This window comes from Ixodes scapularis, unplaced genomic scaffold, assembly GCF_016920785.2.
Source record: "Ixodes scapularis isolate PalLabHiFi unplaced genomic scaffold, ASM1692078v2 PGA_scaffold4__175_contigs__length_147842914, whole genome shotgun sequence".
Classification (NCBI taxonomy): domain Eukaryota; kingdom Metazoa; phylum Arthropoda; class Arachnida; order Ixodida; family Ixodidae; genus Ixodes; species Ixodes scapularis.
The window spans coordinates 133133225-133205313 of record NW_024609879.1 but is presented as its reverse complement, the minus strand read 5'-3'; the positions used below and the strand labels follow the sequence as shown (position 1 = coordinate 133205313).

Here is a 72089-nt window from a genome sequence, read left to right as displayed (position 1 = left end):
CAAAACAAGAAGATAGAATCGACGAGAGTCCCTTTTCGACGAGTGTTCGTCAACACTACCTCGGAAAACAAGGGGAAGAGATTGACCTCACCTCTTAATCTAAAATTAATGTTAGCGATCAAACTATAATATGGGAAGGGTCCACAAGGGTGGCGCGGGCATATTCCATTCAGCACGCCAGCCGGTCGTAGGCAGACGGTCTTGCGACTAAGCAACGCTGCGCCAAGTCGGAGTGCCTGCTAGGCCTATATTCTGAGCAGCTCGCTTCGTCGGAGTCGTTGGATTCGTGGCCATTGTCGCTCTTCTCGGGTGTTTGTGGATCCAGCGTTCTTGTTCGTCGTGGTCTGTTTTAGGTACTTTTTTTCTTGCTGCTTGATGTCGGCACGCGCGAGAAGAACACGTAGAAAAATAAACGTTGAGTCAGTCAGAGTTTTGAGAGGAAGGAGCTCAAAGGAAATAAACGTTCGTCGCGACCCCACTAGGTGAAGTCGGCCCTGCCCTACTGCGCACGCGCAGTAGTTGCTTCGTTTACCACACGATAGATGGCGCTTGGCTCTCAGCATTATGAAATTTGGCAATTTTCGCCACACATCTCTAATTATGCTACAAAATGTGGATCTGAATATTATTTAACAAACCTTTTAGAAAACATTCGCCGGCTATTTATTGTTTACGACCGCGGTGCTGGTGAGGTAGGCTCTTACCCAATAGGCGACGTGGATTCTGCTGACGTGCTCCGTTTCCGCGGATGCATCGTAGTGAAAAGGCGAAGGAAAGAAGGCGCAAAAGAGTCCAGTTTTCTTTTAAAAGTTCTATAGCAAATAATTTTTTTTGCTCCCTATTTTGTGTTTTTGTGTTTTTCTTTTCTTTTCTCGTTCTTTTCGTTTCTTTTCTCGCCAATTTTTCGTTACAGCCGGCCATTAAGCCGGCTGTTACAGCTGTCTGCCGCAGCCAAACATTACAAAACTGCATGAAAATAGGCTGATAAAACACATTCTGTATGAGGACGAAGGTAGACGAGGAGGTGATACCGGCGTCAGGTTTCGCTATACTTTCTTTGAAAAAATTACACTCGGGACACACTGCTAGTCTCTTTGCAATACTTTCAGGCGCCAGCAGCCACCAGGACATACGGTGGCGTGCTTCTGTGGTGACACCCCCATATGGTTCCCATATCGTTTTGTCATTAGCAAGATTTGCCTCGCCGTGACGTCACGAGTTGTGATCCTGGCTACTTATCATCATTTACGAACGACATCTTCATGGGTGTGTGAAAATTCACCGTAGAAAATTGGAGTCATCCTTTTCTTATACCACAGTTGTCAGCCTTGACAGTGCGACATGACTCCCATTTCTCTCAATGAAAGCAGTGTTGATCCCTCTTAAGACATATGTGTAGTGAGTGTTCAACTGCCAGTCGTGGAAAACTGACCTCAGCGACGCTTTTGCGTTAGAAGACACAGCAAGCATGACCTCGGGAACGCGCACATGAACGCGGACGGTATATAAGTGCGAAAACCCCTTCATGCTCCTTTTGCTACTTTCCAATTGTTGCATAAAACTCGTGTCCTGGATCATAGGACTGGAAAGCTAGGTGTAAATATCAGTTTTTCCTTCCTTTCCCATATCGAGATTAGAGAGTTTTGGAAAATAGTTTACGAAGGCTCCATACCACCATGGGCGAGTGGTTTAGAAAGACGTGCACGCTTTGAAGTGATTAATCAAAGAGTTTTACTGTGTTCCCCAAACAGCTTTAGGGGCCTTTTTTAGAGTTACACTTGACATAATAAAACAGCACTGAAGTAAACAAACTACACGTCACTCCTGGCCACTATACTATTCTTGAACTTTTTAAAATGTATAAAAAAGTCCACGTGAGGGCTAGAAAATTTGTACATTAGCATCAGCCGCGTCAGCGGAGGACTGGACTCTGGATAAGATAGGTAAAAAAAAGGAGTAGACCTATTTAGTCGCCGAGGGCCATGACCTGAGATTCTACTCAATAACATTGGGGAATCAAAAACAGGATTGCACAATTTATATAGGAACACCATGTCGCGAACTAGTCGCCTAGTTGAAAGAGGCGAAAGACCAAGAGTGTCCAAAAGAACCACATAATCATAAAAAAAAACACTCTGTCCAATGTGGCGATCGTAGACAATTCTCACAAGTCGTCTCTGTATGCACGCCAACCTGAGCGCCTGACTGACACCCGCAGAATTCCATACCGTGGAACAAAAGTCTAACCGTGAGAGAACCAAAGCCCGAAAAAGGTTCATTATACAGGTGTAATTCCGGAAGTCACGGGTAATACGTGAAATTATACCCACGATGCGAAAGGAATCATTAATAACCTTTGAACCATGAAAGTTAAAGTTCAGGCGTGAATCGATTAAAATGCCAAGGTCACACGCAACAGAAGATGTTGAAATTTCAGAGCCGTCTAATGTGTAAGGATGAACAATAACATTTGCCTTACGGGAAAACGACACAACCTTAGATTTGGTGGGGTTTAAAACCAGCAAGTTCGCGCAGAACCACACATGAATTGCATCAATATCTTTTTGTAACAATTCACAGTCCACAGTCGTATGGATACTAGGACAAATTTTTACATCATCAGCATATTGAAGCATCGTTGAATTACACACACTAGTAACAAGATCATTTACAAAAAAATATTAAAAAGCAAAGGTTCAAGGTTTGACCCTTGCGGTACCCCAGAGTTCAACAGATAAGGGAAAGATTCGCATCCTAAGTAGAAAAGCATATTTGAGCGGTCACCAAGACAACTAGCAAACCAGTCGCAGAAACCCGAAGAAAGACCCATATGTGGCAGCTTCGACAGCAATAAATTGTGATCTACGAGGGCCAACGCCTTCGAACAGTCAAAATAGATAACATCAACTTTACCTCGAGACCCAACTATAGGTTTCGCGAACTTCAAAAAGGTTAAAAGATTTGTTTCAACAAATCGTCCACGACAAAAACCGTGCTGATTTGGGCTGAGCATCTGCTTAAAATAAAAACTCACGCTTAAAAATGACTTTTTCAAACACCTTCGAAAAAGCACAAAGCAATGCAATTGGCGTGTACTTATCGATACCCGTGGAGCTACCAGAGTTTTGTACTGGCACAACCAAAGCAGTTTTCCAGGCTGAAGAAAATTTACTTGTTATTAAGGACATGCTAAAAATGTGATGCAGTATACAGGAGCCAAGATATCAGAGCACCCTTTAAAGGGGTAGTGAAACGAAATTTTAGCGCCGATCTTGTTGCATAAATATGGGCTAGGGACAGGCACCACCTCGGAAATATAAATATTGCGCTGTGAAACACAGGAGAACTAATTTTAAACATAATTAAACGATTTCAAATTCTCATCTGGTGGATGGGGGGAAGCTCTCGTGACATCACTTGTGCCAAAATAGCAGCGCCGTTCTGCGGCAATACGGCGTGCCGGCAGAATTCGCCTAGGCCTGAACGCGTTCGCAAAGCCTTGGCGGAGAAAGCCAAAGCGTAGTTGGCCACAGTGAGCTCGTTCTCGTTGCGGCTCTTTGCACGACACGGCCCGAGCATGCTTCTGGCACGGCCGGTATTAGTTGCTGCGAGTCGCGAGCTGCAAGCCGACGTTAAAAAGGATATGTTTGTAACTACGAGGGTGTCAGCAAGAGCCACGCAAATGCCAAATACCTGTTCACACTCGGAGCGGACACGCCCGTTTGATCGAAGTGCTGGATTCGCTCTGTTAGACCGCGTTTCGGTAAGCGCTTCTGGACCGATCTTTTACGATTGCAACTCGATACTGACATGACACTCGGCAAAGAAAGGTTAGACCGACATCGCGTACTGACGTAGCGTCGAGTCAGAATAAAAATGGCATACTAATAACAGAGTGTACATACCGAGTTGCCAAGGTAATCCGTATGGCGTTTATTTGAGCTCTATATCACACAAAGCAAGGAGATAGAATCAATGAGAGTCCCTTTTCGAGGACAGCGTTCGTCACCGCTGTCTCGGAAAACAAGGAGATCGAGATGACAAGGGGAAAATATTGACCTCTGAAATTTAGTTCAGGGATCAAACTACTCATCCGGTAAGGGTCCACAAGGGTCGCGCGGGCATATTCCATTCAGCAGGCCAGCCGGTCATGGACAGACGGTCTTGGCCAAGGACCGCCGGAGCAACGGTGCGCCGAGTCGATGTTGCTGCTAGGCCTACACTCTAAGAAAAAATGGAGGAAAAAAGTAGCAACGGCGCGCCTTCCTCCCTTCTACCGACGCGCCCCCAAGCGGACACGAGAAAAGGGGAGGAACGAAATGTTTTTCTCCTTCTCCAGGCAGACGGGAGAAAACTTTCGCCCTCCCGACTCATCGTCTTTCGGTTTCGTTTTTCGAGCAGGTCGCGCGCGCTGCTTAATAAATAGCTGTTGAGTTGATTGAGCTTCAGCGGCAGCGAAGGCCGCCTGTAATTCCATCTTCTAGTTTAAACGTCCAGAACATTTCGGTTGCATTGACGTTTTTATCACTAATTTTATCAAACGAACAAACGAAGCCGCTAGAAACAGCGAAGTTCGGAGCGTTCGGAGCAGTGCCAGCAGCGCCACGTACACTGGGGGATGGCCATCTCCGGATTGCGTGACTCGCGCGGCACGGAACGACGGAACTACAGCCACTGCAGGTTGCAGCACTACAGACTACAGTAGCGAAAGCACGCGGAACTGTGTCGACGTTTTCGACGTTATGGAAACTGCAGGAACTGCGTCCAAGACAGGCAGGCTTTGCTGCCGGCTGCCTGGGTGCCTTCCCCCCTGAGTTCGGTTCTGTTTTCCGATGCCGAGTGCAACCGGCGTTCAACGTGGTTTTGTGTTTGTGCGTGTCAGCAACATAGCTGCAACATCGTGAAGACAGTGTTGGGTTGTGAACAGAAGACTGGAATTATCGCCGATGTGACCATGTGTTCGCGTATCAGTGGTGTAACAAGAAGATGAGATCGTAAACTGTTGGGCATTAATGCCGCTGGTCGGGTTGTGATCGGAGGGGGCGGGGTGTCGCAGGTTGACATTCCGCTTTATATGCATTAAAAAGTTTAATACCACTTGAGGGATTACGTGCAATCGATCAACGTGCGGATAGTCATGTTGGAACGCTGGTCTGAACAGTAGAAGCTCCTACCGTACAGTGGCCAATGTGACTGTCGGAATTGTCTCGTCCCCGACAGCGATTGCGCTCAGGGGCAAGGACTGAACAGTACGAAAGCGTGACGTAAAGTGCGTATATTTACAGTATGGAATTTCGGCATTTAAAAACAATAGTAGGTAAAATCGAAAAAAAAGCTACCCTTTATTTTGCTGTTTAATTATACTACGGTTGCTGGAGAAACTGCCCTCCGTGGCGCGCTGGGATGAGCGCTAGAAGTTTTCGGGCTCGCCACGGCGTAGTTCCGTACACTTAACACCTGCCGCAAGTCGCGGCTTTGACTGCATTCAAGTTGATCGAAAAGCAATTTCTCAGTCCGTGAAGCATCACTTCCACCTGACTGAATATCCACTCTACAGAGATTAATTCAAACGGCAATTGCAGCTTCGCGCGAACAGCGCAAATAGAAAAACAAATAGAAATACAAGCCACGACTTGCCGTGTGGGGAAACAAACTCATGACTTCGAACCGCATTGGAGCGGCTTGATTTATTGGCTTTCAAATAATTACGGCATGATTGAGCGTTTACTTTTTAATAAGAGATTCAACCCCTGAGCCATTCAAAATACTCTCAGAGGTATGACATTGCAGGGAAAAAATCAACATGCTGGGAATATTTTTTATTGCTTAGGGAGTCACCGAAAAGTTCCGCACGTTCAAAACGACCAGTATAAAAGACGGAAACGCAGAGCGCGGGTGTAGTGTTCGGGTTAGTGTGGTGTTCCGTTTAATTGATATTTGTGTGTGCAGTGCATGTGCTTAATGTATGTTCACCTGATGCTTGTAATAAGTGTATGGGTGTCATGTGTGTATATACTTCGTTTCAGCTTCGGTACGAGCGCGGCCGATGTTATGAGCCCAAGGACCAATCAAACAGCGAAAGAGGCACAACGTCATGGCGTGCTCTCTGCAGTTGATAGGACCAGCCGGTATTCGCCGTCTCTCTGTGCGTGCTCCTCCGCGGGATAGTCTTATCAAGCGCAGAGAGCACGTCATGACGCTTCCCTTTTTGCGGTGTTTGATTGGCACTTCGGCTCATAACATCGGCCGCGCTCGGTCCGAAGCTGAAACGAAGTATAGTAGAGGGTCCTGAAGCACAGTAGTGGCCAGAGAGAAGCAAATTATTTTTTGTAGAACATGAATTGGGCGGTACCTAGCGCCACCTAGCCTAGCTACTTGCAATTACTCTGCTTGACCCCGCCATCTGGTGGCTAGCGATTTAACCTTCTATCACGCTACGCGATAAACAGCGGCTTCGAGTTCGTTCTTTCGAGAGCGACTTCTGGTTTCGCGGAGTGAGTTTGCCCTTCTTTGTGATGTGCGGTTGACGAAGGAATTGTGACTCGAGGAACACCAAAGGTAAGACGCAAAGTGCGCGAAGTAACTACGTATCGGTTGTCTCCGTTTAACATCGCAGTGCTGTCGACGAGAAGACTGAGTTACTGCTTTCGAAACGCAGGTGTCTGTACCTGTGGGGGGAGTCTGGCTTCGGAAATAAACACAGTTTGCGGAAAGCTGGTGTTACGCTTTTATTTGCTGCTTCTCTCGTCCCGTACAAGAGACGTAGCGTCCTCGTTAAGCCTTATTGGGCTCGATTTTCTCGATTCGGGGCCGCCATATTGAGATGCAAGCGACGGTGGAACTTTGCTCCCCTGCTTCAGGGACGAAGGTTTCTCCCTTTCTAAAGGAACATAGGTTACAAGACCGTTCCTCCCGTAAGGGAGGACTATCCGTACCCTTTTTTCTAAGAGTGTACTATATTCTGCCGAGCTCGCTCGGTCGGCAGAATCGTGGCTGTTGTAGCTCTTCTCGTGTGTTTGTGGATCCTGCGTTCTTGATCGTCGTGGTCTGTTTTAAGTACTCCTTCCTTTTTTTCTTGCTGGTTGAAGTCGGGACGCACGAGAAGAGCATGAAGAAAAATAAATGTCCGTTGGTGGCCGATACCAAGTAACTGAGCGACGCTGTCGGCCTTGTTGATTTGATCGTAAAAAGTGCGTAAGACAGCTTCGGAGCTGTCGTAGGATTCTGTCGTAACCTGCGCAGAGGTTACGACAATTTCGTTTCAAGAGCACGGGTTTCTCTCAAATTTGTCGTACGCACTTTTTTCGTCGTGAATTCGCTTTGAGAATCCGGCCTCAGAGCTGGTTTTGTCAGTGCTGCCGTGGTTGCCGACTTGCCGTGGTCCCGTGGTGCAGCGTGCGTGCAGCCCTTGCACATCTCAAACGGCCACGTTGTCACAGGTCGTAAATCGTCGACGCGCCACCTAGTGGCAACGCTCGTAACCACAACATTCACGCCGTAGCCTTTCCCGACCGGCACAAGTGACGTCACGAATGCGCCCAATATCCCAAGACGCATCGCGCTCTCCGATGGCCGATTTTTGAGCGCGCCCAATCGGGCCCATCAGGGTGAAAAATATAGCCATCCGTTCAACATACAAACGCGCGATTATGATTTATGAATATCATTGATCATATTGAACCTATTTCTGACCATAATAGGTGTATTTCAAGTTTCGCTTCAGTATCCCTTTAACAATAAAGGCCGGGATCCCATCTCCCCCACATGACTTTATAGAACGAGCTCCATAAATATCAACATCCTTCGGCAAAAACACGATATACTACAACACCACAGTGAAGCTTGGTGATACCCCAGTTGTACTAGGAGGACTGGTCGAGTTTTCCAGCTCATTTGGTCCATCCCGAATCTGAGCAACGCGAAACTGATAGTTGCAATCCATCTGCTCCGTTTCTCTCTATATCAAAACGCCTTCAGAATTTTATTATATAAACATACAATCTGCTTGAAGTCTCCCATGAACCTTGTCGGTACACAACAGGAGATACCAATGGATCAGGTCAAAAGTGTTGCAGCTCATTCGTTCCAAATGTTAACGTAACCAAGTCGACTAGCCGTCCTCCTGTCCCGTATACCTTCCTGTATAGCAGAAGTATTCCGGGTTTCATTCCATGAAAACACGAACTGCCAAAACTCCTCACTGAAGCTTGTTGGTGCATCAAGCAATAGCAAAAAGTCAGACCGAGTGTTGCTGCCCTATCTCGAATGTGAGTGTTGTCAAACCGGGGAGTCGTGCTCCTCTCCCCGTTGTCCCGCACTTTTCTACACCAAAAACCCTACCGAATGCGCCTATTTTCTCCCCAATCACGATTACTGCGCAGTAAGTGGGACAACTCCAGGCGTGTCCCACTTGGAGTGACCCCTGCGGCGGCAGTATACATACACACTTCAAGCTTAGGTAGATAGACACGGCAGCAATCGCTGCATGCCGCTAAGGTGGCCGACCGATTTCTGTATCGCTTGCGATACGAACGGATCATGGAGACGGGCCGACAAGCTGCCTCTTCCCTTTTCCCTCTCGCAGTCCAGCGTTCGCTTCGTCGCTTGCTGTTTGGCGAAGCAAGCCGACGCCTAGAGCGTCTGTTGTCCCGAGTGACTCACAAGCCTCTACGTCACTCGAGCGCGCGCGCGCGCTCACCTGCGGCCGCGTTGGCCTCAACCGCCGCCCCCGCGTATGAAGCGAAAATGTTGGAACACGGTGCGCCAGTGATTTCCCTACAAACCCCCTGGGGGTGTACAGCCCCCCCCCCCCCCCCCCCCTCCCCGCTTGTTTTCCTGAAGGCACCCGCTTAATTTGTAACGACTGCTCTATTTTCAATCTCCCCTTCCCTCCCCCCCCCCCCCCCCCCGCCCCTTAAAGTTTACTCTTTAGACACCCCCTTTAATTTCAATTCCTGGCGAACCCCCTGATGTGCGCGTTATTAGGTTCCTGACCTTCTAGCCCGCGGACAATGATCCGGAAACTACGGTGCTATTTCACTATTTCAAGTCGTATATAGATCAGTAGAACACATAAAAGAGAAAGAACAAAAAACGAAATGGCATGCACGAGCTTGTTCTGACTTGCCCCAAATAGTAAGATAGAGAGAAAGAGAGAGAACTAGACAGACACGCTCATCCAAGACTATGACACATCCGAAGGGGCATTCACCCCCAGGTAGGCCGGCTTTTTTTTTAAATTCTTTTTTTTTTTTTTCCGCGAAGTTCAAAGTTGGTGAGTTACCCCCTCCACCCACCCTCGGAGCCTGGCGCCGAAAACGCCCTTGGATGAGTGGGATGGTGACTCGTACACCGCCAGGTTCAGTACGTCAGCGCTGAAGCTGCGTCGGTGTATCTCGCCTCGCTCCACCCTTAGGATCGCAATTAACAAGATGCAGAGTGGCAAGCTTTATTTCGCCGTCCCAAAGACTATACGCCAAGAGAACGTTTTCTTGGTGACGTGGGATTCGGCGCATGGTAGAAGTATACGACGTCACGCTGCTACGGTGGCGCTACTGTCAAAACGGCGCATGCGCGGTCGATTCTCTTCACGAAAAGCTGGTTTTCGCGCACGCGCATGCAGATACCCACGTCTAATGTGGGCAGAAAACGCTGACTTGTTTGACCGCTTTGACGTATAGTATGTCTAGACGTTTTTAAGCATGGGCGTACCAACCGGGGTTGGGGGGGGGGGGGGGGGGGGGGGGGCAACCGCTTGCCCCCCCCCCCCCCCCCCCAGTTCTCAGAGTGGGGGCAAGGCATATGTCTTGCCCCCCCCCCCCTCCCCCCACCCTCTGAAACAGCCGACACTGGGCACCCCCCCCCCCCCCCCCCCCTCTCTGGTACAGCCGCCACTGGGCAGGACAAACATTGGCCGGCGGCGCCCAAGGATACCAAGGGTACCGCCTCCCGGTCCGGGGGGGGGCTGGTTTGCCCCTTCCCCCTCCCCTCCCCCCCCCCCCCCCCCCCCCCCCACACTCAAGAAGAAGTTGGTACGCCACTGTTTGCAAGTACGGCCTCCGGGCACCGCAATCTTGCTGCTGGTATGGGTAGATCGTCTAATAGTGAAGCATTCCTGAGGCGCGCCCACGGTTTCCAGACTGGCACCGAAACATAGCGTTTTTCATCCATGGCGGCCAGACAAGCTCTCAAGGCGCGGCTGCTTGCAAACGTGTATAGGTCTCTCAACTATCATTTCCCACGTGCGAATATTTCTTTACTAAAAAAAAAAAAAAAAAAAAAAAAAAAAAAAAACGTTCTGGTGTGTTTTTGTTTGCTGACGTTTGCTTGTTCTGGTTTGGAACCAGCTCTATCCGAACGTGTACTAAACTGGTGGAAGTCTGATATTTCTTTACCGTTTCCTCACCCTGCCTGAACAAACGCCACTTCTCGCTTCTGCCCCTTGATCTCGAGAAAATACAGTATACACTGTACACTCCATCACGGTTTACTCTCATCCGGGTGTAATCCACCATGGCTGTCAACATGGCCTGGCGAACTACAGCTACCACCACATGTCGACATTCTATTCTTCGCATTCCTTTCTTCCTGTCAACGTGAAGACAAACATCGTGCTGCCCCGTTTGTCGCACTGCGATCGGTAACGACGAGCGATGCCAGGAGAAAATTGCCGGTTGTCCGTCACGGCTGCCCTTGTCGTACGCTGACAGCCGTTACAACAGCGTAAAATCGTACGGGCGTAAAAATAGCCATGAAAATCACATACCACTCTTATGTAAGAATGCATGTAAAATCATATCAAGTAATACATGAATTTATTTCTATAAAGAACGCGCATGTCGTTTTTATGTTTGGCCAGGATTGTCCACCATACTTTGCCTGTCAGATGGAAACTAAGTGGAACTGCTTTTTTTTTTTTTTTCATTTGTCTTTAGTCGTTCAATTTGCGATACTTTATTAAATAGATACCACATCCATTTTTTATGTTTATATCGTTCATGTGTATTACAGGTTATAAGACGTAGGAGATTGTCCTGATTCACTTAATTTTATTATGGCCACTGATAAAACTGGATACTTTTCAAAACTTTCTTTATTTGATCCTTTCGTATGGAACGTGGGTCTTTTTCACGCACGAAAATAGATGTAAACATCTATTTTCATCTATATAACAGGCGGCACGGAACGTGTTCTGACATATCTAAAATATTTAATCACAACAACGCAAAAATCTTTTTTTTTTAACGGCGATATTTTTGCAGGGTATTTTAACTTTTGCCCAGGCAGCGCTAATAACAATAATACTAGTAAATATTTTGTTTTCAACACACGTTCCCATACGCGTAAATCTAATAACCACTTACAAAAAAAAAAAAAAAAAAACTGCATCTCCGCGTGGTCAGAAAGAGAATGTGTGGTATGGAACGTGGTTATATACGCATTTGAGCATTTGACCGCAGCGTGGCATGGATGAAAACGAACGAAAGGCTCGGCATGCTGCGGCTCAGCGTCTACGCAGACAAGCACCAGCAGAGCTTCGCCCCAATCAACGTTTCTAGAACCCTCAGTTGGGAAACTCGCCGTCCAAACCCGGGTCGCTGAGGTCCACCGAGACCGAGCTAAATACGACAACAGCGCCACTCCTTATCATTTGCCTGTACTGTGGTCACCATGAGCTTTTAGAAAGCATGTTTTTGCGTAAAAACAAACGGAAAAAACGCCTTTTTTTATGAATTTTTTTTGGAGTTTAGTACAAAATGAAGGGCGCGTGATGTTTTTATAATCTTTAGTTTGCAAGGTTTTGCGGAACAATTAATATTGTTTTTATACAACCATGCCTCAGCGGTGCTTTCAGGTAGCACGTCCCGACCTAGGTGCATTTTAACTTCGGTAGTAATTCGCGGCGCGTCCACTGGGGAGAAGGGGGTGGCACCCCTGTAACCTCTTCTGCTGTATCTGTTTCGACGCCAAAATGGCAGATGAAAGCCAAAAGAGAAGTAATGTGCAGTTCCTCGAGTGGCCGCTGCGGGAGAAATGGCGGCGTTGTGTTCGCCATTAGCTCGGTTCTGGTGGACAGTTTGGGGCCACTTTTTCAGAGCAGTCTGTACGGCAGTTTCCCAACTGAGTGGTTCTAGTAACGATGGCCCCAATCAACATCATTCACCACGTGGAGATGCGGTTGTTTTCTTTGCCCTACACGAGCACGGGAGCACGTGCTCACGTGCTCGTGAGCACGAGCACCCGACGCCGGACATCGGACGGACATGGCTAGCCCCTAAGGAGCTGCACCCCTAAAAAGTGCAGCAGTAACTTTCTCCGACGTCGCATAGAACTGCCTTGCCTCGTTGCGAAATAAAAAAAAAATCTGAGTACCGTTCCCGCGGAAAAAAAAATCCCACGCGCTCGACAACGACGGTGGGAACGTGATAAACTCAACTCAACAACGGCAAATAACAGCCTCGCCTTCCTTGGAGCAGCAACAAGTCCAGACACGCACACCGACGCAGCGCTGATAGGATTCCGTACATTCCTCCTCTTCTCAGAATCTCAATCGGTTCCCTCCACCGACCACGCGGTCGAAAGAGAAAAAAGCGCGCCAAACCAAGCCTTTCGCGCCATAACAGCGATGCCGTGCCCCCTCTCCATGACGTCAAACACGCGCGCAAGCGCGCGAAATCAGAACGCCTACCGTCCGAGGCAATACTTTTCCCGCCAAAACTTCCGATTGGCGCGGAAATCCACCCTCGCCTACGACGCGGTTTACGTCACGTTCCTCCTCCTCTCGTGGCCCCGTTGGGTCACGTGTCAGCGCACGGAAACGAAACCAAAGCTCGCCGCGAGACTGCTCCCAGTCGCTGATTCTCGCTTCCGTGAGCTGTGTGTTCCGCGCGGAGAGACCGCACGATGCGGGAATCTACGGCAGAGCAGGGTGACTGCGATGACATTACCCAGGTTGTCACTAGCCTGCGGGACAAATCGGATCACGATAGAGACTCTAGGCGGGACGCGCTCGACCGGTCGCGTCCGGCGGTTTGTCGTGACCTATTTGGTCGGCGCGGTGAGGTCGACAACCGACCCGACTGGTGCGAGACCGAGCTGGCAAAGCTCTCGCGCGATTTTGCGGCGCGTTGGGACCTCGAACTGGAACCTGAATCGAACGACATCATCATTACGGATGCGTGGGAAGTCTGCCATGACGTGCCTGAGGTTTACCTGCGGATGTTGGAACACCCAAAGACAGACTGTGTGAGGACACCGAACCACAGGACTGCCTTTACGCAGCGCAGAATCTCAGGTGATACGTCTTCTCTAATCCTCTTCTTCGTAGTGTCTTAGCCCGCTGATCGCGTGATTCTGCACGTCTCGAAAAGGCATTTTCTCCCGCAAACATTTTGTCGTCGCGGGCTCTTAACCTGCTGCAAAATATTCGCCTTCTTTTCGTTTGGCAACAAACTCAGTGGCGACATCTGTTGGGTGGCCCCGGTCCACTTCCTTTTCACGTATATTACCTAGTGTGTTTACTGATCGTTCTTTCTTTATAAGGGTGAATTGAGTCTGACTATGCTATAAATGGCCATTTCCAGAACATAGCGTCTACATTTGATTCTGCAAATACTGCGAAACCCGCCATCTAGTTCAAAACTGGGAGTAGTTTGTATTTATTGGTCATTTTTTTCGAACTGGCATCACCACGTTTCATTTCACGCGAGAATGAGGACAGCTAGGCTCTAGAGACTAGAAGGCGATAGTATAGAACTACTTTTGTAGTTATCCATCTTCCAAAAGCTTCTCTTTTACATGGCGCATTTCTACTGTGTAACAATACATTTCCGTAATTTCTGCGATTCAAAGGTTAAACGATCGCTTGCGTAAATGATTTCCTAACCAGGGCTCTAAAAAAAGTGCCGATAACGCGTTACCAGTAACAGCGTTACACTGAAATGCAACACGTAACTTTTATCCGTAACGTAATAACGTTCTCGTTACCTTTTTCAAAACAGTAACGTGTAACATACTTACATTACTCATTTGGATTAACCGGTAACGCAGTTACGTTATTTCTTACAACTTCTATTCCCCAGACTTAAAAAAAAAAAAAATTACAATTGACAATTTTTCTTTGTGTGTGTGTGTTTATAGGTTTTAAGTTATATTCATTCTTGTACTCATCCCACGTGCCTTCAATATATTGCGTCTCTTTACCCTGCGCAAACACCTTCCACTTTAAAAAAACCCCAACGCACTTTGTCCCTGTGTTAAAAAACACTGTCGCCGTCAATGGCAGGCAAGGTGAATAGACGGCATCAAAAAGTAACGTGCTTTTTTTTCATAGCACTGACGCGTTCCGATGGGGGTACGTTGAGCAATGGTTAAGCGTGGGTGGTACCAGCTGAACATGATAAAACATATGGGTGGGATCAACTGAACATTATGGTAATACGTAATTGAAAACGAGCGTGCTGGTGTATACTTGAAAAGATAAAACATCGAGGACGGAAACAGAAGTCCAGTTTCCGTTGCTGTCCTCCATGTTTTATCGCTTCAAGTATTCGTATCTGAACAATATGTTCAGCGGGCGGGTCTCACTGAATATCTATAGCGCGTTTATGTTGTTTTGATGTAACTTAGGTTGATAACCAGTTCCTTTTATCTGCAAGTAACGATCGCACCGCATTTCGTTAATTCTTTCCGGTAACGCCTGCAACACTGCTGTAAAGCAATTAACTAAAACTACCCAAATTACTGCAATAAAGTTAGAATAAAGCGTTAGTAACTGTGCATCAGTTATTATTTTATTTTCAGTAGCTTCTAACCGTTCATAAACAGTTACTGCTCAAATGTTTTTAAGTAGACAAATTCGCATCGATTTGGGTGTAGGTTTCTAAGTCAGGCTGCTTGGGAAAGTATACCTCACCCTCTGCCGTGAGTAGAATTCTACATAAATATCAAAATTGTGTTTTTTTTTTAATAGTTGGAATTTAAGTTAATGATGAGCGAGCACAGCACACTTTTACACCAGCGGATATTTTCAAAATAAAAAGAAGGTACCTTAGCTGCTTTGTCTCGATAGCTGTAACTGCATATACACTCGTTAAAATATAACCTTAAATGTAATTACATTTTAGCTCAAATAGCTGTATGTGGACGCCGCTGCCCTTTCTTCTCAAGTAGATGCAACTATACGTTAATAGCGTTTCAGCGCAAGAGACTGTACTTAATAACTTTTTAAGAGTAACTTTATATATCTGTCTGGCCCTAATTCAGTCAATACGGCGTGTAAAAAAACACTGGAAGCAGACATTCTGTAGGAATTGGCGTCACACAAGCTAATATGTCTTACTATGAGCAGTGAAGTCACTTTTGAAGAAGTATACGCGCGTTAGCGATTCAGATACGAAAGAAAACAATGCCTAACTCCTTCAGGGCCGAATGAGGTGAATGCTCGTTCACACAGTCGCGTTCGAGTGCGAACTACAGCCACTTGCGTCTCGTTAAGACTGCTTGCGTCGAGCTGTTGCTATGGCGACCCTAACGACGAGCCGATGAAGAGACGCTGTGATGCACGAGGCATTGCAGTGCAACGCGGTTGACGCAATTGTGTGTGCGCTTCGAAGCGTCCGATGCAACTTTGAGGCTAAGAATTAGGCCGAAACTTCGTGTTGTGCCCTATGCCCTATGGATCTTACAGAGTTTATCTTATGTAGACATGTTCTCCTCACAATAGGCAGTGAAACGTAAGTGTAACGTCGGGTTGTTTCTATCTTCAATGTAACTGTGATGGGGACGTATTTTGAGCCAGTGTAACCAATCAGACAAAAAACGGTTTCAACAAAGTAAAAAAAAAAAGTTACCCCCCCCAAAAAAAAAAAAAAAAAAAAAAAAGAAAATTAGACATTTTGTGTTTAGACAGCCTTTGACCTATGGCAACAGATGCTTCACGTTGTAGTCGAGAAATTCAGCCAGTGTAACACGACTGCTAACCGGGGCTTAGATTTAACGTGCATCACGCAGTGCATCACACGACCGCACACCGGTACGATGCTCATCTAGATCGAAACGGACAGGATCGGGGGATCGAACCCAGGGTCCCTGGGTTTTGCAGCGCGAGCTTTCGCTCCACGTACTCCGAGCTGGTGTGCGCTAGTCCACTCGGCCACCGATGTCCCCGAGAAGTCTGCTTCCGTAACGGTTTTTGTGCAGCGCTGATCGATATCGGTTCGAGTATCGCGTTATCAGCGTCTCTGCTTTCAGCTTCAGAAAGCTATCACCAATCTCTGATTGACAGCTCTTGTATATATGAGGCTTGCAATCATAGGTTTCAAGCAGAAGCTTCCACGCTCCTTGCAGCCAGAGTCCAGACTTCCAGGGCGAGGAACCTGGGTTCAATCCCCAGCTTTGCCCGTTTCGATCTGGATGACCGGCGTGCCGTCTTGTATCACTACTGTGCGGTGCAGGTTAATGACCACAGGCTAACGGTTGTACCGCACTGACTAAATTTCTTATTTACGTAAACAAGTCGGCCATTGAGACAGACCAATTTCCTGCTGTCTCAACATAAGTACAACACAATTACTTGCGAGGATTTCCTGCACATGGTATGCACTGGACGCCGTAATTCAGCTCGTTTAATATGCAGAACGGATGCTCAAAACAAGTTCCCACTGATCGTTTGCCAAAATGAACAAAATGCACTTTGCGGGATCGTTGTGGAAGGCCGCAGTCAGCACGCGCCCAAACGGACTCGGCCAACTCAGCTATTGTCGCCCTCGAATCACACCCCATCAATAGTTCTGCATATGCCATAACGTCAACACAATTAAGCTCGCCTGCACTGCGTAACCCATCGATTTCGGGGCCGCTACCCTCCCCTGCCCGTCTCGATTTGGAGGATAATTATACCAGCGTGTGTTTGTGTAGCGACGTAATGTAGCCATTGAACTGCACTGACTAATTTTTGCCATCTATACAGCGGGAACAACAGGTGCTACATTGGGGCTGACTGACTTTTCTCTGTCTAAACGCACACCTGTACGACACAATTTGACCACAGTGGAATGTTGGTGAGCACGTTTCGGGCTTGCAGCTCCAAGCACGACCGCGGTATGACATTTGTATCGCCGCGTCCAAGTTCAATGACCGTGTACAGAAACTCAAATCTCACCCGACGCCTCCGCGCGTGATGCCAAGAAATCATTTCCATATTCTGTCAAAAATGACAGGATGATGAGACCGTGTGTTACATCGAGTAAACTAGAAGTTTACAATAGCGAGTCTCGTGCCAAGAAATGGTAACCGTCGTCGCGTCGGTGTGTCGGCGTGGCATAGGAGGACCGAACGGTTCACTGCAAGCTCCGTGTTTGCTTTACGCACTGCTCGCAGACGTCATACAAAGTACAAAGTGTTCGCTTCTGACACGTTTACGGAATAATCTGTGGGCACCCCTCAAGTGGGGTCGAAGCATCTGTGCCTCGTACACATGTACAGACTGGTCGAAATGGATTGAACGCATTTTAAATTGACCGCATAAATCTTCTTCTTAACTTACCGCTCTGGGAGTTACTACAGATGTGCCGGAAGTTGGCGGAAGCTTTCGCTAAAATTCTGGAAGGATTGGCTCATTTGAGTGAATCAAGAAAAATAAATAATTATGCTTTCTCTATACTCTGCATCTACAAAAAAAAAGTATGTGTTACTGTGGCGCTTATTTGGGCCAAATGAAGTGAAGAATAGGTAAGCCAATTCTATTTTTCTTGAAAAAACAGTTAGGGCGCAGGCGAGCTGGTGTAAGTTTACCATTTTTTACCACCTGAGACTGGGTGGAAGAAACACGACAACGTCTCACAAATTTTAAATCGTAGTAAACGCCATCATAGCCCACAACGCTTTTCTGATGGTTTTGAGATAAATGGCTTAGCGATAATTTTTCCATAGACAAAAACTGTTTTTATTCTCTTTCTTTTGACTCCTGAGGTTTTGTGTATTCATACCCTCAATTAATGAATGCACCAGCTTCGAGCAACTCTGTAGTAAATCCCAGTGCACAAGTTAAGAAACCGATTTATGTGGTCAGTTTAAAGTGCCTGGCATGCTGGGAGACAAAACAAAGAAGCCCATCATTGTGCCATATATTCATAATTTTTCTGCAGTTTTTCTGCACTGAATAAAATAGCTAACCGAGTAAACTTGGAAGTCATCTTCTCAGCTCCTAACAAACTTCACAGCTTATGCAAGAAGGTAAATATTTTACCAATAACAACAGTTGGCTGCAAAAAGAAGCACAAGAACACCTTTGTCTCTATGTACAGAGAAGGTGGTGTACTCCTTTCCCCTCTCTTGTGGAAAGCTGTACATAGGTCAGACCGGAAGGTGTCTGAACGATCGCCTCCGTGAGTGTAACAACACATTCATCAACAAAAGCTCCGGTCATCTGGGCATTCACTGTCGAGACTGTGGCGGCTCAATGCTGCTGAGTAACTGCGGCGTGCTTGGCAAGCACCACAACCAGCTCACAAGAGAAATGATCGAGGCAGAGAACATAGCGAAGCATAACGGCACATGTGTTAGTACTCCGTCTTTAACCTTGTCACAAAAAGAATTAGACTACCTAGCCTTACATTAATTTCAATTTAGTTCACTATTTAGCATCATATCGAAAAAAAAAAGACCAGTTATTTTCCCTGGCCGTTGCATATAGCACAAATAGAAGAGAAAGTGTAAATATATTGAGAGTTATCAGTCAGCGCTGAGTAAGTGTCTCTTTCTTTTGTGTCTATGTTGACTTGAATGACTGTTCTCCGGGTGCGCTGTTCCCCATATGCATCATGAGCAACCACTCGCTCAAACCTCTGTGTTAACAAGCGTTCAATCCGTTTCGCCCACGCTGTACACGTGTGCAGACAGTTTTTGTATGCCCAATGTAAGAAGGCCGCCCCCAATCAAGGAAGAAACACACCTCCCACATTTTATTCTTTTCTACGATGTATTGGCAGTGCGAACGCAGCTTTAGACTATATACCTGGTCTGGAATCCCTAGCGAGAAACATTATTTATATAAGAAATTTCTTGGTCTAATAATAATAACTTTATTTTTATCTATTATAATGGGGGTCAAAAAAAAAAGCCGCAGTAGGCAGCTTTACTCGATTAAATAAGATCATAAAAGAACATGCAAGACAGTTCGAGATTAAAAATAATATAAGAACAACATAAGATTGTAGTATTAGAAGTTATAAGAGACAAGAAAACAAATTTTGATCGCAAAGCGTTTGACAAATTAATCGCATCATATGGCTGGGACAATTTCTTGCGGTCTTTTAGTCAACAGGAGATTTATTCGAAGTTCATTCAGCTATGGAGAACTTTTACTGACTGCAGCACAAAATCAATTATCGTTAAAAAGCGTCAACCTCAACTCGCGTGGCTGAATGATGACATTATTTCCGCAATCAAGTATAAACAACTTTAGTGGACGCGCAGTTCACAGTCACCGAAGAATGGGTAATTGCGGATTAAATTTCAAAGTGAACGTAGTAGAGTTAGCGCAATGATCAAACTGGCTAAGCGTAGCTATGTTAAAGCAAAGTTAGTTGAATCGCGCATTGTCACCCGGGTAACTTGGTCTCTTGTCAATTGGAACTCCGTGATGGTCCCAGTGCTAGACGTTCAGTTGACGGAACCGTGGAAAAGTATTACCGGTGTAGTCCTCTCTCTGCAGGCAATGCTTTCAACACCTACTTCGGAAAGACCTCAAGCATATCACGCGATAATGAAGTTGATCTCTCGCTCTCAGTCATTCCAAATGTAGCGTCCGGTTTCCTTCCTTAAATAACGGAGCAAGCGCTACAAACTATGTTGTTCAGCTTTAAACCTCGTCTGTCTCCTGGAATTGATGGTGTACGAATGTCCCATCTGTGTAGAAATTACAACTCACTAAAAAATGTACTTCTACGGATGTTGAACGGTTTTGTAGCTTCAGGCTTCCAGACGACCTTAAAATAGCAATTGTAAAGCCTTTATTTAAAAACGGAGATCACGGTAAGGTCGAATGCTATCGCCCTATCTCGATCTTGCCTTCGATAGCGAAGATTTTGGAGAAACATATTTTTATAACAATGACTGATTTTATGGATAAATTTAATCTTTTTTCTCCACAGCAGTTTGGTTTTGTTATTGGAAAAGGCGCACAAACTCTTCTTGAGGACTTCTCCGATCTTCTGAACAGTGCCTTCGAAAATAATCTTGTTGCGTGTGCGCTTTTCTTAGATGTTTCGAAAGCTTTCGACTCTGTGTCACACAAATTTCTTTTGAAAAAACTCCTTAGCTTAGGGTTCAGGGGTCCATTTTCTTCCCTGCTTAAAAACCTTCTGTCAAACCGAACACAGCTAGTTTCGATATCTGGACAATACAGTGCTAAAATATTTTTGAAATCTGGCGTACCTCGGGGGTCTGTGTTCTCGCCTCTTCTTTTTAATATTTATGGCAGCGACCTTTCCCAGGTAGTGAAATACAGTAAGATATTTCAATATGCAGACGATACCGTTCTAGTATCAAGTCATTTACATTATACTAAGGCAGTAGAATTACTGCAGTTTGATTCAGTTAAGATAATGGATTGCTTTTCGAGAAATGTCATTAGCGTCAACACGAAAAAAAACGCAACTAATGTGCTTGTCTAGTCCGCTTAAGAGAGGTAATTTCAAACAGGCCAATACTTCCGCACGCTTCAGACTGTGCTTCTTCTGAATGCGTGCCAGTAGACTACGTGAAAACTACAAAATACTTAGGAATTTATTTTGACTCTGATTTATCGTGGAACTCCCATCTTTTCTACATCATGAAGAAGCTGCCCGTGCAGCATCCTGCACCCTCTACAATATAAGGACATTTATCCCCATGTCAACCCGAAGACTCATTGTGTACACCCTCGTTTATAGTGTGCTTCGATATGAAATAACTTTGTTCGGGCAGTGCACAAACCTATTAGAAACTAAAGTGAATTCTCTCCTAAAGGGCATCTTGCGTAGCGTGGCATATGGCTCTAATATTCAGACATCCGACAACATCTTTGACGATCTCTCTTCACCATCCTTTCGAGCCCTATTTATGCATACCGTTATACTCCGACATTACTGGGATAATACCTTTAAGGTTCCCAACGTGGTTTGTCGTGACCTTCGGAAAGTGGCACCATATGCCACGCCGCGAATCAGCACTCATTTTGGGAGATGCATTCGAAGTTATTATGTTCCACACACCTTTAACAACCTCCCACCTGCGCTGAGTGACATCACTTCTCGTGGAAAGTTAAAAAGGAAACTGAAGACTATGTGCTCGTCCATAGGATAATAGCGTCAACCTTCAAGACTTTTCGTAATGAGTTTGTACTTTGCAATTCGTCTTTAACGATATTTACCTTGTCGCGGCTCTGAATCTCTGTAACTTTTTTGTTCTGCGTTGTTTTTTTTTTTTTGTGTTTTTCATCGTTATCTGTGTTTTTGTAGATATTTTGTTGGGATCAGTCTTACAAGTCTTTAGGACTTTGACGGTCCCGAAATGATACTTTGAGGACGTTTAAGCACCTGCAATAAATTTATTATTATTATTATTATTATTGTTATTATTATTATTATTATTATTATTATTATTATTATTATTATTATTATTATTATTATTATTATTATTATTATTATTATTATTATCGAATCTACAGCAACATGCGGATAGCTGTGCCTGTTGTTTACAGGCCAACGGCGGTCGCGATGACTCACACACAAGGAACCTGCTGCGACAACCCAGACGTGATGCAAAGATTATACAATAGAGAAAAGAAGACAAGCTGCAAACATCTCGAGAGATATTCTTATTTTTCTCTCTCGCGTTTTATTCCTCCTCTCTCAAACACACACACACACCCGTCACGCTCCTTCTTCCCACTGCTCAAGACGTTGTGTTGTCGTGCTTTGTGTGTGCCCGCCGTTTTGCGCTGCGGCGATGACTCATGGGCCGGCCAACATGTAACGTGTGATCTTGCAATGGACCGCAACGGACGCTACGAGCGAAACCGGAGCCAATCCGTAGCTCGGACCGTGTCACGTGACTTCGAGCGTGACACCCTCCGAACTCTGGATTGGCTCCGATTGGCTCCTAGCGTTAGGTGAGACGGAACTTGGGGTATCGAACAATGCCACCTGCGTCCTGTGTATATGATGCTTTTTTTTTGTTTGCACGAGATAGTGGATGTTCGTGTCGTCGTTTTACCGTTTGTTTCTCCCATGCGAGCCAAAAAGTCGGGTGGGCCAAGATGGCGCGCGTCTATAGTCCATCGCGGAAGATCAATCAGTTCTCCGCCAAGACTATATAATCCATCCATCTTAATCTTCTGGCGGGTTCATGAAAACTTTATTTCTTTGATTCATTGGATAAAGTACGGTTCATTCATCTGCATATTTTCGTTTATATCCTCCTCGGAGACCACGTACGATGGTGTGAAGTGCCCGTGCTCTCTCTTTCTCTCTCTCTCTATATATATATGTGAAAGCTACACTAATGCGGTTTGTAAAAGTGGGTCATACGGCCAGGCGGACTTGATGTGGGTGGCTAATCTTTCGTACAAGTCGGCTAATTAATTATTATTTGTTAATTCACTTTTTAATTAGTGGAAATAGACATATGGTTCCAATTAGAAACTTGCTGAGCGTCATCCAAAACCCCTAAATCAGTAATTTTTAGAAAGACTTTGAGCGCGCGAGAAGCGCAGTAGTGCGCTGAAGTTACCACTCGTGGAGCAGGTACAAGGCTGGGGCTAGATAAGAGACAGAAAAATTGCGCGGGCGCCATACCGCAACCGCCGGAGTCCGGCCTTCGTCAGGAAGTTCCTGACGAAGGCCGGACTCCGGCCGAAACGTCGAAGATTAAATCGCCCGTTGTTGCTGTTTTTCACTAAGGGTTTTTTTCTTCTCAGTTATATATATATATATATATATATGAGAAGAAAAAAACCCTTAGTGAAAAACAGCAACAACGGACGATTTAATCTTCGACGTTTCGGCCGGAGTCCGGCCTTCGTCAGGACGTTTCGGCCGGAGCCCGGCCTTCCTGACGAAGGCCGGACTCCGGCCGAAACGTCGAAGATTAAATCGTCCGTTGTTGCTGTTTTTCACTAAGGGTTTTTTTTTTCTCAGTTTTATACCCACGCCTTCGGCCTCCCGCCACCATGCCCGTTATATATATATATATATATATATATTATCATCTCCGTCGGTCGCTTACATAGATAAGTTTTGCTCATTGTTTGTAAAGGTATGGTTGACAAAGGAGCGCAATGGATCACATGAGCCTTCGAAAGCTGAAGGTGGCTGAAGACTAATACGCACCTAAAAGTCTAGACTGAGCTTAAGCCAGGTCTCTTCTATCTCAGAACAGACGTTGAACCAATAAACGATGGTTCTCAATTCTCAGGTTGTTTAATTCCGATTTTTTTACTTACTGCATTTACTTCTAAGAGTAGGCGTTTCTATTGATTATAATAAATACGCTTTTAAAACATCGCGCATATTCTATCCATATCCCGCCTCAACATTATTGCCAAACAGCCATCAAAATAAGTGCAAAGGCAGTGAACGAATGCATCGTTGTACTTCTAAATAAAATACGACAAACTCTACCCAATGCCTGGCTACTCAATATCCAAGCTGACAATTTCCAAAACGCAATAACAAATGTGCTTCATCGTTTGCTATTCGTGACTTCGGTGGTGTAAATGTAATCCCCATTCCTCTGTTTCACATTTTCGCCACTAGGGCGCAGAACTTTTTTGCTCCCCATTTCAACAGGGGCGAGCTTCGCGTTTCTAACAATGACGTATTCGCCGCTGGGTGTTGTAAGCCGTGCGGGAGTTGGGAATGGGAGCCGAGATGTGTCAACCTAAAGTAAAGCATGCGTTACATTGCAAAAAAAAGTAACGTACGTTAAATAAATAAGGATCGTTTTATTGGTCCCCATCCGGGAAAATGAAGTAACTTTGAGGTGTCTATCGCATTCCCGTTAATTGTAAAATGAAACGGAGTATACAGTGGACATGTGGGGCCAGGAACTTGCTGCAACTCGCACCGACCGGTGGTTAGTTTGGCGCTATCTCCCCCATGGGGATACGGAGAGCCTAAAACCGGGGTCACACTGCTCAAACATCGTACGAAAACACAGTCTGCAAACAGCCTTTCGAACGCAATTGCCATCACAAGATCCGTGCTTCGAATGCCGCATGGCCCAAGTTCAAGGAGAGACTTGGCACCCGGCATTCCAACCACGGGTATCGCGGTGACTGATGTCTGGAGATTGTTTTGTATGATGTCTAAGCAGCGTGACCCCGGCTTTATGACACCGCTTGTTTTTTTCCGTCGCTTATCACGTCTTTACCAAGTCACGTTCGCGAGAGGAATGTACGAGGGTACTTTTATTGGGGCTAAGTGCAAGGACGCGTGCCGTCTGAAACGGCGTGGGATGTGTGCGCTCCCGCGCAAACATGTCTCACCTTCTGGACTGCCACAGGCCTCGGTAGCGCTCCCGCCCGAATCAGCTAAACCCAGGGGCAAATGTAAGGAAGGAGGGATCTTTTCATTGAAAGAACGTATAAGAGAAGAAGTGACCTGTATGGGAACTTAGGATTCGCCCATAGATATCTATTGGCGAAAAGATCGAACAATGGAGAAGGTCTCACACCTGAGACTGCGGTGGAAGAAATCGGAAGAACTTTCAGTAGAGGGAACAGACACAGAGAACGTCTCAAACGTTCTCTGTGTCTGTTCCTTCTACTGAAAGTCCTTCCGATTTCTTCCACCGCAGTCTCAGGTGTAATACGACATGATTAGCTACCACCAGCTCGCCTGCACTCTCACCGTCTTTTCATCAATGGAGAAGGCTTTGTCCAGCTCGTTTTCCACAGAGCTCGTTGTTTATACGTAACCAAAAGCCTGGACTGCAATTTTTAATGTTGAATTCCACCGGTCGTTCTGGAGCGCGCGGGATCAGACCAGATCCCAAATGGAGCACGCGATCCGAATGGAGTCGCTCCGCCACCGGATCCCTTTTTTTTTTGTCTTTTTCAGAGCGCGGAATCCTGTATTTTTCATATACATTAGATTGTAGCGATAGTTATTCGTGTTGAGGTCATCCGTGATCTGGGAGTTTTTATGGATACTGCGATTAATTTCAATCATCACGTAACTTCAATTACAAATGCTTCCTTTTGTGTTCTCGAAGTCATTACGCGAATAAACCACTTTCTCTTTTTACGTGTGTTTTGTTCAATGGTGCGTAGTCGCGTCGAATATGCCTAAACTGTATGGAACTGTAGGGGAGTGACTAATTCAAGCGTAATTGAGAGTGTTCAACGTCAATTCATTCCTGTACTGTTTTGATAGTTATTTTCAACCGAATTATTTCTACGGTTACGAAAGGATTTGTGACCTCGTGAAATCGCACACGTTGCACAACAGGAGAACGATCCGTGAATTGACGTTTCCGCATAAGGTCGTAAATGGTTATAATTTGTTCACCAGCGCCACTAAGTCACGTCTACTTGCGCGTTCCTAGTACGTCGATTTCAATATTTTGTTCTATCCTACATGATTTCTATAACGCTGCACCCATGACAAGCGGTCTGTTGACGTACAATCATTTTGAACAGAATTGAGGGCATGTTAGCCTATATATATTTTTAATGAAGAGCGTAAATTTAGAAAGTGTGTGGCTTGCATTGTTTTGTCCTAACTTTCCATATTTTAAATTGTTTTTCGATCAGTTATACTACTATCTGACATTGATAAGTGCACTACTAAGAAGGCGTGAAGCGTTTTGTGGGTTACTCAAAATAAATAAATAAACACAAGCACCAGCCACCAAGGCTGACGCAGCGTTGGGCTACATCACTGCCAAACGCGGCGCCAGAAGCCCAAACAAGTAGTTCATGTTGTGATCGCTAGGGGTTTAGTTCTCAACGCAGCCTCTAGGGGCGCGGCAGTTGAATCCCCTCCCCTATAGGTGTGAAATGGGCGAACAGCGAAGTCAGTGCAGTTCTGTCTCAGCTCAGACGATCCGTCACACTGACTTTGAGCTGTATAAAAAAATCATTGGTTATCAACCAGCGCGTTGTCCACTTAATAACAAAAACCAGGCAAAGCCGTTTTTCTTGAGAGTCCGCTGAGTCTCGTTGTCGTGACGTCAAAGACATGACCTTATCTACAAACCAGCCGTCTGGTTTCAGACAAGCCCGAAGCGCGCGTGTCCGCACTCGGGGCTCATTTCCGCGAGATGAAAGGAGTGCGCCATGGACCTTGCCATGAGCGCAACCGCTAAAGCGTGACGTCAAAGTAGCGCGTTGGTCTATAAACATTCGTACGTGTACACACTTCAATCGAAGTTTGATAGTTATAAATCCTGAAGACGTGTAAGCGTCTTCATTTTGTCCGCAAGCAGCCACGCTGCAAAAGCTAGTGTGGCCATCGTGGAGGGAAAATGCTTGGATTGGGCGCCAGTCTGGCAACCATCGGCAAGCCTTAGCAAGGCAGGATTGTCAGACGATCTGTACACACGCCAGGAGCAAGATGGCGGCGCCCAGGGGCTGTACATTCAAGCGTCTACAGAGAAGCAAAAGAGGCAATCAGTCTCAGCCAATTAACGTTCTTTGTGTTCAAGAAAGACGAGACGGGCTGTCAGTTCGGCAGGGCCGGAAGATGTTCTGGAACAGTGCCCGGAGGGAAGTCTGTGTTGCAGCACGTCGTCGCATCCGCCCTTATATGTCAGTCTGGAGAGACGGACGACATTTGCATAGACCTTGTAACTAAGTACAAGCCGAAACGGCAATGAAAACAAAATGTCGGCGTTTCACAACCGACTGTCTGCTCTATGATGACTGGCGAAGGTTAACAGCAGTGGTAACCAGCAAGAATATTGCAGACGTCTGCGTTCTCTCGCCGCTTGACTAACAGGCAGTTCAGACGAGCCCGGAGATCTCTTCCCAGACAGGGAGAGCCATCTGTGAAGTCGTATAGCGAGGGTGTGGCAAAACGTTTACGCCGTGCGGAGACGGTCTGGGCCTGGCACCGATCGACCAACACTGCTGCGAAACGATGGCGCGACCTACTTTCGCGGCTTCCTGTTTCGACCGTCAGCGAAGTGATGATGCGAACTTAGGGGTCGATCTCTACTAACAAATAACTGCGTGTATATACTAAACAAAAAGTCATAGTTATTTGAATTAATGTTAAAACAGCATGAAGTTGTCATCTTGTGTCTTCATAGTTGATGGACAATTTAGCCCGGGGCAGTGAGACTGTTATGCCAAAGTCTTTAACGGCATAAATCCCTAAAATCTCCGTACGAAAATCTAGAGTTCGAACAACAGTTAGATTGACGAGGCAAGGGAAGAAGCGAGAGCCTTTAGCCTTGGAAGCTACTTCCACCGCACGAGCTATGCAAGGTAAGCTGGTGGCTCTTTCCACCAGCTCACCAGCTTACCTTGCAACTTTCAGCAGCATACATGTGCAGATGTCTCTATATACACTGAAAACGAAATTCGACGTATGTACAGTCCTTGCAGCTCCCGCAGCGCGCTCTCTTATCTTTAAGCAATGAGTTGGTTACGCACATAGAATAAGCGCCTTCTAAACCTTTGACCTCTTGTAAACAGGCATTCTCATATTTACGACCTTGGCCACAGCACGCGCGGGACAGTTCAATTTAGCGCACAATGAAACCATTCAAGTTTTTTATATGTTATCCCAAATAACAATACACTTCTTCAAAAATAAATGTTTTCATCAGTTTTTTAGTGTTTCTTTGACGAGCCAAATAACTTACGAAGGAGCCTGGCAAAGAGGTGGAACGGCTCTGTAAAAGTAAGCCCAGACGCGTCAGGCGTATACTCTTCACGCAGGCACCAGTTTCATAAATTCAGCGCGCGTCACAGTTCACTGAGCCAGAGGACGCCGATGCGCGTGCACATGCCCGTATGTATACCTGCGTTCCAACACGTAGGCACGCGTTCTGAATACGCAAAGAAGTAATGAAAGATAAACGGCGCTCAAGTTCTCAACTGTATAAACACCGCTGTGGACCTGTGCCAGCGTTGCCGCGCTGGCGGTGTTTATACTGCTATCATCCTTAAGCTGACAATACGCGGTGGAAGCTACGGGCTCGTTAAACCATTCATATGCCTATTTTGGGGTCGGGTGACGAAATGGAGGTAGGTGGCTGTTTTGTCCTGCCAGCTTCTATCTCCCATCTCTGGACTTGGATGAGTCACAGATCGGGAGGAAGCCGACGGCGGTTTACCTCAGGTATAGACAAACTGCGCGTGCGCGACGATGTGCGGCACTCTCAGTTATTACGTTTCGGCCTGAGCCAGGCTTTCTTCAAGACTGGCTGCTAAAGTCGGTCACAGACCTGTTTTCGCTTTCCACACCCGGGACTAGTCACGTGTCAAATCACGTGTAAAAAACAAAAACAAAAACAAAAAAAAAAAACGTTGCACTTTGTTCCAGCACATCTCGCCAGTCATCGGAGCCAACGAAAGGCCGTATCAAATTTCGCGACCCCAGGCGCGTGCGTATGACGCATCAGGCGTTCACAGAGTTCGATCGGCCCGGACGGCCAGCACACACGCCGTAGAAAGACGTGAAAAAAAAAAAAAAAAGAAAGAAAAGAAGGGATGCAATAAGCGCACACCGTAAATCGACGCCAAAACGCATAAACAAACCCCCGCAAAAAAAAAAAAAAACAAAAAAAAAACACGCAAATTTGACAGTGTATTTGTTGTGATTGTCTCCGGTGAATGAAACAACGCAGGGAGATATAGCTTCTTATCTCTAAGCCAAAGGACTGAACTACAGAGGGCACCTTTAAACGATCATAAACTTCACGAGACATTTGCCCTAGATTTAAGCACAAATTATGCCTTTTACCTGAAGATAAACTATGCACGCGAAGTAACCGAACTTTCCGCCAAACGGACACGTTTAGCCGATCAGAAACTTTGTGCGAAAATAAATCACACTTTCAGCCAAACTGAGACTTGTTGACCAAACATAATGTTGTAAAGAAAGTTTTAATGGACCTAAAAAACAAACTGAACTTTCAGGTCAAAGTAAGATTTTACTCGAATGGGTGTCTTTCTTCCTGATGGGCCATTTTAGTCGGCGGCCTTACGCTTCAGGCTAAGTTGGATATTGGGAGTCTTTGAGCCGAATCGAGGTATACATACAAGTAGGCATTTTGTACGTGTTCAAGGTTTACAATATATGCATGGGCGGCGCGCCGGCGTCTTATGAAAATGGATGTCATCTGGATGATCGACGTAGAATGTCAGTATGAGGTTAGATCCACGACGCATGAGTAATTTTATTTTTGCTAAAATCGTACAATATCAAAACTCTATTTTTTTTTTCACTTCCGGAAGGTATAAATAGGCAAGCATCGATCGGTACGCGCGGTTGCACTTTACGTACTTCTGGCTAAAATTAGCGCCGGACGCCTTCTTAATAAACATTTGCGAGCGTCTTTTTTTTTTTTTTTTTTCGCGAGGGCAGCATTTTTTTGTTGTTTTTTTTTCGGTCGAGTGTTTTTGTATTATGACCGACTGCGTTCCCCGGAGTATAGTCGGCAACACAAAGGAGCATCATCTGGTACTCGACTTTTATCGGTCTTTATTCAGGCTGAAATCGGGTAGTCGACCCGTCGGCGGCCATAAAGGCCCCAGTATCGATGCCGCCTGGCGGACTACAAAAGGAAACAAATCGGTATAAACTTGGGGATTTATGCGGTCCAAATGCGTCCCTGGTCGTACCTATTGAGTTCTGTCGTCGAAGGAGCCACTCGTCATGCTTAAGCGTTTCACCCACAAAAGGCGAAAGGGGTGGACGTTCATCAACATGACAGAACGCGGCTTACGGTAAGGGAAAAAGACGTTCTGTGAAACCGCCCTATTTTGTGAAGTCCATCATCCACAAGCTATACAGGGAGGATTATATATCATCATCGCTGAAAGTTGAGAATATGGCCTCTTCGAGACGTCGTCTGAATTGCGGCGTAAATTCCGGTGCAACAGAGAGGCCCTTCGGGCTCCCCCCTGCATTGCCACACGAGCTTGTCCGTCAGTATATACGTGTACGAGAACAACCCGCCTCGTTTACGGTTCATTTAAGCAGCGTTGCAGGCAGAGTTCGCAACGAGACCGAGAAGACCGCCTGTCTGCAGGGCCCAGACGCGTCCTTCTGGGAAGCAAAAGGCTGTCTTGCCCAACAGCCCTCTTCGCACAGACGACTCAAAACGTTTTGGCCTTGGCGTGAGTGAAATCAGCGCCATTGCACGCCCCGGAATCGCATCCATCCGTGCATGCGTCCGTCCCTTCTGGCGCGCCGTCAAAAAACAAAATGACGTGAAGAGTAGCTCCCTGCTTTCCGCGGGCTAATGGTTTTGCACCGGTAGACTGCGTATGCGTATACTTATGTGTGCAATGTAAGGTTGCGCGAAAGCTGCCTGTGCGAAGAATGGAGGTGGTAGGAAGAAAGGCGAGTGCAGCGAAGTTTGGGAACAGCCAGACGGATAATTTCTTGTTTTTATCGCAGACCACGTTTCTTGGCTATAGTTGCGAAGTCTAAAACGTCACAAAAAGTTGTTACGGAAACCTGGTAGCGCAGTAAAGTGACGCGACCTAAATTCAGGGCAAAAACTTGACTCAAGTGGTTTCTGTATCCAAAAGTCAAACATTTAAAACAGGCGACGCAGATCGATACAAACACACGACGCAATCTGCTTCCATCGGTTCTGTGCAAAATGCCAATGGTTCGATGCTAATTGCACCATCTTGCAGCGAGTTCCTTCTCGAACTTAGAGAGTGAGAACGTTTCGTCTTCATCGTGCATTCCTTTAACTAAGTAGTATACGAGACACGTGCGGTTCAGATCACTCTATAGGACTGCTGAAGTGACCCTCAGAAGCCAGATCGTCGTCGCCAAAAAGGAATTGCATATATGAAATGAAACTCAGAGCGCTCGTATAGAAATTTTCTTCTGAATAGTAGTTTCCAGTGCTCGTGGCTGTACGAGCGCGAACTCCTGTCATTGATGGACGCTCGTGTTTTGAGGCTGGTTCACACCGCACCGTTTTCTTACGTTACGTATTCGGAGAGCAAGTCGTCTGCTTCTTGCGCAGAAGTTGCGGTGACGTCAGAACAACGCCGATCTCTTATTGGCTGACTGAGGAAATCAAGGCCAATCAGAGCTCGGCGTCGTACTGACGTCATAGAAAATCCTGCGCAAGAAGCAATTGACGAAGTTGCTGCTGTCTGAACCAACCTTTAATAGCCGGCTTTTGTACGGGAGCTTTGTCTAAGCGTTTACGACATACGCACACATCCAACGAGCACTCCTTCCTCTCCAACCAAGACCACGTAAAATAATCGGAGCTTGGCACTAGAAATTCGACGTCATCACAGTGAGATCGAGTCGAAGACGCTGATTGGACGCGAGCGCCTCGTCAACACTCGGCCGAGCCTCGGTGTCCAATCAGCGCGTCGAAGGACGCTCGACATCGGGTTCGGGTCCAATGGCCGAGTTGGCGCCATTCGACTGTGACGATGCACCATGCTGGAAGAGCAGGTTGTTCGCAGGCCTTGATTATGACGTTACTCCAGCCCGCCCTACTTGCGTGGTATGCTGAACACATTTTTAAAATGACGAAGCGATGTGCGCAACTTCAAGTGTGATAGAGCAGCAAGAGACGTTGGATGCAATGTGTTCACTCTCGCATGTTTGTCGTTTCTCGAAGTGTTCTTTTTATTTTTGTCAGTGTGTAACACAGTAAGAGCATCGGTAGCTATTTATCCCAGGGGCAGCTGCTTTTCTTATACCTTGTTTCGTTATTTTGGTATTAACGAGGTAGAGACACAATGGCGTGCTATTTTATTACACAACTTCCCGGATGTCAGATAGATTTACGTTCCAGCTGTTCACCTTCGTAAAGACTGACTCCACACGAGCTCTCCACATTTCAGGATCAAGATCAAGGTCATTTTCACTACACCCTGTAGCGACATTCCGCTTTTTTTTTTTTTAATTGATATTTCACGTTAGTTACGTCGTATTGCAGGGTACTTATCTAAAGTTTCAGTAAGCGTGCTGCTGCATTCAAAAGCGATACTGACGCTCAAATCTTGTTTCCTTTCATTGTTGCATTAATTTGCCAACCGAATAAATTTGCCTCCCCCCCCCCCCCCTTTCCCCCTTAACAAATAGATGTGCTGTTCTTTTAGTTAGGGCCGATCACATCAAAATCGTCAGTAAAAATTAACATGTGTGACTTGGCTAATCCTTTTCCTTTGCTTCGCGAGTTCAAAGCAATAGAATATGAGTTATGACTGTCATCAGGCGTGGGGACGTGTGCCGTGAAGCAAAAGAAAATATACAAATATTAGCCGAGCCCAGCGTGCCGTGAGGGGAAAGGATGACGCAATCGCCCTTTTGCCTCGCCACGTATCCACACAATAGTTCTGGCACACCGATATCCAATGCCTCCTTACAACGTCTGTATGTCCCAGATGCCTTGAACGTCCTTTACAGGTATTTTACGCAAAACAGCTACAGGAGCAAAAATATAGAACGTACGCACGAAAAAAAGCGTTGGGGAAAAAGATCAATTTTCCTGTTTTCAAAAAGAAGGAAGAAGATATAGCAATTTTCATTCGCAAAGCAGGTGACGGTTAGAGAGGTATTGGCGACGTGCGCGACCGAAAGCGTCGCTGTGGTCGGCCTTCCACGATTGGCCGAACGCTGACTATGACGTCGGAAAGGGGATTTATCATTGACGAAATAAGAGGAATGAAAGAACTTTAATTTCGACGGTGTTGGCAGTGTTCCTTTGAGAGCGCAATGATTTCAAGCTTCCACCATGCTATTTACAAACACCATCGAACTAGTTGTTTGCAAGGTAATGACTTCACAAGGGGGAACCATATGAGGGCGCCAACAAAACATCTCGCCGCTAATTGGACTACACGCACAAGTTGACTTTCGCATCGGTACAATTAAAGGGGAGTCCCGACGAAATTTTAATCTTATTTGTCTCGAAATTGGTGCAACACATCAATAGACACGTATGAACTAGCAGCCCAAACTACATGTCAAAATGTGTCTTTTTCTTTTTTCTGCGAAGGTATTGCATTTTTACATTTGATCTGAGCGGCTGAGAGGTTCTAGTCGCAAAACTGAAGACGTGACATCAATTGTTGTAATATGAGGGCCGTACCGTCATATTGCTAAAGGATTGCATGAAATTTGATGGTGTAGAATGCTTCCCGAGGAAGCTCGCACCAGCAAAACGAAAACTAAAAAAAAAAAAAAAAAAAACGTTCAAAATACTGTTTTTTTTTAAGTGCCTGTTTGATTTGCACGTCATAAAACATGTGACGTGACCCTACGCAAGAATGCGGGGAAGTTTAAATGCAATTCGTTTTGACATAACCTTTATTTGCCGTTTTCACGAGAGCAATTTGGTACGTAGAGATAATAAACAGCACGCCGGTAAGAGTAAAACCTGGGTATTTCTCAAATGTGTTCACATTGGGTAGCTAATAAATAAAAAGAAAACGCTCGAGTTTGAAGACGATCGGAGGCCAGTGTGAAGTTTTGCCCTATAGCTCCGCTCTGTCCCCGGCCTGAGCCATCGTATCCGTTCGCCGGCAATGCGGAAGCGAGCGTTGTTCCTCTAGTGGCTTGGAAAAAAAAAAAAAAAAAAGAAACCGCTCCTAACGGATTTACTGCATTTGCTTTCTCCCTCCTCCCCCCCTTTCATCTCTGGCTGCCGACAGCCTCCGAGCGCTCCTCCGGACGGAAATTCGGGCGTGTTCCCTTTCATCTTCTGTATTATCATTTGCACTCTCGTTTTCTTCTTTGCCTGTCCGACTGTGTGTGTGTACGTGGACCGCTCATCTCTCCGCGAGACCCGTGCGGGCGCCGCCGCTACCACCTAGAAGAAAAGGCCTGCGCAACACGTCATTGTTTGTAGACACCCCACCCCCGACCCGTCTCGACCGGCAACCACGCTGGAGCTCTCTCAAGCCGCCAAAAAGAAGCAGACGTGTCCACATGGGACGCGTCTGCTTCTGTCTGCTACGCTTCTGAGACGCTTCGAGACGCACAGGCGCCGAAGTGGACGCGAGCTAAGCCGTACTGCGTACCCACCAGTGATGACGTCTGGGGAGGAAAGGAGCCCCAGGCCTTGTCTTGTAGGCGGTATTAGCGCCGCGCTGCCTCCTCCATCTGCGATACATCATCCTTGGCACGGCCCCAGTCGGCGTGGCGCCGCCGCCGCCGTTCGAGGATATGCGGAGAGAATATACTGCGGGGCGCCTGAAAGGACTTGCGTGTGTCTTGCTGTAGTCGTCGACTCCTCGTCAACGATGTCCCCCCCTTCCCCAGGCTCTTGTTGAGGCCTCCACGGGATGTTATCTTCTCGTTCAATTCGAACGTTCTTTTGTCGTATTATCATAGCCGCTATTTAGTGCGCCACGTGGTTATTGTTGGCGTGTCTTAAAATAACCAGCTCTGGTTCGGGAATACGACTTTCGAAGTTTGACGCGGGTCAGAATATCATAGTATAGGAATAGGGGCACTAAATTCAAATGCACTCGGTGTTTCCTTTTTTATTTTATTTTTTTTTTTCCGATCGTAATGTGTTTTAAGAACGTTCCGCGGTGCAGGTTGGAATAGGAGGGATATTTATATTTGTTGACCAAACCGAATGAGGTTTCGCTTTTGTTGTCGCTAAAATGGAGAGAACAAAACGAAAGTGGGAAAATAATAAATGAGAGAAAGTAATACTTTAGAAGGGTGGAGATCAGGATATACTTTATTTATAAAACAAAAACGGAGGAAACAAGCAAGTACAGATATTATGCGGACTATACTCCGTTTCACCTTATGTTGTATCGCAGCGAAGGCTAGAAGCGCGAGCTCATAGCGTTGAAAGAGCAAGAAGCTCGCGCCCGTAGCCTTTCCTGCGGTACATCATAAGGTGAAACAGAGTATAGGAAGTATTCACTGAACGCCATATTTGTGGGTGCTGTTTAGAGCGCATGCTCAGAACGAGCTCACATTAATAGGCAGCTAAGACCGGCACTCTTGATGGCGCGGAATGCACGTTGCAAAAGAACTGTGGAAGCTCGCCATCACCACGCGCTCAGCAGTCGCGCACACAGCTATGGCCGCCAGTGAATACTCCCTATAGGACCAGCCAAGCCACTTACACCCTCGGATACATTCCTCTTGCACTCGCCTAAATGCGTGACTATTAGCGACATGCGCGACCAAAACCGTAGCTGTGGTCGGGATTCGCCATAGCTTCCTGTGTACTGATGACGCCTGCCCAATCGCCGGTTCACGGCAAAGAAAATTTCGCCAATCACAGGGGGGCAATCCTGGTTGTAACGTGACGAACAGAAATCACAAGAGGGCGCCAGCGAAACAATTACGCCGAGCAAGTGTTCCAAAATGAATCTTCGGCTCACCGGAAAGCAGCTGGCAGGGGCACGCCAATCAGTGGGCGACAAACCGAACGCGCAAGGAGTCAGCGACGACGATGCAGCTAAGCGCGCGCAGTCATTGTTTGAGGTCAGGGAGAAACAAAAACACGTGGACTCAAATGGGGGGAAAACAAACGGACGATGTGCGCCAGGAGCAGAGGAACTTGCGCGGCGCATACCTTTCCGAAAAAAAAAAAATCCTTGGCCGTCGCCATGTTGCTGATGATGATGCAGCTTGTGCGACTCTCGCGCCCCCACTCCTTGTCTCATCAAAACGGTGGACTAAAGACTAAAGCCACGGGCCTCCAGGTCCAATCACGTTCCACGCTAAACTATGACATGCTCAACATTGATTAGGGGTGGACGAATAATTCTCCGAATCAAAAAGCGCTGAATCATTTCTATAGCTTCGACACTGCAAAAAAATATGCATGTCCTGGCTTTTTTTTTTTTTTTGCGTTGCAAGTTTTGCACTGCAAGCTTTGCAAGTTTTGCACTGCAAGCTTTGCAAGTTTTGCAAAGACCAGCCTCAAACCCAGTGACTGGGATCGAGAGAGGTTCTCTTGTGCCTGGCACCGAGCGCTTCTCCGGAAACTTTTCCTTGCAAACAAATGCAGTCAAAGGTATACACCAACTCAACTCTCCTACGTCACGCCGCGGTGGTGGCGCGCCGGACGCACTTCCGGTCTGGGGCGGTGGGCAAAAGTTGCCGTGCCAGACATGCCTTCCTGTGTTCCTTTGGAATAAACGAGACAAAAAAAACCTGCCTTCTCGTCAAAATGCTGCGATGGGGGCTCTACCAAGACTGTCTGGAAAGGTTTGAAGATCAGTTTTCATGTGTTTTCGCCCCCTCCGTTCGTCCGAGAACGTGGATAGTAGCCGTGAAAAGGGCAAACCAGACGCTGTCGAACTACGATTGCGTGTGCGGGCCACAATTTGTGGTCGCCAGATGTATTTGCTTTGTTCTAACATGAACGAGAGAAAACCCTCAAGTTGTCCGGACCACCCATGCACGGGTTCAGTGCGTCTTCAAATTCACACGGCCGCCTGATCGTTCGAACTTTCGTCTGCTCTTTCAAAGTTGTCTGCTTTTTGTCGTCGGCTCGTTCAAACAAAAGCGGCCCGTAGACCAAACTTTGACCCGGTGATTGCAATAAGAAGCAATTGCAGGCCTCAAAAGGCTTAAGTAGGCTCGGTGTAAACAGTAGATACAAGATGTTAATTATTGGTACCGGTGGCCATCACCTACTTGTTACGCTTGGTCTGTTCCCGCTTCCGATTTTCAGTATCGACGTCGATCATCGCCGCTACCTTTTACACTTTTGCAGCACAAGCGACGTCGCGACCGAAAATAGCTGCAAGAATCTCTTCATGGTTTTGGCGTCCATTTCTACAGCGTTCATGCGAATGAATCGCCGCACGTCAAATTATTTACGGAAAGTTTAGCGGCGTAACGAGCCTTGATAATTTCGCTCAGGCGATTCAAGTGGTAAGACATTGCGATGAGGATGTAGAATCGACAACTCCAGCGCGAAAAAGAGTATGCAGACTCACACAGACGCCGACAACGTGACGTTCCAATGGTTTGTTGACGCGGGACGCGGTGCTTCTTGCCCGTACTCCATTGCGCGTGCGTTCGAACTGTCGTCTGCTCTTTCAAACTTGGCTGCTTTTTGTCGTCAGCTCGTTCAAACGAGAGCGGCCCGTAAACCAAACGTTGACCCGGTAATTGCGATAAGAACTAAGTGCAGGCCTCAAAACACATTTGAAGGTTGGTTGGGGTAAGTCGGCTAAGTGTAAACAGATACAAGAAGTTGTTGATCATTGTTACCAGTGGCCATCACCGACTTGTAATGCCCGATTCTACTTGCGGTTTTCAGTATCGATGTCCTCCATCTCAGCTACGGTCCACGCTTTTGCAGTCCGAGCGACGTCGCGACTGAAAATAGCGAGCAGAATCTGATCGTGGGAGTTAGGCTTTAGCGCCCATTCTGCGGCGTCCACGTGAAATGAATCGCCGCACGTCACATTATTCACGCAAAGTTTTGCCTCGATAGTTTTGCTGAAGCCGCTCAAGTAGTGAGACATTGTTAGAAGGACGTAGAATCAACAATTCCAACGCAAAAAAGAGCACAGGGACTCCCACCGACGCCGACAACAACGCAATTCAATGGTTTGTTTATGGGCGACGGCGGGCTTCTTGCCCACCATCCACCGCGCATGCGCGGCGCCGGTGGCGTCCGCTAGGGGCGCTCCGGTTTGTTTGTAAACATGAGTTGGTGTATACGGGCCCGCGTGCCCTCTCCCCTTTTGAGCTCTGCTCTTCATTCCCCTTTCCGATAAGAGAGTTTTAGTAGATCGTTCGGGTAGCGCCGATAACGATATCCGATAACGATACGATACATATGCGCAATGGCGTCGGCATGGTATCGGGTCAATCGTTATTGGAGGTGTCTGAAAGGTCTACTGAAGCTCTCTGTTTTGTCACCGACAGCGTTGGCGAGTGCCCCCGCGAGCATCTTATGGTGAATTCCGCTCGCAGATCTCGAGCGCTCCAAAAGCGCTCCATTTGGAGCGCGCATATTCCGCTCGCAGATCTGGCTCAAGTTGGTCATCTTCCGCTCGTAGATCTCTGGCAGCGCCCGCTCCACGGAGCGCCCCAAACTCCGCCGAACTTGCTCTGCGGGGTTTCACGGATCTCTCCGGAAGCTGACAGAGCGGCCCACGTGACTTCCGTCTAAATCGGCGGTGCGCATGCGCGGCGAGGTTGGAGAGTTCGGCGGGCCGGTCGGGTCGTGGAGTTGGATTTGTTCGGGTACGTCGGTTGTTTACTCTGGATTGTGACTGCTCGAACGCTTCTACCTCGCGTAGATCAGGGATAAAAAGCCGGGAATGTGGAGCGTGGCAAATCGTAAGCGCTGACGTCTGTGATCGTGAGAGGAAGAACGAGAAAAAGAACGACAGAAAAGTCGAAGGCAGACGCAAGGTTAGGCCTATTCATTCTGCAGCCAGTGATTGTTTACCTTTTTACACTGCATTCCGTCGGCGTTTTTCCGTGAAATAAAGCAAGAAGTGGTTAGGCAACGACCGCGCAAGTGATGGTTTGTTACCTCTGTGTTTATTAAAGTCGTACTACAAATCTGAACCCCACGCTGGCAATCGCTGTCCGTGCCCCGCCGCTTCGAGGCGGCCGAAAGGTACTATGTGACGGTGCCGAACGCGGACGTCTTCGTTATTTGTCACATGGGCGCCGCGGTACGTATAATTTCGCCCGGCCTGTGTCGCGTGTTACTTCTGCAGCTAAGCAGTGACAGTCGTCACTGGTCGTTGGAAAGATCAGCCGGCTGAGGCGTTGGTGGGCTGGTCAGGTTCAAGCAGCGGCCATTTTGTACGGCGGAGGGAGAAGGGGTGGGGAGGGGTGTGGGGGAGGTCGCTTTAAAAATGCAAGTTTATCTTCCCCTCGTCGATTCGGAGCGGGTCCCACGGAGCGGAATTTTGCCTCCCTCGCGGATTTTGGAAAGCGCTCCAGATCTACGAGTGGAATTCACCATTAATTTCGCTCCGGAGCCATTGCGATTGCGTCGTCAGTCGACATGAACGCCGAAAAAAAAGCGAAAATTGCCTTTCTGAGGTTGTCAATGACTGTAGTATAGTTGCGACAAATTTGTGCCCAAACGGCTGAAATTCAAGATTTCCTAACGAGATATTGGTCGTTTCGACGCACCCGCACCGCGGCCATTTTGACCTGCATTTCATTTCACACTTGGATGCTTCCCCTTAGCGATGGGCGAAGATTCCCCCCCGATGTCGAATAACAGTGACATGTCCCCAAGACGCTTAAAGAAGCTTTGGGTTTCCGGTGGGAGCGTGCGAACTCTTTCTTTGGACCTGAGAAGGGGGCTCCGTCCGGCGTAGCGATTTCCGGTGGTCGACACGGAGCAAACGACCTCCGCGATTGGAGTGTTCGGTCACTTTGTACGAGGGAATGCATGGGACGAAAATATGCCCACAGTCGTTCAGATGATAAGCAAAGGATGTAACTGCATAACACCTCGACCATAACACCACGGGGGTGGTGTTGTGCTCGAGACGTCAAATATGACAAAGCGAGAAGCTATAACATGGGAAAGAAACTGACTTTGAACTGTACTGTACTTGCGTCGTGGATAAGTTATCTGCGAGCATCAGATGAACAGTTTGGAATATCTTCACACATGTCAATATGCTGCCTCGACGGGAAAAAGCGGAAGACAAGTCAGGGGGAATGAAACTCCAGTCAAAACGGTTCCTCGTAGTGGTTTGTCCGAAATCCGCTAGATTGAAATGGAAACCTGACCTGGGAACATGAAAGTAAAGAATTGTCACTGGGACGGCAACTATCTCGACCTGAGCGAAACATTATGTAGGATCGCATTAATGCCGAAGTAGGTCTGGTTTCAAATTGAAGCCAGGAGGATAGACCCATCTCCCGTCGTATTCCTGTCAGTCGTCCTCGCTGCATGTAAAAAATTTTTTTTTCTGCTGGCGATCTATTGACGGCCTAAAAAAGAAAAGAAAAAAGAGGTAACGTGTAAATTGTGTGAACTCAAATTCATCATACTGAATTGACAAGTTCTATTAAAGGTGGGGAATTAAATGTCATCTTGAGACAGTGTTTAAAGTAACACGCTACTTATCCCAGTAATGCTCGAACGTACTCGTTAGACATAAAAATTACTAACGGGTAAAATATTTTCATTAGTATTTTTCGGTTTTTGTATCAAATTACGTTACACCCTACTCGTTATTTTTAATTAAAAGTATTCACCTTTTCACCTCGTTAAAAGGAAAGAAGAAAAGAAAGTGAATATTTGATCTATTCATGCTTGGTCTCAAAACAAGTCGCGAGGTTTTTTATATTTAAATATAATTAACAACTGCGTTTAGTTTCGGCGTAGAACAAGCCAGTGTCCTCGGTCAAACTCCCCCGAGTGGAACACCGGCCGACTGTGCGATGTTGGAGCGAGCACTGTGTTTTCTCAGCTATTGAAATCATATATACGCCGGTCATGTATTACCGTATCACTGAGTCAATCTCGGCTAACGGCACCGCGTCTGTTACCGATATTTTGTTAGATAAAGTTTATTGCTTATCCGCGTCAAATAATACTGATACCTAAAAATAACGCAAAAGTAACGTTCGTTGGAATTTAAAAGAAACGGTAACGGTCTCAAAATAACAGCGCAGGTATGGAGTTACAGAGAAACACAATTCAGCACAAACCACACCAAAAAAAAAAAGACGGTCATGGTATTAGGTTACGTTTGCGGTACGTTAACGAACCTTAGTAACGCATTAATTTTTGTAACGAACTAACAAGTAAAGCCTGGTTCAGACAGTTGCGTTTGACTGCGTTTGACTGCGTTGCGGCTGCGAGAAACCAGGTCATCCTTGCTGCTTCTATCGCGTGCCAAGATGATTCCTTGAATTGGATTCCACGCTTCATACGTAGCACAGATGTGCCGGTGACTCGCTTTCGGTTCTCGACGCAACGCAGTCAAACGCACTCAAACGCAAGTGTCTGAACCGGCCTTAACGCTCTGTCGTTACTTAGTACCGGTAACGCGCACAACACTGCCTCTCTTCCGCGGTGCAGAACCGAGTTAAGTTAGAACGTTCTTTACTGCCCTGTTATATATGTATATATAGGCTAGCAGTACGTGGTACTTGACCCGGTTAAGCTTCTCAGAGCAGAGACATCGGGCGCCCACTGTGGGTCACTAACTTTCCGTTGACTTAGCAAACGCACAACATAACTACGTACACTTTGTGTTCAATGTTACATCATCCGGAAATCTGTGGGATACTCGTCCTCCTCCGTGGAAAATATTTGTTAATGACAACGCACCGCCAACGACCTATTGACAATCTAAAAAAAAAAAAAAGTGTTATTTGCAAACACGCGTATTCATCGGATCGAATTGATAAGTTAATGCTAGTGAGCGGAGAATAATTGTCGTCTTGTATCGACTCTCTTCCTCTGTTACATGATGTGGGGGATGTTTAGGATCTTAATATGGGGCTTGTGAAGTTGCTCGATGAGCGAAAAAAAGGGGGGAGGGGGATGTCACTTTGAAGCGTCCTTGTCGCGGATGAAATGGTTTACGGGTGTCGGGTTGCAGGCGTTGTCATTTGATCCTCTTTTGCTTTTTTTTTTTTCCTCTGCTTGCTCTTTTTTTTTTATTTCTTTATAGGCGCTCAGAAATTATTGGGGTCACACATATGCCGCTGTTAAAACGGCGAGCAAATGAATACGCGTGTAAGTGGAAAGGCGTTCCGGTTCCCAGTTTTGTTTTGCCAGTAGAGTTTGTAGTTATATGTGACGCTTTCGCTGCGTGGCGTTTCGTTCGGAAGTACAACTTCGCCAATCACCATGTGCATAAAAACAAAACAAAAAATAAGAAGATACGTATTTAAGCGTTCGAAGTTGGCCCGTTCTGAGTCTCCTGTGCAAGAGCAATTTCCACCCCCTTTCTGTGTGAAACGTAAAATACATCAAGTGGCCGAGAAAAGTTCACTTTAAAAGGCGTCCCTGTGTGTCCGTTTTAGAAGACAAAAAAATATATTTGCAGCCCAGCACGGATGGCTAACCCGCGTTGTCCACGCGGTACACCATGAAAGTGGTGGACTCTGTATTAACGTTTACAAATGACTCACGCGTGAGGTGTGGAGCATTTCAACGCCGCTGTTTACACCATCTTCTTGACTGCAGGTCGAAGCTGTCGATATACACCTCGATATCTTGCGACACCCTCACTCATTTAACTGGGACGCTCAGAGAATCATATCATCTGCTCAGCTCTGACACTGGACCGTTCCTTCGTTATCGGGAACGCGAAAAGTAATAGAGAGTTTTAGTAGATCGTTCCCATGACTCCGATAACGATACCCGATACTCCGCCACCGCCTCCCGTGTGCATGCATAGTATCGTTATCGGGGCTATCGGAGGTATCGGAACGATCTACTAAAACTCTCTAATGAGCTAGGCTCGCGGTAAAATGGGGCAATCCCTGTGCGGACCGCTAATTCGTGTGCTTCTTATGCGGGGTTGTGGTGACGTAAGAACGCCGAGCTCTGATTGGTTCTGAATGAAAGGTAGTGGGTAGACATAAAGGCAGCTTGCTTTGATGTCTACCCTCTACGCTCCAATCAGCCTGGTATTACCTCTATATTACGATCACAAGGAATCCCAAATTGTATTTCTGTGGAATGCAAAATTGCTGCCTCCTAAAATGCGTAAATAAATATGCACAAAGTAAAAAAGCAGGAATTTTACTTTCATCATTTGTTTAACATAAAGCTCATCGGGGTTAAAAAATTGATCGCGATTAAAGCCCTAATCTAATCGGGAAGTTAATCGATCAATTGCTCAGCCCTAGTCCACACACTTGCGTTCGACTACGACCGACATAGACAAGACTGGTTTATGACCCTCTTGTGACACGTAGTGCTTACGGCCGGACGCATTCCTGCGCATCCGGTCGTAAGCCGTCGCAAGAGGCTTAAAAATAGGTCTCGTCTCAGTCGGTTGTAGTCGAACGCAAGTGTATGAACGGGCCTTTAAACCGGTTGTGGCGCAGTCCGCCATAGTGAAACGCAAGCGTGCGAACCCTTTGCATGCGCGAGGAGCACACCGATAAGCGGCCCACAAAGCGGGTGCTTGTTTACCAAGCTCGCTGCAGCGGAGTGTCTCGTGTCCAGCGATGCTTTCCGCTCACTCTCCCCTCTTCTCCCTTCGCGTCCTCCGTGAAGCGGAGCAGAAACATTTGAATCTTATCGGTCTGCGTGCGTTTTTGGGCCAACGGTTTGCAGCGAGCGCGCTGATAACGTCCGCAGCGCCGCGCGTTTCTTCCTGCTCCCGCGACCCGTACGTAGCCAGGCCGACGGACACACACACACACATCTGTCGTGTTGGGACGTTTCACTTTTCGTTGAACCTGCATGGCCGGCTAACGCCGGAAAAGAGCGGTACCATATATCGACCAACACACGATTCATAAACAAGCCCGCGTTTGCCCACAGTGAGCGTACGCAGAAATCACATTCGCCCGAGGCGTCTGCGCATGCGCAGTGCCGACAGCAGCGCCACCGCAATGCCGTGACGTCAGGGAGTTGAGCTAGTCTACACTCCATTCACACGAACCGCGCGAGCGCAGACGACGCTGTATACAATCTCATGGAGCCAAGCAAGCAACGCCAAAAGTGCTGCGTCAGGGCGCCCATTGTATTTGACGCGTTAGCCGTCACCGGCTAAACCAATCGTGCAAAACAAAAGGGTCAAGGCGTTTTTAGGCAGCGGACGCACAACAACGACGAGCGTCGTGACGAGAAATTTTTGGCGCTGCGGCTCGTAGCGTAGACTGCGCTTCGGACTTGGTGCGAAACGGAGTGTATAGACCAACTTGCGCAAACGCTTCACTCCTCCCGAATATGGTTTCTGTGCGCAGGCGCAGTGCCCACAGCAAAGCGGGCTCCTTTGGACCGAGCTTGGAGAACCACCTGGTGAACTGCTCATAAAATGTTTCATGAACGTTACAAAAAAAAAGCTTTGGTACGCACGGCTCTGAGCACCGGTATAGAGTTTATCAATCGGGCCACAAATGCTGAGTCACTGGGCCGTGGACGCGTGCGCAAAAGTAAGTTTTTGCGCATGCTAAGAACGCTTCCCGCAGCCAGTATGGCGACCTTCGTTATTCAAGAGCAAGCGCCAATTTGTTCACATTATTGGACGCTGGAAAGCGTTTGGAAACGACCGGATGAGACCGAATAAACGTCATTTCCGTCCGCCAAATGATATACGGCCATGCGCGGAGAAACAGTGACGCTTGTGAACATATATATTCTACAGTCTCCTCGAAGCGCGTCCCTGCACGTTGCCAACGAGAGCGATTTTCTTTGCTGGCTAGCTGCTGAGGTTTGCTCTCGTTTGCCGATAGCTTTGTTGTGGGACGTTGTAAAAGTGACGAGGGCTATCACGAGCGTGGTGCACGCGTCGGCATCTCTGCTAACTGGAAGAAACAAACACTGCAGAGAGAAACAGCGAGAGGAGGATGAGTGGAAGGAACGGACGGGGGGGAGGCGACCTTGTCGACACGGCGCCCGAGGTGTTTGTGACCTGTGGATGGAAGCGTTGCGTTACGTGCTCCGGTGTCATAGTTTGCGGGCGATTTGGAAGTTGGCGAGCGGCATTTGCATGGAGGGCGGGAAAACAGAATTGGGCCAGATCTTGTTTTAGTTTTTAGATGCGATATCTGAGCGAACCCTACGCACTTCCGCGTGCGTGGCTCGGTTTGTAACTGGTAACGACGCAGACGGCACGAATCTCTTAAAGCGGCAGTGCGAAGATTTTTGTGCTTTGCGCGAATGCTGCTTAGAACGAATTCCTGACGTTTATGCCAAATGAAACACGCCTTCGTTTTTCTCCCCACGCAATAAACGTCATAAAAAAAAAAGAATTAAAAAAAGGGGAAAAAAAAGAAAACGAGTGGCGTTTACTTTTTTAATTAGACTAGTGCCTGTCTCAAATACCCTACTCAAGATACTGTATTTCAAATACTGTAAATCAAATGCGGTGGAAGCTACGTCCCTGGCGGGCCAATCGGAACGTGACTACGTATCACCGGAGTGCGCTTTTACCGCGAAGAAATGTCGTGCTTTTCGCTGCGTCATGCTTCAATATATATGTGCGTTACGCTCGTATACGTAACGCATATCGGAAGCCGTCGGTACGCAATGTGGGGCTTATCGTTCATCGTTTGCCAAGTAACGACAGGGCAGGGTACAACCGTGGGCTCTCACACTGCTGGCGCCGCCTGGCTGTTGCCCGGCTGGCTATACCCACTTCAATTATAAATACCCGGGAGAGATAGCCGCATTGATCTGCAAGCCGCCCCTGGGGCGGTTCGCGTATCAATGCGGCTGTCCCTTCCGGTAACTAAAATAGCCGCAATAGGAATTTTCTTATCACCTGACCGGGTCACGTTTTCACCTCAAGAAAAAAGCAAGTTTTGGGCATTGTGCTTACGCGGCGCGAAGAAGTTCTTACAATATTTGGTTATCGAAGGAAAAAGCGATGCTTTTGGCGTTTGGAACGTGTGAGTGTTGATCAGAAAACATATATATAATCAAAACTTCGCCATCATATATCTTAATTATTTACATAAAACGGGGAGAGAGTAATGCTCCGCGAGGTGCCGGACTTGTTTTACTACGGTTCTTGGGATGAAAACGGGTATAGCGTCCCAGCCGATTCCGCTCAGGAGACGTTTAGGCTTGCCTCTATAGTTTCTTTTACTTTTCACCTAAGGTCTCGTCCACACATTTGTGTCGGTTACTTCCAGCGAAACTGCAATACGACAGCAGCGACCAGAACACCGTGAAAAACAGCTGCTCATGATTGCTATCGGGAAGCTACTTTTTGCACCCTTGCCACGTTACGTGAAGGGAACACTTCTCTCGATGACTTTGTCGTTGCCTTTGTTTCGGTCGCTGTGAACGCAAGCAACGCAGCTGTCCAATCCAAGTTCTACGCGACCTTTCCAAGTAGGCCGCTCCAAAAGCAAACGAACGCCCGATTTCACTTACGTTTTGAGCCTCTTCGGCCGTTCTCTTCGCGCGGATTTTAATCATCGAAGCGTAGACGGAATTACTGCAGAAAAATTGCCTGTCTCGGCGTCCACTATACTGTGCTGCATACTCAAGGCCCTCGCAGCGGCTGTCAAAGCCACTGGGGCAGCGCAAACTAGACGCTGCAGCACCACGGAGTTCAAATTGCTCGTTTATATACGCGAAGGAACACTTTACCAGCCAACACTTCGTGACGAATTTAGTCAGCCAATGCTTCGTGAATGTTGACTAAATTCACACTATTTAAATGTCCACACACAGACTAGCGGTCGTATACTGCACTGACTAAATAGTCAACGCCCGTTGGGGGCTGACTATCTTCCGGCTGTATAAACATACACACAACACAATTACTTACATCGTGTTTTCTTTTTAGACAGGTCGTTCATGCAGAAGAATCATGGGTAAAAGAAATGTGTCTTTTTGGCATGAAGAGTTCTTTCACTGTGGGCTGTTCTTGATCAGGATTTATCTTTGCTTTTTCGGACAGGTCTCTTTCAGTCGGTATTGCTAACCCCTTAACCTTGAGGGAATATCCCCCCCCCCCCCCCCCCCCGAAGGAAACAAACAAACCAACAAACACCATTAAGGTTTGATTTCTTTTCTTTTTTCGGAGCTGAAAGTTTTTGGGAATTTCTGGCAGCACAAACGACTTCCCGGCGAACGCAACAATGCTAGCACGGTGCCCGGCAACTTTCACGGTCGTCCGAAACCGCTCCGCGGATCACGCGCGGCGAAGACCAGTCACGACTTCGGAGGAGACAACGACGACGACGGCCAATCGTGAAGTCATGCACAGCAGAACGCGCGCAGATGCCTCACGCATACTGAAAACCGATATGAGGTCGCCCTCCGCCCACATCATGACGTCACGACCGTGCGGGCAAGGCCAATACCACCTAGAACACAAGGCCTACCCCCTGTTTCCCCTTCCCCCTATCCGTCATCACTAGTGGCCCACGCTGACCCGCCTTGCTTGAGTCGGCATCGCCACCGTGAGGTGTCCACCTATGATGACGTCATGGGGAGGACTCGTCCTCTAGGTAGTATTGGCTAGACTCCAAGGCCTTGCGGAGAGTCGCTCGCTCGTCTGTGTCGAACGCATTCTGCACGGTTACCCCTATACAAAAAACAAAAGCAAAAAAGAGCCCTCCAACGACGTCTGCCTGTCTCTTGCTTCTCTTTCTCCCCTTTCCTTCCACCCGGCCATAGTTCCACTGCAGTAATGGCGAAGGAACGTGTCGATTGCGCTTCAAGGTTAGCGTCTTCCGGATGAATTACGCCCATGCTTGGTGTCTATATCTCGTCTTTGTGTGGACGTTTCGTACGGGCTGGTCTTGAGAAAGTGTCGTCAAGCGACTTCGAACCCCACCTTCTGGGAGAGTCCGATTGCAGTTGATAACAGCCTTGAATAGACCTTTTGCACAAGTTCACCCAGCAACACTGGTGGCCTCCATGTTGTGGGTATTGCTTTCTGCGCAAAGCGTGTGATCGGATCTGAGTACGCGCCAAGCACTCGTGCCGAATAGATTTGGTGTTGAGTATACGCGCCAAATGTTGAAGCACTTTCGGACGATGCCGTCAGTGCCCGTCACAATCGACAGTACCAAACTGCGGCCTTGAGCTCGCCTTCGCAAACATTGATGACGTAATTGTGGGATCGAAACCACCCGCCTGACGACAGTCCAGCGTGGCTCCTGGTTTGGACACGAGAACTTCGTGAGCGCACTCAACTTCGGCTCGTAACAATCGATGCCTCGGCGGACACTGACTCGGGGAGTGGCTCGTGTCCAACCACTCCGGTGATGAGAATAGCCGGAGTGGTCGGATACGCCTGGAGCTCAGCACGGGTGTTCGATTTTGCCAACCCCCAGTGCGTACACATCGCGACACTGTTAGCGCGAACGCGACATCGGCGCCTTTTCGCATTTTATTACGAAAATGTATTAGTGGGAACATAATTTTACCCCTTATATTAGAGCCCTAAATGAGCTCTTTCTATAACAATGATATCTTTGGTAACAGCCTTTAGATTCTAAGAGAAAAACACAGGAAACTGGCGATCGCTTGTTCGCGCTAACAGTGTCGCCCTCTGTACATGGGATTAACATTGGCGGTAGAGGGTAAGGCGCTAAGCTACGTGGCCGCTTGTGCTGGCTCTGAGTTGAGAGGACGGTCGAGGCTCACGTATGTCGAAGTTTTATGCCGACTGCAATTGATTAGAAAGAAAAACTAAGGCGAGTTTATTCAATTGTTAAGGTTAAGTAGTGATTCTAAGTACTATTTAGTGAAACTAGAAAAATTGTTTCAGGGCCCCTCACCCTCAGAAAAAAGGACGTAATCTCAGACCCGTTGTCCCATGCAATACACCCCAAAACTTCAATCCAACGTACAGCGCCCTATAGTCGAACAAATGGTCCCAAATTTTACGAGGGGCTTGATTGACGTGTGGTACAACTTATTGAAATAGCTAATGCACGTGATACTGACTACAAAGAATAAATAAAATAATAATCGGGGTTTTCTTGGCCCTACTGCAAAACACTCAGTGTTTTTTTTTTGTGGTCTTTGATACGTACTTTAGCTATTTAATGAATTGTATCGCACCGTAATCGAGCCTCTCGTAAAATATGTGGCCGTCCGTTCGACTATAGGGCGCTGTACGCCGATTTGAAGCTTTGGGGTGTATTATATGGTACAAAAGAGTGTGAGGTGATACCTTTTTTTTTTGCAGTGCTTTAATGCGTGTAGGACAGAAGACCCCTGCTTTCAGCACTGCAACAGCACAGGGCGCGTAAAACGCTGCAGTGCAGACAGCATGTCTACACATGTGTCTGTGAACTGGACAAAGTCATTGACTTCTTGAGAATCACCTGTGGCACCAGGCCAAAAAGGGGTCAAATAAGAAAGCGACTGTCCAGCAACTCTATAGGCCCAAGCGACACAGAATGAGCAAGAACTGGGTTATTGCTGTGGTGACATTGGGCCATCTTGTCGCACAATGCTTTTTTCTTTTCTTTTTTTTTTGACACGTGAAAAAGTCGATGCGGACTTCGAGCGGTGACCGATTCTTCGCCAGCACTTGTGGTTCACTGTACATAGTTTTTTTGTCTTTCTCGCCCGTGATCATGCATAAGTTTTCGACATCGGGTATTACGAAGCGCGTTACCAGCAAAGATAATGTTGAGACCCTTTAAGATTATTATGGACTGACAGCTAGCTGGGCAGCGTCGGAAAAATAATGATGAAAGATGGCGACCACGCCCAGTACCCCTTGTTTGGAACCTGGTGTGTGAACTGGCAATGTTTTCCCACGTGAGTCCCGAGCAGCAAGCAGCATATAGTTCTAAAATGCTAGTCAACGAGATTTTTTTTCAATAATATAAGTTCTGTCGGAATTTTAGTAACTTCAATTGGAGCTTGTGCAACGTCGGGCCAGCTTGCCCGGAACGCACGTGAAGATTGCGACGCTTTTCTTCGAAACTTCGTTACATACGCCCGTCTAATTTTTTTTCCTTGCAAGCCTGCTCTCATATCGGCAGTTAACACCAAGAGCAATTATTGATTGCTTCGACCTTGGTCGCAATCTGCGAAGTGGCCCTTGGCGTCGTGGTTAGCTGAATGAAAGCCGAGCTGAAGATCAGCGCAGCCGTACACGCGTCTTCGCCTCGACTCATTCTCTCTCCTACTAAATGCTGATACACATCTCCATCTCGAGCTACATGGCTCCGCAAGCCGCGAAGTTTTTGATAGCATCATTTCTCACGGTGGCTGCCAAATTAGACTCTCTCCAGCGACGGGGAGGCAGTGCGTGGTGCTTTTCGCGCGCACCTCCTCCGCTCGGAACGCTCCCCCGCGGTGCGAGCTTGAACTGTCCGACCTCTAAGCCTCGGTCACACTGGTAATCCATCATACAAAAGACCGCCTGCAAACACTGTCTGATGCGTGTTTATTTCTTATATGCCGGTCTTGTCAGGCTCCGATTCACGATAACTTGGCGAACTCTGGAGGCTAGGGCCCCGCGACCTAATAAGAGCCTCGGAGCGAGGCACGCGACTTGACATCACAGGAACCGGCTGTCGTCTGCTAGCCGAGAGTCGTCTGCTGCGAAACCAACCGGCTTGGGATGAACGTCCACCGCAGCAACATATCCGTCCGCTAGAATAGCGAGCGCTTCGGGAACAGTTCATGAGACAACCAGACGGTCGATTCAGACGCGAATCTGTGACGGGTGCTAATGCCAGGGCACAATGCGATGTTTTGAGCGGAAACGGCCGATTAACACCGCTGCGATCGCCGGCGATCGCCAACGGCCGACGCTACAAGGCGGAAAAAAATTGAGCGGATGCGGATGTGGCGTCTCTTTTTTGGTCGAAATATAATTGAAATTCATAAATTTGTGATTATTTATTCTTTATTCTTCATATTTTCTCGTTTTAGATGGAATCGCGCGAGTTCAATTGCAGTCATAAGAAAAAAAAGCCTAGAACTACTTTTTGTCGCGGATGGTTCTGTTGCTGTGGTGGTAACGAGGCCCCGGTGGCCTCGACCGTGGTGTGTTCTCACGCGCCTTTCTCCGGTGCCCTTATTGGGCCGCGGGGGCCGTAGCCTGCACAGTTCGCCAAGGTCAGAGTTGCGAACTACAGCCATTCGATATACGAACACAGTGTTTACAAAACAAGCCCGCTTTGCCCACACCAGGTGTGGGCACTGCGCGTGCGCACAAACCAAATTCAGGAGGAGCGAAGCTTCTGCGCATGCGCCGTACCGACAGGAGCGCCACCACAGTGGAGTGACGTCAGTGAGTTGAGTTGGTCTATATGGGTGTCTTCCGTTAGAGTTTTCCTTCTATAGCCCGAACACAGGAATAAAATCCTGTTCGATAACGTTGTTTCATATCGAGATGTATTCGTAAGATAAATTTTTGTGCTTTTTCTTTTTTTTTTGGTTCACCAAAATATAGTTTTTTAGCTATCTCTGGTGAAAATTGTTCGTTTATATTTTTTGTTGTTGATTAGAACACGCTGGTAACACAAAGATTCGTAGACGACGGGCAGCCTTTACTTGATTACTGAATTGTGAAAATGCTTCCATGATTATTTTTACTGTACAATATAGTACTTTAGAGATGAGTCTTCTGAAGGCTTTAAATCTTAACCGAAGAAATGAACCTTCTGTGTGCTTTAAATCTTAGCCGATGTTTCGCTAAGATTCTTCGCTCCTAGATCCATTTCATTATTAGGCTACGGTTAGAGCACCGGCACTCGATTTCCCGATTTTCTTGTACTGGACGCCATTTTTGTGCTTAGGGCAGAGCGACTGATCGCTACGATTAGAAAATGATAATCTCCTGAGCATTACATACGGTGTCACGGAACTGAGGCGATAACGTTTTTCTCCGTCGCGGACTTGTTAAGCAAATCTGGAGGACGGAAACCCATTTCCTTCGTACGATTTCAGTCAAGCAGGCTAGGACAGGGCAGAAAAAAAATAAAATATTTTGTCGTTAGTTATTGACTGATCGCTACGATTCGAAAGTGATAACTTCCTGAGCATTACTGCACGCAGTAGCGATACACGACCGCAGGCCCGTACGATGCTGATCCAGATCGAAACGGGCAGGGGTGGGGATTGAAGTTTGAACCCAGAATGCCTGGGTTCTGCAGCGCAAGCTTTCGCTGCACACGAACGCCCCCCCTCCCCCAACCAAAAGAAATAAACTTTTTTTTTTTTTTTTATTTAAAAACAAGCTATGCGTTCGGCGAACGTCCATGGTCCACCAAAACGTAGCCCTTGCGATCCGTATCATATGCCAAGTTCGAGAACAATCCGTTACCTTATTTCTAAAAATGACAATGGGAAAATTGGACCCCGTTTTCGGTAACTGGCGCCCATTCAGCTCCATGTATTCGAGAGCTCCGTCGGCCGCCATTTTCCCTCTGAAAGTCTGAGAAGATCACTTGTACATTTTGGATAATATTGCGGTTGCTTCTGAAACTTTGGCATCTGGTTCGTGACCGCTAGCGCTACATTTGGGCGTTGGGCGCAAAATGCGCGTTCAACAACGCGTACTAGATTTTTGCAAAAAATAAAATAAAAAAAAACTGCATATTTGGGGGGGGGGGGGGGGGGGAACACTCTGTAGACCCTTTTAATAAACGCCTTGCGCACGCCTCCATTATAGTCAACTGGGCTGTGGAACGCGTTCTGAGCATGCGCAATAGCTTTCTTTTGCCTAACATCAGTCGCTCTGCACGCGTCCCACAGCTACAGTGACTCGACATTTTTCGCCCGGATGATAAGCACAGTAAAGGCGTATATGCTTCGGCCGCGCGATGCAACGCTAGGCGTCGCCACGAGCCGGCGCCTTCCTCCGCGATGCACCCCACGTCATGTCCCGTCCAGATGGCAGTCTCCGTTCGGCCGTATACGCTGCTGGTATACGATGTTTGCCGAGCCATAAAACTGCCGTAGCAGCAGTCGAGGCCAAACACTCCCGGGTGTGTTTCTCGCGTGTCTTCCTCGTTCCTCTTGGAGGCCGACAGCGGAGGCAAAGCGAAAGAAGAAGAACCCGATCTCCTGGAGCAAGGCTCGCAGCAGCAGAGAGCGTCGAGGAAGAGAAATGACCCTTGCCAAGGTCGGGGCCGCTCAGATTACGACTGCCTGCTCGGAGAGTGGATCGTCGCCTTGCCTGTTGTTTCTGCCGCTGCTGGGCGCGAAACGGAATCGGAGAGGAACGTGCTCGAACCTTCGGACTCGCTTCGTCACGTGGTACGAGTAGCAGCGTGCCGCGGGGCCAGCGAGGAGCGGAACCCAAGCGTTCGATGGCGGTTGCGCGTGCTCCGACGAAAATTCTTGTAGTGGCACGTTCGCCGCAGCCTGGCGTTACTTTCCCCAAGGCTGCAGCCGCAGCCTTGGGAAAGTCAAACGCCAACCACCCCGTATGCGGTGGCTAGAGCAACTAAATGAGCCGCGCTTAGAGTATCGGCACTCTATTCCACAACATTATTGTGGGCGCCGACATTTTGGTGTTTGTGCAGAGCAGACGCAACTGCCGATCGTCATGATTCAAAAGTGCAACGTCCTCAGCATTAGATTAGGAACAGGCACGTAGCCAGGGGGGTGGGCCATGGAGCCCGCGTTACTCAGAGCATAACTTGTTTAGTGGCACTAGCAGTGGCTATTTTGATTCACGGAAAGAGCAGAATCACCTTGATCTCTTCATTCTTGGTGAGCCGATCGAAATTCCCGGTCACAGGTTGCTTTATAAGGACATTTCTTGTGTACCGAGATTTTGTTCTCCAAACACCTTGGCGATAGAAACGCCAAAGACGCGTATATTAGGGAAGAACACTTTCGCTGAGACAGCGCTCCAAGGCTATCTTTGTGCGGCAGGTTTTGAACGACCTTTAGAAGCTTCTCTGAGTTTTGAAAGTACGGTAATGTCGATTGCCAATGCCAACATTGACTGTACAGTACGTCTTTTTTTTTTTTTTATTATTTTTGAAAACAGTCGGGAAAGCATTCTGCGCTCCGTGTTGTTTATGTGTCTGTCGGCGCTTCGGCCGGGACCCTGGGAAGCGTTTTCGGTGACCAAGTATCGCGTTTCCCGAGTTGAGGGGGGGGGGGGGGGGGGGGGGGTGTTCCACGCGCGTACGAGACAGAGTTCTGATTTTACGGATTGTGCATGTTGCTTATAGTTCGTGTGTGGGCTTTCTTGCCCGTACGTGCCAAACCTCGATTTTCGAACTGAGAGTACCGCTTTCCCACCGGAGGCCGTTGTCCCAGGGCTTCGAGCGTCTGGTCCTTGACCCTGAAGCACAGGGCCAAACGTACATATCACCGAGGAACCCGGGGCCGAGAGACAAATGCGTCGAAGGGCGTTAGGACTTTCTCTGAGCTGGAGGGGAACTGCCTCTGGCTCTTGGAATCGTGACTCTCCCGTGACGCTCGCAGACCAGGCACGATATACTCTCGTATATGCCTGGCGTACGTCTCTTTTTGTTCGAGTTTCTCCATCTGCGCTTCTTGGTCGCATAAACGTGCACCGGTCGACATGTCTCGCCGGTTCTCGCCGTGGCTCGCGCGTGTACATTTTCTGCGGAATGCTGGGTGGTACTTGTCAGCGACTGTCAAGTCGTTCCGTAAACTACGGTCTGAGTGCTTCGTGGGCAGTTTGACTCAGAGGCTTGCGTCGGGGACACGTACACTAAGGTTTCGTATTGCATACGCTGCCCGTTTTGATTTTTTTACTTATCCGCATCCACACACACTTTCTGTTGGGATGAAGTGCGTGATTTTAGCGGAGCCGTATATTTTCTTCGGCATGTAAAGGGGTGTCCAAACAGGACACTACAAAACGCACGACTCCGACAAATCGTGAAAATTGAAGCGGACGCGCCCGCTTCGCGCCCGCTTCAATTTTCACGATTTGTCGGACAGAAAGCCGTAAAATGCTGCGCGTGCCTTCTATCGTTCTGCAATTTGTTGATTTGGTATTTTTCGATGATGCTGAGCAATTTTCTGATTGAAACCATGTCCTTAAACACAACATTAAGAAAGTTAATTACGCGAAAATAATTAACAATCTAATTATCCCGAACTTTAATAATTTTCCTAAATAGGCCCTTGGCCCAGGACCAAAACGACATAAGCCTTTTTTTGTTTCGACGCGTAGTTTTTGCAATATCGAATTTGTCCACCTTTCGTAAAACACCCTGTATATGCTGGTTTACGTGCCAGACAAACGTAGGGCATCTGGCACGTCCCCAGCGGAGGGGCTGAGAGGATTCATATCGACCACCTGGGGATCTCGGTTACACGGGGCCTTCTCCGCAATAAGTCTGTTCGATGGCGGGCACTTGGCCGGAATTCTCTCTTCGCTCTCTCCCCTGTTCTGACGAAGTGTCATCACACTACGGAAACCGAGCCATTGGGCCCGAGCCCTATAGTCGAGCGTCTGTCGACGTACTGACCGAACACGAGACCCAGCCGAGCGCTTGACGCAGAACAGTGTGTCCATTCTTCGCCAGTGCTTGGTCTTAGTTTGATGACGTCAAAATTCGAGTTCGCGCAGCTTCTTTGTCTGCGTGCTATTGACGAAAAAAAAGTTATTCGGCGGAGTGTCCCCTCAGAAATCAACTGCCGCGTCAGCTGGGGTGCAGCACTCAGCTGCTTACCAACTATACACTGGGCTACTCTGCACGCTAACCATATGAACGTAGAATGTGGCGTCGTTTTGGTGTGACGTGACCCACGTCCCAATGTCACATGACGTCACAGAGTTATGTGACGTTACGGCGTCACGTACATGACGTCGCAGTGTCGATGGCGTCATGCATGGGACCGCGACGCGGTCAGCGGGAAAATGTTCACGCTTAATTTAGCGAAGGAATTTAGTCGCTAAAAAAAGGTGAGAGATCTGCCCGCTAAATTTAGCGGACAGATTTCCCAGTCACAAAACGATCCCACAGGAAACGCACCCGGGCATTCGCTTCGAAACGGCGCTTGCACGTGACGCTAATCTTGTTCTTCCCCCCCCCCCCCCTCTCCCCCCCCCTCCCCCCCCCCCCCCCCCCCCCCCCAGAAAAAAAAAAAAAAAGAAGATTGGGTGGTGCAAAATGCATACACCGCAGGAGGTACGCACTCAGCAGCGAGGCCACCACAACGACAGCTGAGGGGATGTGACATCGGTGCACGGCTGCGAGCCATGTATAACGGCAGTTGCCGTAAAATACGGCCCGGCATTAGCGGGTTTCATTCCAAGATGTGACTCCGCTGTGTTCTTCATCCCTTCTTTTCCTGAGATTTTGTTGACGTTTTTGCAAAATTAAAGACCTTTGAAACGTTCCTCCTTATGGACTTTTTGTTGCTTTGTTCTTCTGGTCGCAGACTACATGCGGAAGATCAAGTCGGACGTGCCGAGGCAGCCACGGCCCCTCCCATACAAGCGCACGCTGGTGTCTCGATCTACCCAGACCGACTGAACAAGAGTGCAAAGGTAAACACGGTTCGTTACTCCCGGTACGCTACTTTTACCCCCCTGCGGACGCTTTATAATTATGTCGGTCGCCAATTGTTTTGGTCTATCGTCATTAGATAACATCTGGCAGCATATTATTATAACATAACCCGTCCCGGTGTTAAAGATCACAACCCACTTGGAGGCTCTGAGTTCATAAGGCAATGTGTGGTGGAAGTGTAATTAGTCGATCCCACGGTGACATCGTCACGTGGTTAATCCGAATTTCGCGGGGAAATTTCGCGTCGCGGTCAGATTACGGTATGTCAATTGCCATGACAGATTTTCTTTTTTCTCTGTCGGTTTGAAAACGGACTTGTTGTACAGTTCATTAGTGGATCAGAAATGCTTAGTTAGAAACTATTTATGTTCTCAATCCACCACTTTCGATATACCATCCTCCTGTCGAAACTTCGTTCGAGGATGGAAACAAAAGGCGCCATTAGAAAAAGGAGGAAAAATATTAACGGGTTACAAGTAATTTAAGTACTTGTAAAAGTAATGAAAGTACACTTGCGATTACTTTCTAATAAATGTGATCACACGAATACAAAATTAACCCAGAAAGTAACCGGTGACAAGTAATTTGATTACTTCTGATCAGTACCGTACAAGTCTTAAAAAGACATCCCCCACCCCGTTTCTTCAGTTGTCAGTGAGCCATCCCTTCATTTCTCCGCCTGACGGGCCTCAGGCTAGATGGCGGTGTTTTTTTTTTTTATTATTTACTCGTTATTAGTTTATAGTTCATTATAGTTTAAGATCTGAGTCGTTTAAAATTGGAGACAGAAGAGCAACTCGGGCAGCTAAAACAATTTCGGAGGAGAATGACGGGATCTTTTATTCGCATTAAATTTCTTATTTCTGCAAGTGTAAATTGTATTTGGTTGGTCATTACATATCTATCCGGTCGTTCATCTCTTGCCACAACGTGATGCCAACTCCGTGCTTCCCGAGATCCATACAGAGTGCCGATATTTCCGCTGCTTACGACATTTTTTAAACAACTGCCGAGTTGTGCAACGTCTAATCTGGTCGCTGTAATTGAACGCGCGGTCACAACGAACTCGACGAACTCTCTGATCTTCAGCCTACTTGCTTCTTTCCAGAGTTCTTGAGGTCACGTGTACAGCCTTCCATGACGTCACACGAAGCGGATGCGAGAAGGCCTCGTGACTTCTATTCATCTAAGACTGTGTACAGTTGCAAAATACCAACGCAGTTTATTTATTTATTTATTTTTATGTATCTTAAAATACAACACACTCCTGTTAGAGATATGGTAGAAGTGGATGGGAAAAGAACACAAAGAGATACAACTGTTCGACATCCGACATCATATAGTTCCTCTTTAAATATTTGCAGCTTTTCTCCGTTACAAAGAGCAGCAGCCAGAAAAGCAACGTAATTATATCGTATTTTTGTATTCCTTCGTAGCCACGCTGACATCATTCCTTCCAGCATGCGGTTCCATTACCATCATCTCAAGACTCGACAGGTATAATGAACCGTTAGTCGGTTGTTCGCGGGGCAATTACGGAAAGCCCCCCGCCCCACACACACATATGCTTATTCTGTCCCCTCCTACCGGCAGCTCATCTGTCAGCCACATGGCGCGTTCACGCTCGCAAAAAGGTCCGACTCCGTGTTGTAAGCCGATAGTCCGAAGGGCTATATGCGGCCCAGCTTCAGGCAAGCCGTCGAGGCAGGCTCCTCCATATGGCACGGCCCGTGCCAGGTGCATGGTTCACCGGCGGCTCCAGGACCACCGGAAGACCCCTCACAACCGAAGACAGGGCTCGTGCCATGGCTACTGGAAGAAGAGTACCCCGCGCGTGCCGTGCTCTGACATCCAATGCGGGGTCTCCGTCAGTTGCACGCTGTGCGTCCATCCACGCTTGCGGCTGAATTGCTGCCCTTTTGAACGCTGAAGCGTATACCCCGCTTGGCATCTGGTCTGCAGAGTTCCTGGACCCTATGGAACTCCCCAGAAGGGCTCGCTCCACCCACTCCGGCATTAGAGGCTTCCACTTGGCTTTCTATTTGCCGTTTTTATGATCCCCCCTCTTTTTAAAAGACCCTTCTATCGGCTTCGTCGGGGCTTTTGTGTCTGGAAGAGGTAATAGACGTTACGTTAAGTGACTGGTCTGCAGTGTCCTTTCCCAAAGGCTCTTTTTATTTATTTTTTCTTGGAAGGTTTGGACGAGTTGGCGGCGCGGGGGGTATATAGAGAGATGCCTGCTGAAGCGGCATATACAGAGAGATCGAGGCCCGGCGGAGGTTTTGGGGGTGCTATTTTCGGGGGAGGTCTGCGTGGTGCGTTGCGCTTTCGCCGCAGTGTGTCTTGCGGTGGGGGAAGTGCGAGGGCCTGATGAGAGCGGCTTTACTGGCAGAGGGGCACAAAGGCGGGTCGTCGGCGTGAGCGAATTGTGATGATGTGCATGGATGCGACTGAAAGGGGGACGCTCATACACCTTGCCGAGCGACGAAGAGGTACCCTGCGTCTATGGTATTGTGGTATATACGTATGTACACTCTCCGGCTTCGCGAACTGTTTTGTCCGATTTGATGATGGCAGTTCCAGTTGTGCGTCGCAGCCGAGCTAAAGTGGTTATTAAACGTTCTGGGATACTTCAAGTTCTTTGTGTATCTTTGCAGTCGTTCTGGTTCGTATCCGAGGTAGCGAAAATTGCTCTCGCGACGCGCTCCCGCACTTGAAAGGGTGGGTTCATTTGCGACGATGAGCGTGGACATTTGGGTGTGCTGCTACCGTGGCTTTAGTTAGTTGTTTTGCCCTGTGACCAGAATTCAAAGTAGCATGGATCTGTTCTAGCATATACTTCGCTAGGAAACGTTGTAAATTTGTCAGATAGTTCAAGTTGTTAGTGTTGCACGTAACCTTGGCTCTTTTTTTGACAGTTCGACAGCTTTTGGCCAGCCCCCACCGGAACTTCCGGCGAGCGGCTCCCCGTTACAAAGGGGTCGGTGTGAATTCCAATACAATCCAAAAAAAGTAGCGTCGGAACGGTTAAAGGATCCGCAGGACTATCATCACTTCTATCAGCCCTTGCCTTTAGTTACCAAAAGGTTAAAGAAGCGCAAAACGTGACGAGTCCGGACCATTTTATTATTGGTTCACAGCCAATGAGGTTGCACCATCAGCCGATAAGAATGCTGAACAAATTTGGAGATGAGCATCTGGCACGCCGCAGCGAAGGACTCAGGATTCCTAACCTGGAACACCCTTTGGATGCGCAGCCGAAACCTCAGTTACACGGCGCCTTCGCAGCAATGAGCCTCCGTTAGATTCCGGGCACCTCTGACGGGATTCGAACCTGCCCTCTGGGGACCCGTATAGGACAGCGGTCTGCCTCGGAGCCGCCGATGCGGCTCGCTGAAGAACGTATCGCCAAGCAAGAAGCGTGATGGTAATGAGCTACTTCGTTCTTTTAAACTGTCAGTGACGGCAGTTTAGTGTCTGACGTCAGCCCCTTATGTCGGGTTCCGAGGTAACTATAGCTGCTGGAGCCTCAGTTGATTCCATAACGCTCTCGACCTCCAAAGACAGACTGTTCTCTGTAAGCTGAACCTATGTTGCACCATGTCACAGAAACAAACACTGAACAAAAAACTGCTTTATCGAGTACCAGCAGCAGGGTCGCGGGACTGGGGGATTCTAAATCCGGCGGTCTCCTGGTAGGGCCTTATTTTTGGGAACCCGCAGCAGCGGATGCCCGCCCCACTCTCTCTCTCTGTTTCCTTTTTGCTTCACACGTCTTCGTTCCTTAGGAAGGCGGTTCACCGCCGATGCCTTCCAGAGATAAGACAGTGCCGCTTTGGAGAAAAAGAGACAGCTGAAGTCGATCGTGGATAAAAGGACTTTATGGTCTCATTCAGCAGGAGCAAGGAGTGTCTGGAGTGAAAAAAGAGGGGGATGAGCAAGCGGCCCCTCGATTGACTTTGGCGGCTGGCAGCACCCCACACGTTTCTTCGTTGGCTTTCGAATTGTTGTGGTCTGGCTTTCTCTGATCTTTGGGGGATTCTTCGTGCGCGTATCTCTGCATGAGATCTAGACGGCGTGATAATGATGATGATGATGATGTCTCGATCGACCGTGGCAAAGAAGAGTCTATTGTTTGATCGCCATTCAGCGGGCACACAACGGAACTCTATATAGAGGAATAACACCTGGGTCGACTTGTACAAAACGGATAGACCGTATCTGATGCCTTTGTTTTGTTAATATTATTTTATTGAAAACGCCCGTTCAGGCTTGCGTGGCTATATGTGCAAACATACTTTTATTTCGTCTTTTTTTTTTGCGACAGTTAATATGCTAGTTAACAGTTTTCTATTTGACAACATCCTGCCTAAATATTGTTGCCACGGGAGACGCTTACGTACTAGGGAAGGTCAATCAGTGTTAATATTGTCAGGTAGGAGGCAAGGGCTACGATCTAAAAAAAGTGCCTGTTCGTATACACGTGTGCAAGCAAGGCATCTGGGTGATGTCATCTCTCTCCTGGTGTGTGTAGATCGTCCGATAGTCAAGCCTTGCTAAGGCGTGCCCAAGGTTGCCAGCTGGGTGCCTTAACAAAACTTTTCCAATACACGGTGGCTAGGCTAGTGTTCGAAGTGCGGTTGCTTTTCGGCGCTTATATTTCTCCGCGCAGCACACAAAGAACCAATCACTGCAATTTAAGGACCGCGTCAAGCGAAGGACGAAGCCCAAACAATGGCCTGTAGTACTTAAAGAGTAAAAGAGCGTCTAAAAAAAAAGGTTCATCTGAAGATTTTTTTTTTTTTTTTTTGCTTATTGTCTCTTGTACCTCCCATTTCCCTAGCCAAAGCGTTGAGACTTTGAACCACGAATCATCGCTCTTGCTTTCTTCATTTCCTCTAAAGGAAAGGACGACCGGCATCATGTATCCGTGACGCCAGTGGTCCAAAAACGTCGGCCCCTTTTGCCACGGAGACCGTATGACTAAACTGGTGGTCCTTTTTATTAGCCAAACTGATTAAAAAAGAAGTGGATTGGCGTTTTGGGTGCATCTCGTCGAAACGAACACAAGAGATACTGCGAGTACGCGCGTCGAATATTTCTGAGTGTGAGATCCCCAACTTCAAAATCGTTGTGTTCACCTACGCCTCTGTCACGACCCGACGGACATTGAGAAGCGAAGTTGGTCACGTGCTCTCTCACCGCTTTGGTACCTGGAGGAAGAAAGAAGGGGGAAGACTAGCGGGATTTTAACGAGCCCTCTCTAGAGCGGCGTGTGCTGCAGGGACCCAGCTGCCTTGAACGGCTGCGGTTTGAAAAGGGTTCTTGGAGCTCGCTCGGGCAGGGACGGACTTAAATCCCGCGCTTATCTTTTCGGTGGACCGCTCTCGAAACGAGCGGCTGATTGGTTTTGCGGGGTCTGTGTGTATACACGCTCATTGATAAGCCCGCGGTCCGTACATTTCTGAATGGACTCCGCGCTATGAGTAAGCCGCAGGCGCCACAAAGTTAGCTCCAAGGTTTTCGATTCGGTATCGCTCTAAGAAGAAATGTGTGTGTCTGTGTGTGCGGCGCGCGAGCATGCTTTGAACGCGCAGGTGTACGTGCGCGCTATGGGCGTTTGTTTGTTGGAGTCGCTGCATGTGTGTCGCGACCGCGTGTCAGTTTTCTTTATTTGTAGTTTTGTGAGATCGTTGTTCATGTATGCATGTGTGGAGTGGTGGGATAAAAAGATGTCCTTAAGTGACTATAGTTGTATCGTAGATCGTTTCCGCTGTCCCGCAAACGTTCTCCGCAACCATATGAGACCGGGGACCCTCCGGGAACGGCTAGCGCAGCGCATGCGCAGTAGTGGCATCTTCGTTCCGGAGAGCGTATTGCGAAGATGGAAAAACGGTCTACGAAAACTCCCTAGCGACTATAGACGCTTTACACACGCGCCAAATTACAGCCGCCATTGCTGACCTTCTTTTGTCTTACCAAGATGCCGAGCAACTGAAACGGTAGTTGACGATCCTCTACAAAGGCCGATGCTTTAGAAAAGGACACAGTTGAATCTAATACGGCAATAACCTGGCCTGCTATGGTAATGATGAAGTGAAATAAACGGAATAGGAGGAAGAAATAAAAACTGAAGGTCGGTTATGGCGGCGTCCATGCACAGCTGCTGCAAAGCGTCTATAGTTGTATGTACACGCGTGGGCGTGGGTGTTTATGTTCGGGTGCTTCACTACGACTTGGTTCCTCTCACCTCGGTCTCGAATAACATGTGTCTCTTTGCCCACCTTTGTGTCGTTGCAGGTTTTGCCTGGCGGCTTCTGCAACCAGGAGACCGTCTAGTCGTTTTTGTCGGCGCCAGGATCCAGAGCGAGTTCCCGACGCAAGACGGCGCTGTGACCTCGTGCATTCCCGAACTGCCGAAGCTATATATGTGGTCACCAACGAGCTGGAGGGCTCTAGAGCGATAAACTGGCAGCTGAAAGTGACTCCAATTGGCCGCCGCCATGTTGCACTTTTTTTTGTACCGCTAGACACGTGACCTTATAATTTTACGTCTAGATTTTAATGAAGTACCGCGCACAAATAATTGCTTATTGATCTTTAATAAAAGTACCGACGAGATAAGTTATATTTCTTTTTTTGTTTTAAGTCCAGAATGTGCTTTCACGGCGAAAACTCGGGCAGCTTCGCAATGCCTCCGTTATAGATGCCGTGAACCGCAGTGTTGTATTTTGGGTTTTTATCGGAGCTAGACACTGATCTCTGTGGCTAACAGTATTGAAAACAATTGTTTATCGTGTTTTCTTTTTTACAGCGATCGCAATACAAATCTCGGCTCACTTTTGCGTCAAAGCCTCAGGATATGGTACGGTCACGTGTCTACTGGTCAAAATTGTACAACATGGCGGCGCCCAAGTGGGGGTCACTTCTGCCTGCAGAATGGGATACCAGTTTATCGTTCTAGGCCACTCTACCCCGTTAATGGTCCCTGACAACTGAAGAAAAAACAGCGCGTCTACCTGACTAAATTCACGCATGTTTTTTTTTTTTTTTTTTATGGATTCGTTTTTTGGAGCTCTTATCGGATAACGTCGCCATCTCATTGGCTGCCAAGCGTTAATGAGATGCGCGCAACTCGCCCCACCCTTCGTTTCTCAAATTGTCGGTGACGATAGGTGAAAAGGCAGCAAGGGTGTCAAAGATTGTTCGAAGCCGACATGGCCGCGAAGGAGCGAATAAGCGCTCACGGTGGCCCTAATATATTGAATCTGTAGACGCCATTTTATTCATTTACTATTTATTGGCCCATAGGGTATCTTCGTTTTCAAGAGAGAGAAGTGTTGAAAGGAAAGGAAGCCTGGAACTTATTAAGCTTTTTTTAATTTTCAAAGAACACTGGAGACTGTATAGCTGTGCCTGTTCCGTATTCTTTTTTTTTTTTTAATAAGCTGGGGATATTTAGGCTTTATTTTCACGCGGAAGAAAGCACCGTGCGGTGTGGTGTGGTGCAACGTTCTATTTATACAAAATCCGTCCGACTAGGAAGAGTTTGGGGAGCCCAAAATAATATATCTTTATTTCACCTGACAGGTCCCGCGTAATAGCGTGTTATTCCGTATTGCGTCAGGAAGATAGCAGCCGATAAACCATCCTTCATAAGTTTACGCCATCTGGTAACTGCTGCAGCAATTATCCGATTTCACTATTGTTTAAGAACGCTCTCGGACCACGTATAGACGCTTGCAAGCCGCCGCGCTTTTCGAGAGCTACTCTGGCCCCCGTGGATGGAAAACGCTTTGTTTGGGCGCCAGTCTGGAAACCGTGGGTACGCCTTAGCAATGCTTGGCTATCAGACGATCTACCCACCTTAAGAGCAAGATGGCGGCGCCCAAAGGCCGTGCTTGCAAAAGTCTATTGGATACGAGGGCTACGTCAGAGTTCGGCGAGGATTCGTCGTATCCAATCACAGACTTCGTTCCCAGGAAATGGCGGCCGCCAATATTGCTCGATGGAGTTTTGAAAAGTGACGGCAATTTGTCCTAAAACACAATCTAGCAGTGGTGACGTCTTCGTGAATGTGTCGTGTAAATGTTCTGGAGAAATGTTTTTGTTAAGACAAAGCTGAACGAATTATCGTGATTAGGAGCTTCCTTAATAAATTCAAGCTCACAAAACTATCTTGTACTTAGCCTCAGCAAGCTTGGTATAAAACTAACATCATCATATGTTCGCTATAGGCAAACTCGGCGTGGTGACTGGGGGTGAAGTTTTACCGCAAGTACATTTAATTTGTTTCCAATACTCTCATTAACACGGGTTAAGTTTGTGCATGACCGGGATTATAGGAGCAATGTAATGAATCTATAGAAAGAGGCAACGTCCTCGAGGATAAAATTCCAACGCTCTGAGTTACCTGTTGAGCGAGAATTTGATGATGTTTCACGTCTAATAAAACTGTATACAGGCACCTGAAACCAACTTGTGTTTTCTTTTCTTAAATCACATATCGTGTTGTAAGACTATTGTAGAAGGTTTAGCAGTTTTTGAGAGACATTAGTGTTTTTCTTTTTGCAAAGTACGGCAAAACACAAAATGTTCAGAAGACAATGAGATGACGGAGAAGGAGCTGGTGAAATGTCAGAGCCCTGGTAAGTCTGTGTTGCCGTCTTCTCATGCACGTCTCGCGACCCCTACACTTTTACAAACATATATAGGCTCGAAAGAGTGCAGATAATTGCAGCTAGGTTTATCTGCAATCGGTGTAGAAGAGCGGACAGCTTGACGGATATTATTCATTTACTTGATCTTGAAACGCTTGAAGCTATACTCTGTTTCATACTTAGCGTGCAGCGCTGTCAAAGCTACTGGCACGAGCGCGTGGCTTCATCTATGGTTTTGTTTGCGTGAGAACGCGTGCAAATGATCAACGAGATTAGGCCCCATGCTTGCGCCAAAAGCTTTCACAGCGTTGCACACTAAATATGAAACAGAGTATAGACCAGTGCCCGAAATCCTAGCCCCCAGCGATAAAAATGGTAAATAATAATCTCAAACCCAGGCTCTTGTGAAGAGAAGGGCTGCGCATAAAACAATCTTTTTGCTTTTTACACCGTTCTTGGCATCGGTGTTGTTCTTGGAGCTTCGTGACTGTGCATTTCTGACGTTTTCGCACTAGAATATCTCCGAAGTTTTCTAAAAATACTGAGTCTTGCAAAAAGCGCGGCCCCCTACTTTGTAATGACGTCAGCATAAACAAACATGGCGTCGCCCATGGAACGGAGCGGACACTGGTCTATAGACCAACACGCGTCCCTGACGTCACGCAGCTGCGGTGGCGCTGTCGACGGCACTGCGCATGCGCACACGCTTCAGTTCACTCGAATTCGGTTTCCGCGCATGCGCAGTGCCCACACCTGGTGTGGGCAAATGCGGGCTTGTTTGTAAACAGCGTGTCGGTCTATAGGCGCGTAGAAAAGGGGTTGCGGTTTTTGTACATGATATTCAGTGGTTTGACTCAATTAGACCTTCGGTTTACATCACTCCAGTGTCACGAGCTGATAAGTTACAGGTACAACGGGAAAATTATCAATAAGTTTCACGAATCTAATGATACATTTAAATTTTCGTTTTTTTCCCAGGAGAATAACTGCATGAAGTCAGTCGTCAACGATTATTGTAGATAGTTCAATGTAGAAACATTTGTTGCGAATTTGCAAATTGCGCCGTCGTGAAAATATTTTGTTACCGATGAGCTTAATCCTTGCTAGGTGATGTATTGTTTTTATGCCTTGTTGTGTTGCTGTTCCTAGTGTTTCTTTTCTCGTTGTTTCTTACGTTTTTCACTCCTGCTTGGACTCAGATCAGTCCGCATATGGCCTGGTATTCTCTAGTGTGGCAGCACAATTAATTTACCGAAGATTCACGTCAAGAAAACAGCTCGAGGAGTCGATAAGAGAAACGTCTGCCTCAAATTTTACTTCATAAAAGTATGACATTTGCGAAATTTTAGCGGCATTCTTCTCTGTATCAAAGCGCTAAGAAAGAATAGTAACAACCGCAGCGTGTGGAAGTCGTCCTCTCCTCCGGTTCAAACTCAAGATAATATTACTGGAACGGTGCAAATATTTAAAGAATCTAATAGGAAGTGCTCGCCACGACTCAGGAATGAGCAACGGGTAATGCACTACGCTGCGCATATCGGATTTCTCATGTCTAATCGTATTATTAGCTTTTATGATGCACCGGAATATTCCTCTGTATTGTTCGTCGTGATTGGCTGTCTCGGTGCTTTGCGAGAAAGTTAACTCACTGACTCTCTGTAACTCGTGATATTTGGGTGTATACGTATATATATGAGAGGCGGGGAAAACAAGATCTCTTGGAGCCTAAAGGCCTGTTCACACATGTAGCGGAGCGCTACAAGTGTAGCGCTGACCTCGCGCTAAGCGCGTGCTCACGGGAGCGTTCACCAGCCTTGTACCTCACCGTCATTACTGTTCTTCATGGCAGACAATAAGCAGCGGACGACACGTGAGAAGCGCTACATTAGCGCTTCGCTGCATGTGTGAACCGGCCTTAAATCGAAGGGGCTTACGATTAGTTCAAGTGGAATAGGAGGTATTCACTGGACGCCATATTTGTGGGTGCTGTTTACAGCGCATGCTCAGAGCGAGCTCACATTAATAGCCTGCTAAGACCGGCAACCTTGATGGGGCTAAATGCACGCTCCAAAAGGACTTCGGAAGCTCGCCGTCAGCACGCGCTCAGCAGCAGGGCACACAAATATGGCCGCCATGAATACTCCCTAGGGTTAAAAAAAGAAAAAAAGAAAGGGATCGCTTTTTCGCCTTTTAGAGTCTTCGAGCTCTTTGCATGAATAGCCTTGCCCACACAACTGGACGCCAAACGCGTTCCTCGTGTAAACTTGCGCATAACATGGCTTTGGGCATTTCCAACGTGACTGACTGCTCACGCAGCCGTTCGGGACTCGTGAATCGTGGAGGCAAAAACTTCTCGCACGATTGCTAGGTAGTATATTGGGGCGTCGCCAGACACGAAGCGGCACGAGGCAGCTGTTGTAGCAGCCACCCTGGTTTCGCATCTCGGCAGCTGCAGGACATCGGACGAAGGGATTTCCAATCCGCTGCCGTCGTCGACGTCGGGGCATCCCGAATTTATTGCGCACTGCGGCAGGCACGGCTGACCACGTTGGGTGTCTGGTTCGTACACGCATATTACGCGTGCGCGGGCGCCTGTGTTACTACGTCCGCAAAAAAATTAATAAAAATAAATAAATAAAAAAGGGGGCGGGTGTTTATTTTTGATTAGAATCTTGTTCGCTTTCTTTTTCTGTTTTTTTATCTCAAATAAGTTAACCCACTTCCTCCCCCAAAAAATATGACCAGCATATATTTCGCAGACATGTGTAGTTTCGATTCCAGGTGGTTATCTTCACTAACAGCCTACAAAAAAAAAAAAAAAACAACGGGACGTGGCGAGTATCTCATTATCGCTCCTCAACCAATGAGATTGCAGCATCGACCGATACGACCGCCTAAGAACCAATCAGGAAGCGAGGAGTGAGAAGATAATTACCCACGCCTTACATTTTTTTTTTTTTTTTTTTTTTGTCAGCGACGGTAGTCTCACATATTTGCGCTTCGGCATTGAACGATGTACAGCATCGATTGATCATTGCACCAGGAAACATTCGATATCGCTATGCAGTCGGTTATTAATCGAGAAAAATCGTCCAACGTTTGGACAGAGTTGCCCGTACAATACGGGGAAATGTCCACAACGATTAGGAGAAATAGAGTCAAGCGGAAACTAGATACGGAGGGCCGCGTATATGGTTCTCGTAAATCTCGTCGTTTTCGCGTCGTACGACGAACGAGGAAACGAGAAAATTTATTGGATGACAGCAGGAGAACGGGGAAGCTATAGACGCTTTACACACGCCCCCCTCGGCATCCCTCTTCGCCCGTCGCCGGGAGCGATTTATGCGAGAAATACGAGAAGCGAAACCAAGAAAACAACAACAAGAAGCAACCAAAACAGAGAAGGCGTAAGATGATCTCATTCACCGTGACTTTGAGCAGGAAACGGCCGCCGTATTACCGTTATTATCGTCATGATGCGCGAGCTCTTGCCCTCTTGGATGCGTGGGAAATTGGCCATCAAACTGGGTCGCATGCAGGGCGTTCGATCTTCCTCGCGAGATTAGGTTACGCACCAGCACCATATGGGGCTCTTGCGTAAACTAATATAATCTGCGTTATTTTATTTATTTATTTATTTATTTTACTGGGAAGGCAGACACAGGACACACAGACACGTTGTTTCGAAAGTTCAGAGGTTTGAAAAATATAATTAACTAACCCCAATCAAGTAAAATGGCATATTAGCGCGGAGATTTCGTCGGCGCCGTTGAATAGAGATAGCCTTTGAATGAGTTGCTTAAGAACCTAGAATATGTTTGACTTGAAGGCTAAATGTAGCTAACCAGTTGTGGTGTACGTTTCCTATTATTCAACCTTCATTGCGCGAGAAAAATATGGTGATCATTAGTTTTAGCTTAAGAAAAAAAAAGTAGAAAGGTATTGCATGCAGAGAAGGCTGATACGAAACTGATGCAAATGTAGCACCGCTTTTACCATGATCCTCAAACTCCTCCAGAAAGCAAAAAACAAAAAAAAAACAAAAGTAGTGGTTGAGGACAATACTTTTTTTTTCAATTTTTCAAAAAATAATTAGTGCAGGAATCGGGGATTACCGCTTAAAGGGGCCTTGCAAAGCGTTTCTGGACACTGTTTAATTTGCATCGCGTTCGCTCGAACTAGTGAGTAGTACTCTAGGAATACATTAACAATAAAATAAAGAAGAAATCTTATGTATTTTGAACATAATAGGTGAAAGAAGTTAAAAATTTTGAGCGCACTTTCTATCGTTGATGACGTCCTTGGTCTGAACCAACGGAGAACCGAAACGACAAGAGCCTGCCACGACCATGCGCGCGGTCTTCCCGGGTGTTGGAATTTAACATGCAGTTATGAAGATGTGAACGCCCCAGCGATGTACAGGGTGTTCCAAGCAAAGAATCACGCGTTTGAAACGATCAGACCAGGTAACGTGAACCTATTCAACCAGTCCTACCTCTAGAATTCGATGTCGTCTATATCCGATGCTCGAGACCAATGTCGTCACTGAACGCTCTTGTTGGACACTGATAAGCACGCCTTTCGAAGCACCATCTGGTTTTCTTTGTCCTTTTGCACTGCCCCTTGAACAACTTTTGGCATCTCCTACGCCCCTTAATAACACATATGCTCATACATCATGCAGAAGACGCAGTGCATGCTGCACACATGATGGCAGAATTATATGGGGACTCGCCTCAAGCGCGAAGTATGTTTCTGTATTTCCGCAGACAGTTTTCTTTTTTTTTGTACCGCCAATGTGACAGATTCGTCAGACAAACAACACGCCTGCGCGTATGCCTGATTTACCATCTTCTATTATCCCATATTAGCGCCGAGATGTCCCGGTTGCGCCCTCTTATGGATCCCGTGCGTGACGTCACGATCAGGATTTGCCTCGCCGTGACGTCACGAGTTGTAACCCTGGCCACTTACCAATCGTTGCGAACTGAAAGTTAGATGGCGTGTGTGTATGTGTAGAAAACAGCACCGGCAAAGTTGGCAGTCTGATAACGTTCTTATTTCCGTCGACGACAGAAAAACTAATCAAAATAAAGTCGCCAGTATAGAACAAAACGTAGCTTTGACGTCCCGCAGCTGCGGTGGCGCTGCTGTCGGGACAGCGCATGCGCAGATGCTTCACGCGAGTCAGGTTTTTGCGCATGATGTGACGCCTATTTTGTAAACAGCGCGTTGGTGTACGCGGAGTGCAAGTCCGTCCACTTCTTTTTGCACGGTTTGTGGGGACATAACAACGCCGAGCTGTGATTGGCTCTTATTGAAGGATAGTGGGTATAGACCTCAAAGCAAGCTGCCTCGAGGTCTACCCACCATTCTTCAATCACAGCCAATCAGAGCTCTGCGTTCTGACGTCACCACATACTCTGCAATAAGAAACAGACGAACTCGCGCTTCGCATGCATTCTCCAGAAGTCCCTTTCTGTTCGCTCCACCACCATGCCATCGGAACACGCGGGAAAGCATGCGCGAAGGATGCGTTTGAACGTGTAACCTAAGGGAAATGGGAAAACTTCCACCGTTGACCTGCACCACATGTTTCGTTCGGAAAGAACAAACAGCCGAAATCTTTCCATCCCCCAGAAAATACGTACTGCACAAAAAAGAAGACTATTTTTTTAAACTTTGTTTTAAAAATGAAATGTGGCGGTAACCGAGGCGCGACGCACTCAGCTGTTCGCAGCGGGCGGCGACGATGTAACACAGTGACGTATATAAGGTGACACTAGGGTGTCACGTGACATGGTCACCGACTCATACGAAATCGCATGCTTTAGAGCAAAAGTTTTCCCGTTAAAGTTCACCGGGGAATTGCGACGTCACTGCGACATCGAAAGGTTACTTCACACTCTGTTTACCTCGCTAACTTAATTCAGCGGAGATCGCCAACTAAATTTAATTATAAAATTGTAAATTGTGACGTCACACGGCACTTTAACGTCGCAGTTTAACGTGACACTATGATACCCGCTAAATTTAGCAGAGAAAGATTTTTTTTCTATCCACTAATTTTGGTGAGTGTCACGCCGAACAAACCCCGAGATCAGCTGCGAAACCTCACCAATGACTGCTATCTTCGTTGAACAAGACAAAAGAAAACAAGAGACGGATAAGGAAGTACACAATGAAACATAAAGGGAAGAGGGTGAGACCGCATTGAATATCATGAGCGGCGCGCTGAGCAGCTGTTGCGAGGGGATGCCTCGATCGTTTCGCATTGGAGCTTTGCCTTTACACCCGGTGGCTTTTAAACCAGGTTTCTCCACCGCGATGTCGTGTTGAAAGCGCATGACCAACGATCACGAGTCCTGCAAGCCCTGCCGGTCGGCGTACGCTCCCCTCCCCGTAAGTACTACACGAACGTGAACCAATTACTCGTGCGTTTCAATGGGCCGCGTGCGTTCGTGCGGTGCTGCTGTTTTCTGCTCGCGCGCTATCTCGTGGGCATATCTGCCAAACGCGTTCCCAAGTGAACGCTCGAGGGCTTTTGGGGTCTTACGCGGGCTGGATCGCTTTGCTTTTTTGCATGTGTGTCTCTCTGTGGGGTTTAGGTGTTTGCATATATATATATATATATATATATATATATATATATATATATATATATATATATATATATATATATACGTCGATAGGCAAACGTTTATTGGGTCGGGGGGGGGGGGGGGAAGGCAGTGGTACGCTGAGTTTGGTCGGTCTGGGAATGCACGACAATTGCTAACGTGTGTGGATTAGCATATCGTACGCACTGCGCGTTGCTTTGTCAGGTACATTGTATCAAGTCGGTCGGAGCTTTTTTTTTCTCTTTTTTTTTTTCAGGGAAAGTGGTTTATTTTGGGCAGTTCGTTCTCTCATTGTTTTTGCTTGGCGGTTTGTGGCAGCCGGCTCCCCTACCACACAATTTTCTATGCACATTGGTTTTTCTTACTTCATATTTGGGGATTGCAGACGGTGACCTTTATGGCCGCTACGTTCCTTTAAGTCATTTGAAAACGATGTAGACGACGAGCGGCACAGAAGCTCTGGCTGTCCGCTGACGAATATCAATCCATGAAAATGACAACCTGTTTCGTCTGAATGAAAGTGACATTTACAAGATCGATCTACTTAG

General features: G+C 47.3%; 1 long non-coding RNA gene across 1 annotated transcript; it reads left to right on the top strand.

The window, feature by feature from the left end:
- The first annotated feature begins 12843 nt into the window (after nt 1-12843).
- Nucleotides 12844-63587, top strand: LOC121837694. The gene is made up of 3 exons (XR_006078298.1): nt 12844-13294; nt 56131-56239; nt 62562-63587. It is a non-coding gene; the product is annotated as an uncharacterized LOC121837694 (long non-coding RNA).
- Nucleotides 63588-72089: the final 8502 nt, after the last annotated feature.